Here is a 72089-nt window from a genome sequence, read left to right on the forward strand (position 1 = left end):
TAATTCTGATTTGAGATCCAAAATGAAGATTCCATTACTCATTTGAGCAGTCACATAGAAAATATCATTCTTAAAAACAGAAAACTCCCATTTTTAATGTTAAATTCAAAACTATCAGAATGTAATACAACAACCGAAATAAAGTTCTTGGTAATGCAAGGAACATAATAACAATTATTCAGTTCAAATACTAATCTAGAAGGTAAAGATAGACTATAAACTCATACGGCAAGCGCAACAACATTTGCTCCATTTCCAACATGCAGGTCTATCTCTCCTTTCTTCACCTGTCTTATATTTCTTAGTCCATGCACATTTGAAATAATGTGAACACCACATGCAATATCAAATACCCAAGTGGGACCATCATTTAATATGAGAACATTGGTTGTCATAATTTCAATAACATAAATACCTGAAACGGAACTCACAGTCCCATTCTTCTTTTCTTCTAGGTACTTGGGAGAATTTCTTTCCAGTGTCTATTGGCTTTGCAGAAAAAAACAATCATGATCAGAGGCTACTCTTAGCTTCCCACCACCATTGGGTATGACAAATTGTTTGTCTTTCCCTTGGTTATTATTCCTTTTCTTGGCCACCTTCTTAAAACCCCTTCAATTGTTGACATTCAGAACTTCTTTCCACTTGTCGTCAATAATATTGCCTTCAACATTTTGAAGCAAGTTATGGAGCTCATTCAAATCATGCTTTAGACCATTTATATGGTATTACATTTTGAATGGTGCAAAACCATCATGTAAGGATCTAAGAATAATATCAGTGGCCAACTCTTGGTCATATGGGGTCCCCAAATTTCCATCCTCTTAAATAGTCTAGTAAGACTAATTACATGAGGACTCACAGGTTTTCCCTTCACAAGCTTGCTATCAAGTATAGCCTTGTGAATCTCATATCGTTCTATCCTTACCTGATCTTGAAACAATGTTTTTAGTTCACTTATGATGGTATAGGCATCAGAATTCAAAACCTCTTTTGCAATTCAGGTTTCATTGCAGCAAGCATTAAGCAAGTAATAGGCAATGCTTCGTTTTTCAACCAAATTGTGTTTGCCTTCTCCTCATCAGATGAGGTTTATGTCACCATCGGGATAGGGGTTGCAAGGGAGTCCTCACGTCCCTTAGACCTGAGAATGATTCTCAGATTCCTTTCCAAATCAAGGAAGTTCGTTCCATTGAGCTTGTTTTTCTAAACAATTGAGTGTAGAGAGAACTTAAAATTATCGTTTGCCATTATCTACATTATGTGATAGATATGCAAATTAGTCAATGAATTTTTTTTATAAATATCTATGATTAAACAATTTAATATATACGATTGCGCATTTTATTCAAGTTATAATTGTTCCTTATGAATAAAATGATTCCAAAATCCCATCACATACAAGCCCAACGTACTTTTGCACTACCTTAGGACTTATGTGTTTAAGGTAAGTAATATTTTACTAATTATAAACATTCCTTTATAATTCTTGGTTGATAATTCACATCTAATGTCAAAATCATCTCCATGCCTCAAGATCCAAAACTTTCTTTTGGTCTCTTGTTGGGTACAACCGTATCAAGGTTTATGAATCTCCATATAGATTCACCCTCACGAGTATTAGATTGAGGAAGTACACCATCGTTTTTGTGAAACTCATTCAACCAAAAAACCATAAACTACATGGGTTATGACACGAAAAGGCATTGCCCAAATATTCTTTAGGAACTAATGTTTTGTTGTCTTTTATTAAAAAAAAATCTTTCATGGATCTCCATCCTTGAACTTAAAGTTCATAAATTGAATTAAAATTATATATTATAATCTAATTATAAAATAAATTGTAATATAATTGCCAAAAAAATGTATTAAATAAATCATATTTATTTTAATCTTTAATATTTCTTAACTCTTAAGAAATAGTAACATAAATCACATTTATTTTAATCTTTAATATTTCTTAACTCTTAAGAAATAGTAACATAAATTATATTTATTTTATTCAAATATTTATATTATTTAATCTTAAAATATTTATTTTAATTTTACGTTTGTTCATGTAAAATTTTCTAGCAAACTAGAAGACTAACAAGATCTTGAAAAAATTATTGCATTAAAATTAACGATTAATTTATTCAATCGGTTTATGCTAAAATCTCGCTCTAATACCATTGTTGACATTCATTAGATGTATGTTGCGGAAAATAAGATTCTATCTTAACATCTATTCAGAATATTCATTCATTTAGCGATTAAAAGCATTATCGAAAAGGTGATATCTTTGATGCGTGAATTCGGTATATCTTGTAGTTTAAAGGATGATAGCCCCACATGTTGCTCCTCTAGTTGGTCCACACGACCTCGTTAAGATTTAGTTGACTTCGACTGCTAGGACGAAAGAAAAATAGAAGCAATCTAATTTCTTATGGGAAAAAATGAGTTTTTCAATCGCCTATTCACCATCTCCCAGATCCCTATTTTAAGCTGTTAAATTAGAGAGTCAGGGAAAAAGAAAACCAAAAGACCATCTTTTGGCATTCTTTCGTTTTGCAATTAATATTATGATAAACGTTTTATTTCTTAAATAAAATCTATTTCAAATCATTATTTTCATAATTAATTTGATATATCACGTTTCCATAATCAATTGACCATGGTTAATTATTTTATTTCATAAATAAAATATTATATATTATTTCTAATTATTAATAATATCTAATATATTATTAATAATTGGATTTCATTCCCATTAATCGTAGTTGGCTTCTAGCAAAGCACTACGACTCCTAACATAATCAGATTAAATTATCACCGTTAATTTTTCTATTCAGGTTTAGTCATTGCACATTAAATTAAAGGACATATTTCCTTCAGTTGGCAGCGGAAGTCCATCTCAAAACGAAAAACTGGGCTTAAGTTAGATTTGAATCCTCTATCTTTACATAGTAGCTTAGGTTTTTCTTAATGTTTACAAGTTTATTGGAAGGTTTCAATGTTGAATATACAATAACATTTTTTCTAATTATCAAACATTGGGAATGATTGATAGAAGAAAAATGCCAATTTTTGGGTTAATTCAATTTCAGGGTTCTCAATATCTGCTTCTGTTCATACAAATATAATAAACTTCTCTTTGGAGTAACATTGTGAGAATAAGAACTTCAAATTAATTAGGCTTAATTCAATTTTAGGGTTGTCAATTTCTGCTTCTGATGATACAAATACAATAAACTTCCCATTTGGAGCAACATTGTGAGAATAAGAACTGCAAAACATATACCTACACAAGCAACCACATATGCTTCAAATGAGACAACCTGCAAATGATGTTTGGAGAAATATTGTGAGAATAAGAATTGCAAATCAGATATCTGCACAAACAACCACACATGCTTCAAATGAGACAGTCTTCAAGTGTTATGACGACAATAATTACCTTGAATTATCTCTCATTACATAGAATCTTAAGTTTTTCTTTGTTTTTATGATATAGATTCATTTATTTTACAAGTCTATTCGGCAATGTTATTGGAATGTTTATTGGATTTAATTCAATTTTAGGATGGTTAGGCTTCTGTTGATACAAATGCAATAAATTTATACAAAAAGATACCTGCACAAAAAGGTACATCCACAAAGAGAGGAGAGGATGATAATGTAGATAATAATTATAATCCTCAACTTTGATTGGGTGACTCATTATGCATATTTCTCTTGCAACTTTTCCAACTTTTCTCATCTGAAGCACAATAAAAAAAACAATTAAAATTGTTTTTTAAGAAAATGCAAATACAAATAAAAACAATGTTATATCAACAATAAAGTCTTGAAGATGGTGACTCGGTGGTAAATCAACATAAACTTGGAAGGAATAATGGCTTAATAGTTATTATTTGATGTCAATTATCTTGGAAATTTTGTTCATGTGCTTAATTATGTTTAGTGGATTACATTCTATTTGTTGTCTTGTCTAAATTTTTTTGGGTCAGAATTATAAATTAAAAGTTAGTATATTAGGATTTTGTCTTGTCTAAATTTTTTTTTTGTCATAATTATAAACTAAAAGTTAATGTATTGGGAATTGGGATAATGACATTTTTAATATAGAGTTTTGCTTTCATTTTTATTTTACCTTTAAAAGGTTTAATTTTTTATAATGTTTAATTTATTATAAAGAATATTTAAAATATATCATAATAAAATATAAAGTTTATTACTATAAAAAATATTTAAAATATATCATATAAATTTTAAAATTTATTACTTAAGTATAATGTAAAGATAAGGTAGTTTATTTTATTTTAGTTAGATCGCTATATAAACCGATTTCAATTTAGTTTAATTAAAATTATAGTTTTTTTTAACTAATTTACATTCCATAATTAAAATCAATAATTTATTATATATTCAAACATTTGTGATATATTTCCATAATAATTTTAATTAAGATACTAATCACAATTATCAACTAATGACTACTAATTATTTAAGATAAAATAAAATTTTATTATTATTAATTAACATAATATATATGATAAAAATCTTAACTCTAAAGAAATTGAGGTGATTCTTAGGTTGAACATTAAAATCTAACTTAACAATTAATAATAAAATGAAAGTTGACGTAAGCTAAAACTATCGTCATCCGAAAGAAATAGCCTTCACCAAAATGTATAAGGATTAGTAATGCTAAAATTTGAATTTATTAGGAGAACTCAAAATAAAGTTATAAAATATCAATGATATTTGTATAGGAATTGAAAATGAATTTTATAGAATTTTGTTATTTTTATTTGAAGTAAGAAAAATACTAGTTGGATTTTATTATGTTTTACTCTTTACACTTTAAATAACATTTCTAGCAATTGTGTCCTATTTTATTTAGTTAATTGAGTTTGTGGTTGTAAAATAATTTAAGAGAAATAATTTACATGTATAATGATGCTTAATTTTTAAATTGTCCGGATTTTTGGGTCGAGAGCTGTGATTAATTTAAATATATATGTGAGAGTAAATGGATACTTAGGTCGGATTGTGGGTTTACCCGCCCATAAACTTAAAACGATTAAAAATAAAATTAAAATTACTATATGTACGTTTCGAACTTGCAACCTAACAAAACAAGTACAATCTTTTAACCAACTAAGCTAATAACAATTTATATTTTAAATTCAACACCAAATTAGATGAACACGAAATATTTTACAAATATAAGTTCAACTTTTTAACTAAATAATATATATATATATATATAACGATGCTTAATTTTTAAAGTGTCCGGATTACCGGGTCGAGAGTTGTGGTTAATTTGAATATATATATGTGATAGTAAATGGATACTTGGGTCGGATTGTGGGTTGACCCGTTCATAAACTCAAAACGATTAAAAATAAAATTAAAATACTATATGTATGTTTCGAACTTGTAACCTATAAAACAAGTACAACCCTTTAACCAACTAGGCTAATAACACTTTATATTTTAAATTCAACACCAAATTAGATGAACGCGGGATATTTTTACATTATAAGTTTAATTTTTTTAACTAACTAATATATATATATATATAATGATATATAATGATGCTTAATTTTTAAAGTGTCTGAATTGCCGCGTCGAGAGCTGTGGTTAATTTGGATATATATGTGAGAGTAAATGGATACTTGAGTCGGATAAATAAAATAAAAAAATGATATATGTATGTTTCGAACTTGCAACCTAACAAAACAAGTACAACCTTTTAACCAACTAGGCTAATCACACATTATATTTTAAATTCAACACTAAATTAAGTGAACGCGGGATATTTTAACTATATAAGTTCAACTTTTTAACTAACTAATCTATATATATATATATATATTCTATATATATATAATGATGCTTAATTTTTAAAGTGTCCGGATTGCCAGGTCAATAGTTGTGGTTATTTTGGATATATATGTGAGAGTAAATGGATACTTTGGTCGATTGTGAGTTGACCCGCTAATAAACTTAAAACAGTTAAATATAAAATTAAAAATGTTATATGTATGTTTTGAACTTGGAACCTAACAAAACAAGTACAACATTTAACCAAGTGTGATTGGGATGTGGTTTGCCGATGGATAATAGACCGGTATCAATTAAAAGTGGTTATAAAAATATGAATCAAATATTTGATTGACCAAAGTGTGAGGTCACGATGTTAAATATTAAAAAATATTAATCAAATATTTGATTGACAAAGTAAAAGTGTAAGGTCACGATATGAGAGGTTCATTCGAAAAAAATTCTATTTTTATTGTAATATATTATTCGTGATTTATTAAGAATTTTAAACATTGAATACATATTATTATTATAATTATTAAATATATATATATATATATATATATAATGATGCTTAATTTTTAAAGTGTCCAGATTGTCGGGTCGAGATCTGTGGTTAATTTGGATATATATGTGAGAGTAAATGGATACTTGAGTCGGATTGTGGGTTGACCTTCCCATAAACTTAAAACGGTTAAAAATAAAATTAAAAATGCTATATGTATGTTTCGAACTTGCAACATAACAAAATAAGTAAAACCCTTTAACTAACTAGGCTAATAACAATTTATATTTTAAATTCAACACCAAATTAGATGAACGCGAAATATTTTACAAATATAAGTTCAATTTTTTAACTAAATAATATATATATATATATATATATATATAATGATGCTTAATTTTTAAAGTGTCCGGATTACTGGGTCGAGAGCTATGGTTAATTTGAATATATATGTGTGAGTAAATGGATACTTGGGTCGGATTGTGAGTTAACCCGTCCACAAAACTTAAAACGGTTAAGATAAAAATTAAAAATGTTATATGTATGTTTCAAACTTACAACCTAACAAAATAAGTACGACCTTTAACCAAGTGTGATTGGGATGTGGTTTGCTGAGGAATAATAGACCGGTATCAATTGAAAATGGTTACAAAAATATGAATCAAATATTGATTGTCAGTGTGAGATCACAATGTTAAATATTAAAAAATATGAATTAAATATTTGATTAACCAAAGCGAAAGTGTAAAGTCACAAGGATGAGAGGTTAATTAGAAAAAAAAATTATTTTTTTATTATAATATATTATTCGTGATTTATTAAGAATTTTAAACATTGAATATATATTATTATTATTTATTAAATTTATTTTATTTAAATTGTTATCTCGTACCAAATCTTCCTATTTACTATAAAGTTAATACTAATTAACATTTTGTACTGTAGATTTGATTCGTCTTTAAAGAATTATATTAATTTAAGTTTTATTTTTGATACTAAGGTCTTGTAAACAATTTAATATTTTTTTATAAAAGAGATAAATATTTTTAATATGACAAACTAATGTCAACTATTTGTCTGAATATTTATTCCAATATATGCAGGTATAAATTTATTTTATAAAATTCTTTTATTTTATTTATTAAATAATCTATTTAAACAAATAAATTTGTTAACAAGTTTAATAACATTTATCCTTTAGAGAAATATTAATTTGTACATAAAAAAAAATTATTCTCTCCATTATTTGTGTTTATTGATAATATGTCATATTAAATAAAAAAAATATATTTAATAAAATATTAAAATTGTGAACAATTTTTGTTTATTATAATTTTTTTTATATATTTTATTAGATATATTTATCTTTTAACTTAAATGTTTGGAATGAATTATCAATAATAAAATTATTTGTTTGATTTATTTTATCGATTCAATCGTAGATTAAAAATAATAATAAAAAGATATGGGAATAACCAAATACTAAATAATTAAGTACATTAAATAAATAAATAATTAATTAAACTTACTAATAAAAAATAAAACTACATGAATATGAATGTTCACTGACAAAATTAAATATATATTTAGTTTCGATTAGATAAATATGAATATAATTTATAAGATAATATATTTTTAAATCATTAACAAATTTAATAAATGACTTTAAGTTAAAGAATAAATTTAATATTATTCTTCACTATTTATTTTAGTTTGAATAATTATTATTTCAAAAATAACTTCATTATTCTTCTTTACTATTTATTTTAGGTTGAGTATTATTATTTAAAATTAATTATTTTAGTTTTGTAATGAATAAGATAGAGTAAATTATTGAAAAAAAATAATTGAAGATTATATATATTACTTTATTTATATATATTTTTACAAATATATATATATATATATATATTTCTTAAATTATAAAAAGTTATATATATATATATATATATTTAATATATATAATAATAAATTTATATATGTAACAAAAATATATATAATTCTATAAACCAATTAATAATTATAAAAGATTATTATAATAATTTAATAATAATAAATTAAAAAAAGAAATGATTAAATATATTTTTTGTAATAATTAAATATTAACGAGAGAAATTGTTAAATACCTATGATAATGATAATTGAAGAAAGGGAAATTTATGTCATATATATATATATATATATATATATATATATTATTTTTATATTTCTAATTAATTTGTCATTCTTTATAAATTAAATAACATTTATAAATATATTTTTTAAATAAAATATTATTTCCACATATATATATATATATTCTAGTTTGGCAAGAGTGATTTTAGGACTAAAAATATATGTAAGCTAATGAAAGATTGAAAACAAATTTAGTATATGTTTTATATAAAATTTTGAAACGTTACAACATTGAGTAGGATCTACACAGAGGGTGTTTAAAATATACATGTTTCAAACCAAGTTGGTAAAAACTGCCTGAAGGTAAAAATCGAATTAATACAGCCTTTTCATTCATTAAAATTGTGATATAAATCTCAAATAATTAAAATTATCATAATTTGAGTCTCATTTAAGTACCAAATTGGCCTAATATATTTTGATTATATAAAATAATAAATATATTTTAAAATTAAAAACACATAATTATAATAGGACAGACAAAGATACATAAGTTTTGTCAATGAGTTAATAAAAAAAAAGGAACCACAAGAATTTCATTCATAACCAACACCAAGAACCAAGAACCAATAAAGAAGAAAAAAGTGGTCCAAGAAGGAAGGAAGGAATGAATAAGAGAGTAATAATAAGCAGACAGACAGACAGACCGACCTTCAACAAGCAATTTTTATTCAGAAGAATGATTCAAATCTTTTCCTTTCTTGTCAAGCCTCCTCATGTCCGACTAGAGCCAGAAGCATTTTCTTGTAGTCTCCTCTTGCATCTCCTGAAATGGCGCGTTCAAGAGGAACACTGTTCCTACGCTGATACTCTTCTTTTATCTTCTTCATGTCTACCTCTGATCGAGTCGACACCACCCTTGTAAGACCCCATTCATCAGTACCCAATCGGTTTATGGCTAACCTCAGAACCTTCTCAAAGTATTTTTCTGGGTAAACCAGACCCTTTATACACGCTCTTAAAATACTCAAAAACTCATCATCTCCATCATCCTTCTTCTTTAAATCCTGTCATTTCACAACTCACAACACTTCAAAACCTATATATAATACAGAAGAAGAAGATTGTGGATTTACCTTGTTAATAGCATTTCCAAATTCATTGTTATAGTGATTCAAAGTAGCATTAATCTGTGCTTTGCTCCTTGTTGTGATAATCCTGATAACCTCATCATCAGAATAAGCCTTATCAGCTATCTTTTCATGAAGTATCTTAGCTTCTGATTTTGCCAGTACCATGTTCACCTCACCACCTTCATAGCGTAATGAGCTCACAAGAGGCACTAGAAGCTGCAAAAACAACAAACCAAAATTATTCTTCCACCCTTTCTCAGTGGGAAGGGATCAAGATATGGATGGGGAAACACTCCTCGGTCACACACCTTACGGAAAGCCCCAGTGGTGTGATAGGCAACATCTTCTTCGATAGATTTTTTGAAACGAGCATGATAGGCCTCCCTTATCTTCAATAGATCATGAGATGACCTGGTAGAAGCAATTTCCATTATCACCCAGTTGCTAGAGGTCAGCATCTTTGTAGCCTCGTTAGCCAGAAATGCATCGCGCTCAGCAGGATCCAGTGTCCATAGCATAACAATCCTCTGTTTTAATGAATCAACAAGCATTAGGATGCAATTATCAAGTACAGGCAAAGTAAATCTAATTATGAAACAAGCATATAGCAGATTGTGAACCTCGAAGTCACTTGATAGTTCCTTGTCTAGTTCTTTCAAAAGATCTTCTCCATATATTTCAGCATAAGTTTTCCTGATCAATTTGCGCTGTGATGCATCTCTGTGAGCCAAGATGTCAATGATCAGTTGTTCATTGGTTCCCCATCCTGATCAATTGCAATAACAAAACCGTCATTGATCTATAGTTTGTAACATATTTAAGAGAATCTAGTTGCAAACAAATGCTCAGGCAGCATCAATTGGATCCAAGTCAGCCAAAGAAGACTGTCAAACGGTTAATCTCCAAAACCCTTATGACAGATCTGAAGATCCTTCGGATGTTTTGACTATTAAGTAGTACGTAGTTTCAATTAAACAAAGAGAGACTGGAAAACAGATACAACAGGCAACCGAATATAAGATCAAAGACAAAACACATTACAAACATTCTACAGTACAGATCACGGAACATCGACCCTAACGGTGTTAAAACCAGGATATTCCACAAAAACAATCGCCGATCACTTCATTTCATTGATCTGATCCCTGATCGTCGATGCATAATTGTAGACAGAGGAATGTAAATGATAAATGCTGATTTTGAAAACGTTGAACAACAAGGAGACGATCATCGAAATGAAAAAGGTAGGAAGAAGAAAGGGAGACCTGCAAAAGCTTTCCTGAGCTGCTCGCAGTCCTCGGTCGGTGACGGAATTATTGATGGAATCGTCAGCGTCGCCATTGACTCTTCTCTCTTCTCTCTTTCTCTTTCTCTCTCTGAAAGCACACAAATCAAGCGATAATGTCTAGACAGAAATCTATGGGTTGGCTGGCTGATCTCTCTCTCTGTATATAAACAAAGAAAGGCTGAATGCTTGGAATGGAAAACGTGAGTAATTACACGTTTTTCCAGACTTTAACGTCTTGTTTGTTTTGGATTCTTATGTAAAACAATCACTACTCTATTTATTATTTGAGAATTTATCTTCATGTGTTAAATTTTCATATTTAATATCTCAGAAATATTTTAAAATTCACTCCTTATAAATTTATTTCTCAAAACCAAACAAAGATTTTAATTGAAATTTTATCCTCTTAATATTAGATTATGTATTTATTCATATTAAATATCTGCTTTACCAAAGAAAAATAATAAAGTTACCACTTTATTTAAAAAGTATAAAATGTGAGATTAAATATTTTTATTTTTATTTTAAATTGTTTTGATCAGGTTTATTATTATTAACTTTATATAATGTTAGAAAATTTTAATATTAAAAAATATTTATTTTATAAATTAGGAATTTATTAGAAATACAAATGGGTGTTATTTTTTTTATTAAACATGAGATTTTTTACTATCATATTAAAAAAATAATAATGTGATTTTCACTTGTTACCTTGAATATTATATTTATTCACTATCTAAAAATATGTTAATGTGTATACATGATTTTATAAATTATTTCATATTTATTTAAATAAATTAAAAAAATATAAAAATATTATTTTTTCTCGTTATATAAACTTTGTAAACATTACATATATTTTTTTTTTTATATAAAATTTATATTAAAGAATTGTAAACAATTTAAATAAAAAAGAGACAGGTGAGATATTAGTCAACTATCATTATAAAATTACATTATCATTTAACAAAACTAAAAAATTCTAACATTATTTTAAATTTCCTCATTATAAAATTGAGACGTGATAAGATTTGGTTGATTTCATCCATTTTCTTAAATCCCCATTCAAACTCCTTTTAACATTGTGAAAATTTTAAAATAATATTTTTATATATTAAAAAATTTTAAAATAACATATTATAAATATTGTATTTTAAATTATTTATTTTATAAATTTAAATAAATTAACAACCAGAAAAGATATTTTCAAACTCGATTGTCGTGCCTCATAACTTATATTTCTCTCGAATCTCGATTAAAACAAATAATTAAAGTGATAGGTTTAACTAAATTTAAAAATATCGATTTAGACTAATTTTGACTTTTTTTAGAGTCGCTACCTAATTATATCTCGAAAAATTAGAGATATAAATGTAGCGTGTGTTCAAACACGTTTTAGATTTATTGAACTACATTCTGACCTAGTCTCTTAATGTTTTTAGAGTACGTAGGTAGTCTGTCACAACTACAGTCCCACTAAAATTCTAACTTAAAAACTCAATCCATTTACAAACAAAGTTCATAACATTACTAGTTGTGAACTATGTTCGGACATGATCTCTCCTTGTTATGAAAGTATGTAGGCAGTCTGTCGCGGATGCGATCCCACATAACATTATTACTTCAAAACTCAACCTTAATTTTCATAACTCAAAAGTTGTGAACTACGTTCGGACTTGATTTCTCCTTGTTATTAGAATACGTAGACGACCTGTCATGAGTGCTGCCTCACTAACTTCGAAACCCAAAACCCCAAAAATCTCTATGTCAATACTAGGGGATTTTTATTAAAATAAAAATAATCAAAAAACAAAATTAAAAAAAAACTCATCCCTATGTAGTTCTTAAATTCACAAATTTTGAACTACGTTTGGACTTGATATCTCCTTGTTATGAGAATACGTAGACAATGTTTCATGGGTTTAGTCCTTATAAAATCAAACATAACAAATCATCAGCAAACCTGAGTTATAAAAAAATTATCCCTAGCGATTTACATAAGGGACTGAATATATGATAATTCTCCAACAAACTCATTTGTTGATCCCCAAGAGAACTTGGAGTCACGATATATCCATGATACAATTTTAGAACTATGTTCCGACCTAATTTCTCCGTAAGCAATTTGTCATGAGCTCGGTCCTAATAAATCCAAAAATAATCAAACCCATATGTCAACACTATGGGCATTTTTAAAAATATGAAAAATATTAGGAAATGAGTCAACAATAGCAGGGGGTTGACCGAGTATTGTTAACCGCGAAAAACCTTCGTTCGATATTAACTCTATTAGAAGTTAATATTTGTTTCTATTCTTCACAAGTCGTCACAAACTCTTGAACGTAGTTCAAGTGCAGAATTGTTTGTTTGGACTTGAAGCGACAATTAAAGAGTATGAAAATGCTGAATTTAAAGAACACATGACACAATGTTGTTTATGGATGTTCGGAGTAAAATCTCCTACGTCACCCCTTCTTCTCGACCTCGAGAAGGATTTCACAAGAAGATTTAGTTTGATTACAAAGCATACACAAACCCAATCGAACAACCATGACTTAGACACTGCCTGTTTCTAAACTCCTAGCACACAACACTCTGTTGACAGAAACAAATTCTGTCAACTTACAATACTGAAAACTCACATAAAATGTGCTGGGAAAAATTAAAACAAAGTAAAGAAAATAGTTAATTAAGTGAGAAATAATTAACTTGGAATAGAAATAAACAAAAGCTATGATCTGGAACATTATCTTAACAACGTAATTTTGATGATGTTTAAATAAAAAAAGATAAGTTGTCTATTTGTTTTTTTTGCAGGTGCATATATAAGACTATGCTACTTTAGACATGGTCTAAAAAGGCTATCTTAGACGTCAAACACAGTTAGACGTGTAAGTCTAACTCCTTTAAACACGGTCTAAAGGGAAACGTAGTTAGACGTGGAAGTCTAACTCCTTTAAACGAGGTCTAAAGGGAAGCGTAGTTAGACGTGAAAGTCTAACTCCTTTAAACGCGGTCTAAAGGGAAATGTAGTTAGACGTGGAAGTCTAACTCCTTTAGACAAGGTCTAAAGGGAAGTGTGGTTAGACGGGTACGTCTAACTCCTTTAGACACGGTCTAAAGGGAAGCGTAGTTAGACGTGTACGTCTAACTCCTTTAGACGAGGTCTAAAGGGAAGCATAGTTAGACGAGTACATCTAACTCCTTTAAACGCGATCTAAAGGGAAGCATAGTTAGACGGGTACGTCTAACTCCTTCAAATGTGGTCTAAGGGGAAGCGTAGTTAGACGAGAACGTCTAACTCCTTTAGACGAGGTCTAAAGGGAAGCGTAGTTAGACGGGTATGTCTAACTCCTTTAAACGAGGTCTAAATGGAAACGTAGTTAGAAGGGTATGTCTAACTCCTTTAGACGAGGTCTAAAGGGAAGCGTAGTTAGACGGATATGTCTAACTTCTTTAGACGCGGTCTAAAAGGAAATGTAGTTAGACGAGGACGTCTAACTCCTTTAGACGCGGTCTAAAGTGATGCGTAGTTAGACGAGGACGTCTAACTCCTTTAGACGCGGACTAAAGGAGCACGTCTAATGCCTTGCTTTAGCAGCCGCCTGAAGAAAGCATACGTCTAACCACAATCAACTATCTGTCTTTTACTCCTGCTCCACTCACTTCTGTGCAATTTGACAAACCAACTAATTATATCAAATAATGAACACCACGTACACGAATATCCATCAAACTACATATCTAGGATATTTGGCGCACTACTCGTTCGGTACGACCACAATCCAATTGCTCAGAGTCTTCTGTACTCTAGTACTATAATCGACCATCCAACATACACATGCCACGTGTCCACAAAGAAGATTCGACCGTTGGTGTCCTTCTACTACAAATAGATGCTCAAGGACAACGGACGAATCACTTACTTACTCAACAAGTTTTTCACTTACGAATTACCTCTCACAATCTTGCTCTTGCTCTTACTGACTTCTTACATCCTTCAAGATCAAGAGAGAAATTCAATTACTGTCAATTTTCAAGATAACAAGGAAGAGAGAGAAAATCTCTAGAGATACGATCGACACAATTAGCACGGTAGACACATCACAATCGACGACACTATCAGCACGGTTGGCACAACACAATCGATGGCACGATCGACACGAACGACACGATTCGCGAAGTAAGTGCTGATAACCCTAAATCTCTCAGAATTTCGTTGGTAGATTTTTTGGATGCTTATTTTCTGATTGCGAGCGTCGGCGTGTTCTCTAATCTTTGGTGTTCTCGGAGGTTGCCTTTTAAAACGATTTAGTTGTTAAATCTTTAAGGTTTATGAATTGCCCTATTTATGTATTTATTCTGTTTTATTATTTGTTCTCTTCTTCAACAATGGGGAAAAAGAAGAGCAATAAAGCTAAGGAAGTCAAAGAGTTTGTTATGGAAGGTCTTAAGGAGATTGCTGAAGAAGTCATTCAAGAAAAAATGACAAAAGCAAAGGAAAATCAAATGTTGTGGAAAATGCTGAAGAAAATAATACAGGAAAGCAGAGGAAGAAGGCTTCTGAAAAAAATAATGTAGGAAAGTAAGGAAAGAATGAAGAAGTCTGGAAAGTTGTTTACAATCAAAGAGCCAATCTGTTTGGCCTCAAAAACCAAATCACCAAGCTTCTGATTCATTCTAAAAAAAGAGAGATTGTTCTTAATAAGGAGAAAGTCCAGCATATGACAATTCAACTCAATATTCATTATCTTTAGGAGTTGAATTTGCTGAAGAAGGAAGAATATAAAGAGATAGTAAACTAGTTAGTGGCTATAATAAGGGAGCTGATGAAGGCCCCTAAATCGAAGACCTATACTATCAGGAGAAACTATACGTGGAAAGTAAATGAGGTATGGAATAAAAGTACATGAAAGAAAGTTGAAGACCATGCCTACAAAGGGAAAATCTTCTTGGGGATGTTAAAACAAAAATGGAGGTACTTAATTCTCCTTTTGAATTTAAACTTCCCAATAAAGTAGAAGAAAAGTGCATAAAGGAATGGGAAAATGTGGTGGTAAGGAATTATATTGAAAAAAATAGAATATCATTCTCAATCACTAAAGAATCTTTAATGAAACAGTGGAAGGAAAATGGGTTGGAGAAGATCTCTGCAAATATTCATGATCTCTACTTTCTTCAATTCAAGAATGGGTCGAATTTGGATGAAATTCTGGAACATGGGCATACATATATTGGATCCCACTGTATGAAGTTGGAAAAATGGTCTGAAGATTTGAATCTGTTAAGTAAACCTAAGGAGATAGTACAGATATGGTTCAAGCTTTGGAATATCCATGTACACATGTACAAAGTAGAAGTCATTAGTCATTTTACAAGATTATTGGGAAAATCATTATATATTGACCCAATAACAGAAGGAGGAGAGCATTTATCCTTTGCTAGAATTAGCATAAAGGTGAATCCTAGTAGCACATTAACGAATAATATGACAGTGGTCGGCAAGAAAGGAAAATCTAATATCATGGGAATCACTTATGAATGGAGACCGGACAGGTGTGCATTCTGCAATACTTTCCAACATGCCAACACGAAATGTGCTCAATCTATGAAAGATGAGCAGAAGATACTGAAAGACCAAGAAGCAAAAAATCAGGAAAAAGAAATAAGGGAGTCGGAAAGCAAAGAGAAAAATGTGGAGAAAGAGAAAGAAGAAGAAACCAAGGAGGACTCTGAAAATGAAGAAAGTAATGACATTGAAGAAAAGATATTAAGGGGGTTTCTATTGAAGAAAAGAATAAAGGTAGCAATGAAACAGAAAATGAAGAAGATGAAAGAAGTTGATTTTCAAACAATTCAAGCTGTAATACATGAAACCATTGAGGAGAATACTCAGAATAATCAAGCTGAAGTAGATGTTACCAAGGTTGTCGTAGAGGATACCATAGATGAAGCTGAAGGAAGCAAAGACAAGAATCCTAAGACTGATCTAGAAATTCAAGTTGAGAACAAGGTGAAGAGCCCGAAAATCCTAGAAAATATTTCTTTCTATCAAATCAGAACGGGTTCATATAAAGAAAAAGAAATCAAAATGAGAATATGCAGTATTCATCAAACTCTTCAGTTCATCCCCCCTTTTTTTAGAACGTTGGGTTCCGTTGCTCTTATGGAGTGCGAATAATCTCCGTGGGTTAAGTACATAGCCCGCAAACACACTTAACCATTTAAGCATGCGCAAAACTTGCCGCCTGACGGGCTCGAACCCAGGACCTCATGCAGGCCTAGGGGTAATCTACCTCTTGTTGCCGCTAGGCTAGAAGAGGAAGGGGAAGATGAAGACAATCTATTGATATAACAGGTTAGTATGGAAATAAAAATCTTGATTGGGATAATTAGCATTTGATAGAGTTTATAATCTTTCTCTGTAATCTTTGTTTGTATGTTTGATTTCTACTAATCATTTTCTTTAAGGTCGTTTGATTGTCATCATTTAATCATAGCTAAGGTTTGTCTAGCTTTGATTCTTGACCCTCCCACTTTTGGGTTTTTAATGAAATGGTTTTAGCTGTTTTCCCAAAAAAAAGAAATTAAATTACTGTCTAGCTGTGAGAACATTATAAGTTGAATAAAGATTGTTCTGTTCAATAGAGAGTTATCTAGCTCAATGAGTTGTATTCGATTCAAAGTATTTAATGGATATCCTTCCGGTTGTGGAAGAAAGGGTGACGTAGGAGTTTTATCTCGGAACATCCATAAAACTCTCTGTGTTCTTTACTTTTTGCATTTTACATTCGGTAGTTCAAATCTTCAAATTCGACGAACACTTCAGCACTTGAATCCATTTCAAGAGTTTGGAGGATTTGTGAAGAATAGAAACATATACTAATCCCTCACAGGATTATTATCGAAGAGTTTATCGTATGCTGATAACAATAGTCAGACCCTAGTCTCTATTGGCAACACTGATCCTAATAAGTGGTATTAGAGCCTCGCTTTCAATTCTCAAGCACCAAAAGAATCTGAATCATGTCGATGGCGGCTATAACCAAGGTTCTCATGTTCTATAAAGAAAACTATGTTGTATGGAAGAAGAGAGTCCATGCTCATCTATCTTCCATAGATGATGACATGTGGCTTGTCATCACCGAAGGCCCGGTAAAGATCGAGAAAGAAAGATCTGAGTGGACTAGTGAAAACAAGAGGAAGAACAACCTCGACAACCTGGCCATGGATATTCTGTACAATACTCTGGACGACAACATGTTCAAATATATCATCTCATGCAACTCTGCCAAAGAAATTTGGGAGAGGTTGACTCAACTCTACAAAGTCAAATACCTCTTCATCATTGTCCAAAGGCAACTGACACATTTGCTTTAGAGGACACCTGTACTATTTCGATTGGTTGAGTGCCCGAATAATACATAAGAGAATATGCTCTTTTGATCGTGGATGTACTAGAAGGACATAGTGCGCCGAATATCATTAATGGGATCGCGATGTACTGGAAACGTACATCACATGGAATTTGAATTGCTTTGGCACATGGTAGTCTTCTATAGAATTAGCTTAGCTGTAGTGTCAAACTGCCAATAATGGATGCTTGATCAAATACCGAATTTGATCAAGTATCGGAAACGCTTCATCAAACCAGGCTCTTGTAAAATACCGGAAGGTTGATATAATACCGAACTAATAAAATACTAGACGCGTCCTGATATAATACTGAACTGGTAAAATACCGGACGCGTCCTGATATAATACCGAACTGATAAAATATCGGAAGGCTTGAATAAAACCTAAGTTATCATATAAAACCGGATGCGCTTCATAAAATTCTGAAAGCATATAAAACCGAAAGCGCTCCTTATAAAATCCGAAGTTGAATATAATATTGATCTCGATATAATATCGATCTCAATATGATACCGGACGCGCATCTTCTCATAATACCGAACTGATATTAAACCGATCTCGATATAATACTAGGCGCACATCTTCACACAACCGAAATTAATCAAATACCGAATTTGATCAACTACCAGACAACTTTCCGTTTCGATTTTTCTTCACTTTGATCCTACAAAATAAATAATATAAATTATACACTAAGAATATATCAAAGACTTTAATTTAACAAAAATAAATCATCACATCTCCAGCCATAAGTCAATTGTCATTCCAGCAGACACTTAAAAAAATTTCCCATCTAAATTAATGCCATTCTAGTAGAAAATTAAGAAATTTCTCCAATTTAAGTTAATTGTTATTCTAGTAGAAACTTAAGAAACCATTATCAACAAAACATTGAATCACGATCTATCCGTGATATAATTTCGTAACTACATTTGGACCTAATTTCTCCTTTTATGAAAATACGTAGGTAATTTGTCATGAGCTCGGTCCCAAAGAAATAAAAATCCCTAGCAAGCCAACCCTTAAGCTGGGATAAAATATAAATCCCCAACAAGTCAATACTTGAGTTGGGACAAAATACATCCCCACAGAGTTCGAACCAATAGGAATTTGGGATTACAAATCTATCCAAAAAAATCAAACCCTTACCTTGAACCTATGTGACTGGTGGGATTCGAGTAAGGCGCTTCACAAATGGATCTACCTTGAGCTCAAACAAAAGCTTAAACTTTTGACGTTTAAGAGGGAACTCGTAAAACACAAATACCCAAATTAGGAACCATGTTGTCAATAGAGGTTATGTCTCAACTTAGATAGAGGTCAAGTGAAAAAATCTAAGACCTCAAAGAAAAATAAATTAAACAAGACTGTGTTGGTTGATGTACGGGACAAAATATTGTTGTTCATCTAGACTCTTGTCTAACTTGCCGAGCAAGAAAAAAACATTTGAATCTATTGATACACCCTGGTCATCACCAAAAGAGGCCGAAAAGAAAATACTCACATAAGTTGAAATATTGAAATCACCATTTGATGTTAATCTAGATTCTCGTCAGATATGCCAAGCAAGAATAAGAATGTATCAATTCTATCAAATATACCCTAAGTATAGAAAAAAGCTCAAAGCTTAGTAATATAAAGCGCATGACCTCTAAGTCAAAGACGCGAGACTACACCTCTAGGTGTATGGTTAAAAGATTAAGCATAATCAAAACCCTTAACAAAGTTTGAGTAAGCAAATCCCTCGAAGAACTTAGAGCGAAATGTCTCAGCGAAAGACAAGTCCCTCAAGAGATGTTGTCAAACTCAAAGAACGTTAGTTGCACGCAGTGTCCTTGAGACACATTCCAATGGAGAATGTATGGATCCCATTTATGAAAATGTTTCAAAAATGACGAAATATTCTAAAAGACGTTTTAAAGGTAACAAAACGTTATAAAATAACTCAAAAGATTCTTACACCTGAATGATTAAAATAGTCTAAAATCGAATAATCAAATTTTCAAAAAGGTTACAAAAGTAAAGAAACATTCTTAAAACATTTCACGGGTGACAAATTGTGTAATCAAAATGTTTTAAAATAACAAAACAAGTTTAAGATATTTCACGGGAGACGAAATGTCAAATAAAAAGTTTCAATCATAAAGAAACAATTTTAAAACATTTCACTAGTGAAGAAATGTTTAATCAAAATGTTTTAAAAGTAACAAAACAATTTAAAGATATTTCACGTGAGACAAAATATCAAAAATTTGAAAATATTTTATAAGTAATGAAATAATTTCAAGACATTTTAAACATGACAAAATGTCAAAATTGATCAAGATATTTTACGAGATACGAAATATAATGAGACACTCCTAGAAAACAAAATCTTCATATCACCAAGATGATTAGCGACTTGTGTAACAAACACAGAATCCTCGTATCTAAGATAACGAACCACTTTTAGAAAACACAAAGTTCTCATATAAGCGAGATGATGAACGACTTGTGTGACAAACATAGAATCCTCATATCTAGGATAACGAGCCACTCCTAGAAAATACAAAGTCCTTATATCAGCGCGAAGATGAACGACTTGTGTAACCAACATAGAATCTTCATATCTAAGATAATGAGCCACTCTTAGAAAACACAAAGTCCTCATATCAGCGAGATGATGAATGAATTGTGTGACACACATAGAATCCTCGTATCTAAGATAACAAGCCACTCCTAGAAAATACAAAGTCCTTATATCAACGAGAAGATGAGCAACTTGTGTAACCAACATAAAATATTTGTATCTAAGATAATGATCCACTCTTATAAAACACAAAGTCCTCATATCAGTGAGATGATGAACGAATTGTATGATACACATAGAATCCTCGTATCTAAGTTAACAAGCCACTCCTAAAATACATAAACTCATTATATCATGATAAGCGACTTGTGTAACAAAGAATAAAATTTAGCATGCTCAAGCTACTGACTCATGAAATGACATAAATAACGAACTCAGAACGCTAAAGCTATTGATTTATAACATGAAATAGATGAACTCATCGTGCTAAGACTTCCGATTCAAAGAACGAAACAAATCGCACTAGGATCTGTTAACACACGACAAATCTAGCACGCTAAGGCTGTTGATTCTTAGGACGAAACAAATCCCACATAGATCTGTTGACACACGACGAATCCAACACGCTAAGTCTGCTGACTCTCGAAAAAAATAGACCGCTCCTAGATCTATTGATACATGACAAGTACAACATGTTAAGGATGCTGACTCTTGTGACAACCTAGGTAAACTCAGCACGCTAAGGCTATCGATTTATGAAACAACACTAATAAATTTAGCATGTTAAGGCTGCCAATTTATGAAATGAACACAAAACATATTCCACCCAGGATCCAATGACACAAACGACGTATCCAACACGCTAAGGCTGCTAACTCTCGTAATTCAATAGATCACATCTAGGATATTTTGAGACGGATATCGATTTGAGATAATCCTCACATCCCGATTTGAGGATTCCTCCAAACTTGATATTAAAGTGAATTAAATAACCCAACGACATGCAGGTATTTTCCTCCTTGATGCATGGATGCATGCTTGGCCCTGAGGCCGTGACTATGATGCATTTGTTAACCTTGACGGGCAATAAATGCATGTTTAAAAATTCAAAAACTTACTAAGGTTTTTGGAAACTCATAATATAAAATGCATGGTTAGCCTTAAGTTAAATGAATACAAGCTTGAAAACATTCTTGTTGAATACCAAGAAATTTTGTTTTCTTATTCTATAAATTAGTGAAGATTTTAATCCCATCGTCGCATGATTGGCTTTGGACCGAAATATCTTCAGTGTTATGAGACTCGGGACAAGCGCTTAGACAATTTCTAAAGAGGTATGATTTTCTCAACATATTTTTTTCTCGATACAAGAGGAATTTTTTTATATTAAATTCCTAATCAAATTCTTGTGACTGTTTTAAAACATGGTTATTGATAACTGAAGTTTTGTTCTTCTTGAAGATTCCAATTTTTTGGGCCGCTCATCTTTCAACCTTGACATTTTCAGAATTTCACGTGTTTCTACATGTGTTTGTTTTTTAGAGAGAAATCTTCAAATTCTGAGATTGAGCAAGCTTTACTCGGGATGTTTGGTTGAATTGATATGCCTAGCCAAATTGCCCAGCGATAATTTCAAAACCTTAACCTTCACAATAGTGATCATCATCTTTATGTTTTGTTGAAGTATCATTAGTATATCTAACAAATCAACATATCTAGCGAGATTTCCTAGTCATATTTTCACCATCTCAACCTTATGATGAATACTTTGCTCAATGATTTTTTTTCTCGATTGCTTAGAGTTTCAAATCAATCTCTCTATTCATCATTATTTTTTAAGAAGTCAGACAATTTTCCTAATCTTCTCAGCCATGAGACTAAGGTTTGAACATCAGCACAACTTCGTGGAGTCTCAAATGTTTTAACAATCCACGAGAAGGATCAAGAATAGATCATCTTTCGTATGATTTTTTTTTAAAACAAAATATATTCAAACTCTATAGACACTCAATATTTACACCACGAAATTAAAATAAGTCCGCTCGGTCAAGTATGATGTTCAAACTTGATTGTTGGACTGGGAAGAGAAATAAAAAATTACTTTTTGAAATTGGCTCAAAACGACCCTCGAGTTGCGGTCCAAACACCAATTTTAAAAAATACTAAAGCTTCATTTGTTTTCATACATTCATAATGACCGTCTTGAAAAATCATGAACTTTGTCTGTAATATTGTTGTTGGACAAAATGTCTTGAACAATCATTTCGGGGCTCATATTTGTGTCTAAACGTCATTTTTCAAAGAGAGTCAAAATTCGGGAAACCTAAAACGTTCAAATTGACCGTTTCAAAAAATCTTGAATTTTAAGTATAGTATTATTGTTTGCAATTTTGTATAGAAAGTCTTCAAAGGGAAAAATTGTCAAAATCGAGTCAAAACGGCTAAGTTAGGTGCGAGTCAACGAGGGTCAACGCACCAGGCTTTGCACCGAAAAAGATTCAAAAATGCGCATGCTAGCGTCATGCTGACTCTAGGTGCGCGGTTCATTTGAAAAACGTTCAAAATATGGGTTTTTGAATTATTTTTCGCGGTAAAAATCATAAAAACGTCTTCAACTTTAAAAATCACCTAGGTCGTTATACTCAACGAACTTAGATGGTCTTGGATGTTTTGGAGAGCTGCAAAAGTCCTATAAAATGTTGGTTTGTATCCTAAAGACAGTCGACGATATTAGCCCCTCCGAATCGGTAGTAGAATACGATGCGACCAAGATGTGATCAAACTAGACATGTCCTCGATGTTTAATTCATAACTAATGCTATAATGCTTAGTTTTTGGATGGTGAACTATGGTTGGAAAGTTAAGATATAGTGTGTTCAAATGACACTGGTCCCATGTCTCTATTCAATGGTTAAGGTAGTCAATTTAGCCCGACAACCCGATGCAAATTCACCCCTTGTTCCTGGAGAGAACTAAAGAATGGGTAGACTTCAAAATTTCATATCTTTTGTTTGGCTTAGATACCATTCGAAACCTTTTTGAATTATCTTTCATTTGATACCATGTAACACTCATGGTTCAACATACAACCCATGTGAGGTTTTCCATAAGAAAAGTTGTTCACTTTAAGATCTTTGACGTTCCATCAAGAAATGCATGGACATGTGACAAGTTTTGAAGATTCCATCTAGCACATAAGTGGAGGCTAACAAGCTCACCTTTTCAATGCATCCTGAATCAGCCCCAATGGTAGTATGAGTCAAATTTATGGTCATTAGAAGTTTCGGTTGAACTAGAATAACAAAAACCCGAAACCAGAAAATGCCTAATTTCAAAATTTTATAAGTTGGTCTTCATTTAACCATTTTGTTAGGATCGGTATCGACTATAGAGACAGGGGTATGACTATAGTTAATAGCTTTCAAACTTCGATTCGATATTAATCTTACGAGGGATTGAAGCCGAAGCTAAAGGACTTCCTTATGGCTCCCGTACCATCGATTTAGTCCTTGGTTTTGGTTCTATCCACCCTGCCGCTAACCTTATTTATGACTTGGGGCCTGCCCTTGTATCAACTCCTCTTTTTCCGGATATAGTAATAGTAATAAACGAAAACTTTAAGACCAGGACTTATGTTCCACTTTCGTTAGGAAGAGTTGGTTTACTTTAGCTTTTAAGTTAAGTTGATTTGATTGAGCTTCCAGGTTCGTTTTTTCTCCCCGCGATAAAGAGTGCTTATTTAAATGAACAAGGGTACGATAAAGAGTTAGGATCTATTTATATTCTTCACTATAATAAATACAAGTGCGTAAACAACTAGCTAGATTTGAAGCATTAGACAAGCGAATGTGATGGACAAAAAGTAAAGAATATAAGAAGTTTTATGGATGTTCGGAGATAAAACTCCTACATCACCCCTTCTTCCTCAACAGGAAGGATATTCACTAGAAGACTCTGATTTAGTACAACGACTACACAAACCCAGTTAGAAAACACAGAACTTAATAACCGCCTACTTCTGAACTTCTATCTAACTCTATGTTGAACAAAACAACCTTTATTCAACTTACAACACTGAAATTTCACACAGAAAGAACAGTAGATGAATTATAGAATGATCACACACATAGTAGGTAATTCGCACTTGAGCTTTTGAGTTAGAGAGATTCAGATTTTGCAAGAGCGAATGTGATTGAGAATGCCAAAGTGACTAAGAGATTCGTCTGTTGTCCTTGGGCTGCTATTTATACTTGAAGCACACCAACAGTCGAATCTTCTATTTGGACATGTGTCCTCTTTTCGTTGGATGGCCGCCAATAGTGCGAGATGGTAAAACAGGGATATTATCTTTGGGATCGTGGTTGACTGGACTGATATTGCGCCAAATATTCACTAAGATCGTGTTGTACTAGAAAGGTACAAGGGATATTTGAATGATGATAGGGTACGTGGCAGTTGTTCATTCGTTGCTTGAGCTGACTTGTTAGACTATTGAAAACGAGATTTGCAGATGAGCTGAGAGAATAGTCGGATGCCTCCTTCAGACGTTGGATGAAGTTGGACGACGTCCGACTACGTGCTTCTTTAGACCACGTTTAGAGAAGTTAGACGACGTCTGCTCGCGCACTTATATAGACCATATCTAAAGAAGTTACACGAAGTTTTTCTGCGCACTCTTTTAGACAATGTCTAAAGGAGTTAGACGACGTCTGCTCATGCACTCCTTTAGACCACGTTTAAAGGAGTTAGACGGCGTCTGCTCGCGCACTCTTTTAAACATGAGTTAGACGACATCTGCTCGCGCACTCCTTTAGACGTGAGTTAGTCTACTCGCGCACTCCTTTAGACCACGTCTAAAGGAGTTAGACGATGTCTGCTGGTGCACTTCTTTAGACCACGTCTAAAGGAGTTAGATGGTGTCTACTCGTGCATTACTTAAACCACGTCTAAAGTAATTAGACGACGTCTACTCGCGCATTACTTAGACCACGTCTAAAATAATTAGACGACGTCTACTCGCGCATTACTTAGACCACGTCTAAAATAATTAGACAACGTCTACTTGCACATTACTTCCAAACTACGTCTGATGTAATTAGATGACGTCTGCTCACGCACTTCATTAGACCACGTCTAAAGTAATTAGACGACATCTACTCGCGCACTTCTTTAGACCACATCTAAAGGAGTTAGACGACGTCTACTCGCGCATTACATAAACCACGTCTAAAGTAATTAGACGACGTCTACTCGTGCATTACTTAGACCATGTCTAAAGTAATTAGACGACGTCTACTCGTGCATTACTTAGAACACGTCTAAAGTAATTAGATGACGTCTACTCGCGCATTACTTAGACCACGTCTAAAGTAATTAAAAGACATCTACTCTTGCATTATTTAGACCACGTCTAAAATAATTAGACGACGTCTACTTGCGCCAATATTTAGACCACGTCTAAAGTAATTAGACGACGTCTACTTGCGCACTTCATTAGACTACGTCTAATAAAGTTAGACGACGTCCAATCAGACAAGATTCTTTAAGTATGTACCTGCACAAGGTAAATTACCCAACTTAGTTTTATTCAAACCACATCAACAAAACTATGTTGTACATATTCTCTTAAGTTAATTAATTATTTATTTCTTAACTAATTTTCTCTTTTCTTTATTTAATTTAATTTAACACATTTGGCCGAAACAAAGGCCTAAAGTGTAGCTTAATCGGTTACCTACAAGAGGAAAATAATCTCAAGTGCAACTTAGAATGATTTTAATTCGGTTTAAACCTCTAATGAGGTTACCGGTTTCTGGAAATTTTAATTCCAAAGTTGCCCCTTGCCCAAAAGGGGTATTTAAAAGATTTGTCTCATTTAGGGCAAGACAGTTATGACCATTGTGTTTCATTTTGTTAAAAATCACATCTAGGAGAATATAGAGAGACTTGTGAGAAAAGAAACCAAAAGAAGAACACAGGGAAGGCCTTTTCGGCAGACTTTGAAGTTTCCGGTGAAATCCATTTCAATTCGTTTCTTCTTCATGTTTGTTTGTTTCAGTGGGTCTTCTTGTTCTCATGTCATTGTAATTCTTATAGGACGTCGGTTCTATACACCGATGTCGACAATCGTTACACATTAGTTTGATTATTTAAGTTATGTTTGATTTTGTTAATTGATGAATTGTTGAACGAATGCTGTTGGAATTGCTTGGTTAACCTAGATGATAGAGTCTTTAGGTTAGTTGAGTCTAGTTAAGAAGAGGCTAGGTCAAGACTAGCCTCGGAAATCTTCTTCGCTGAAAACATCATGTTTTGGTCACCGAAGGAAGAGTTATTAGCCATTTCTTCAATGACGTTCCAAGACACCTTGTCGTTGAATAGAAGTTGTCGTCGAGGCTCTAGAGGATGAAGAATTCTTTAGTGATAACTGTGAAGCCAAAATCTCAACAAAAAATGAGTTATAGTCAGGAATTGTTTTATGTTTTTTAGACTTGTAGAGGAGTGTCCTTTGACTCCTTTGTTCTCTCTTCTCGTTAATCGAAATAGCTTCTTAGAATGTTCCTTAGATACAAGAGCCTCTATAGAGAAGAGCTCTTTTCTTGTGAAGCGATGGAGAGGAGGACCGTAGTGTTCTACCGGATGTCGTAAGGATTGTCGAGGAAGACTAAACGTTCCTCTGTTCTTCGACATTGATTCCAGTGAACTTTGGACGAATGACAAGGTGACGAGGTCTTGATTGATTCTAAGGCAATCACAACTATTGTTGTTAGAGATTCCCATGCGCCACATCAGGAAGGAACACAAACAAACTGTCTAAGGAAGGAGACCAAGACGACATACCTTTTCCTGTTCTTTTTTTCGAATTCCTGAAGTTCCAGGGGATGTGTAAAGAGACGACTTCTATAACTTTTAAAAATGCCTAGGAAGTTTTAATTCATAATTAATTTTAATTTTGAATTAAATAGACCCCTTAACTTTCAACCTTGGTTCATTTTCAACCTCAAACTTTCAAATTCAAATCATTTTCAAAGAATTCGAATTCATTTGGCCCCTAGACTTTTGTTAACGTTCAATTCGACCCTCCAACTTTATATCCATACAATTTTGGATATAAAGTTTCAATTTCTAATTATTTGGAAATTCCTTAAGGGCGTGTTTGGTTAGCCTGTAATTGACATTAGAATTGGAAATGAAATTAGAATTTCAATGGAATTTAATATAGTGTAATTTTATAGTTTTTAATTCCATTCTTTTTAGGTCGGAATTGTAATTCTAAATGTATTTATTTTTATGTTTTTCAAACAAAATAACTTATTATTTTATAATTTAAAACACAATTAAAATTTTTAATCGATATTTATTTTTTGAATTTAGGATGTTAAAATATCGAACCGATGTCTTTTTGTTTATTTATTAAGTAAGTTAACATTTTGAACTAAATATATATATATATATATTAATTTAAGAAGTTAATATGTTAAACCGATATTTTGTTTTTGAATTGAGAAAGTTAAAATGTCGAACCGATATTTTTTTAAATCTATGAGTTAATAAGTTGAACCGATATTTTTTTATTAATAAACATCGAAACTTAATAATTATTTTAACATTTGAGCTATTCTAATTAGTTATGTCAAATTAATATTTTAATAAAATAGATAATATATTTTAAAATTAATTTTATAATATTCTTTTTTCAAACATAAGAATTGAGATTGAATTACAATTCTATAATTTTTCCAAACATGGAATTGAATTGTAATTCAATTCCAATTCTCTTGAAATTAGAATTAGAATTCCAATTACAATTTCAATTCCGATTACACCCATCCAAACATACCCTAAGGCTTGTTTATGTTATTTATGCCAAACAACCTTATTCTTTCAATTGGAGCTTCCAAAAAATTTTGTTAAAATTTTAAAATTCAGGGATAGTCAAAAATATTATTTTCAACAAGAATAATATTTTTCCATGATTTTTGAGGCCATTTTGAAAAATGACTAATTTTGGAATTCTCATTTTGTGAGCTACATAGCTGGTAAAATTATGAAATTTTAATATTAGGTTCTTAAAAATAATTAAGAAAGAAAATCTAAAAAAACATTTTAAAATATTTCTTTATAAATTACTTTTAAAAATTGAAAAAGTTATTATTAACTAATTCTTTTTCTTTATAACTTTTCATTAAATTAAAGTTTAACTAATTTATTTTTTAAATTATTTTTAAAATAATTTAAATTATAATAAAGTTATTATTTGATTAAAAATTAATTTACTTAGTTAATTGTTTTTCAGTACAAAAAAAATATATATATTTTCATGTATGATTTAACTTCTAAAATTTTAATATCTTTAATAATTATTATTTAAATCATTTATAAATTAAGTCAGTAAAATAATAAAATTTTAAAATTGTTAATAAATTTAAAGTAAAGATCGTCGTTTTGACGGGCACAGAGAAGTCAACGCGAAAGTTTTTCCGAGTGTAACCACAGTCTAGATCATCTACTACTGATTCTGGTGTTCCCCTATTCCGGACCAATCAGGATGCAGTGTTATTATTTTATTATTAAATCAGTTTCATTCATGTAAAACCAAACCTGAGAAGCGAAACGCAAATGAAGGAAGTGAGTGTTTTACATCAAGAAGCGTTACCTAGTGAATCTTGTTTCACTAGGTATTTCCAGTCGGAAAGGAATGGAACAAACGCTTCCTAGTGAAACTTGTGTCACTATGTATTTACAGCCTGAAAGAGACTACCTACCATATATAGCTCGAACAGCTTGGATCACTTTCAATCTAATATTTTATCCTTATGAGGCTTGCTAACACCACTACTAAAATTGCTACAACTGCTTTAATCGCTTATGTCAGTGCTCGTGCTCCCTCTACACATACTGTTCTTCCCACTTTCAACAAAACCAGCACGATCACTAGTTTTTGTGCTTCCACTTGTTTTCGCAAGGTTACTGGTTGCACCATCGTTGAATTTAAACGAACAATTTTCACACTTCCATGTCATGAAATATTCTTATCTACTTTTCCAAACACATAAAGCGAATTCTTGTCTCCATTAATAGGTAAATCAAGAACACTTTGCTTATAATACTCGAGTGATCATATTTTTTTTCGTTAGAAACATCATTTCCGGTTATTCTTTTGTGACCACTACTACTACAATGCTTCTTCTCCTCCTTTTGCAGAAGTTGAAACAGAGGCTAAAATAAACCCACAATTTTCTTTTGAAAGAACTCTCAAACCAGATTAAATATATCTTAATATTAAGATTTTCCCAAAGCAGTGGAATCAAATCCTTGCAAGATGTAGAGAAAATCTTCAAATTAAACTAAAATCAGTAGTGAAATTGCTTCAATCATGTAAAGAGAAAACCCGTTTAGGTTATTTAATAAAAAAAAAAATATAAATCCAAATTGAGTACATTGGATACCCTTTTCCAAGATTTCTAACAGAGAAATCGCAGATGTTCAACAACAAGTCGCTACACACTTCAAATGATCCAAGGTTGCATTAACATTATCCCAAAACCACAAAGAACCTTCGACATCACCCCAGCAAAGGTCATTTCCGCGAGAAAATTATAGCGGATAAATTCGTGCTAGGGTTGAAAAATCGATGATAGGGAAAGTAAAAGTAGGAGTGCAACAAAAAAGTTTCTATTTATTTAAATAAAAGTGAAGTAAACACAAATGAGTGATTGATTAATATAAATATTGAAGTTTGATTCACTAGGTAGCGTTTTCTTCACTCTTATCAACGCTATAAATACATAATGAAGCAATGTAACACTTGTTTCACTCTTTTCAGTGTTGTAAATACCTAGTACATCTTGCTTCACTAGCTAGCACTTGTTCCACTTCTATAAGCGATGTAAATACCTAGTGAAACAAGCTTCACTAGGTAACGCTTGTTCCACTCCTTTCAGGCTGTAAATACCCAGTGAAATAAACTTCACTAGGTAACGCTTGTTCCATTCCTTTCAGACTGTAAAATACCTAGTATAACAAGCTTCACTAGATAACGCTTGTTCCACTCTTTTTAGGCTGTAAATACCTAGTGAAACAAGATTCACTAGTCATGATGTAAAATAATTACTTCATTCCTTTGTGTTGCGCTTCTCATGTTTGGTTTTACATTCCGATTGGTCCAGAATCGAGAGCAAAGGATCTGGACTGGTGTAACCAAGGAGATGAGATATGATGTCTCATGTATAAAACGGTGACGTTTTGAATTTATTAAAATAAAAATTGCTCATCCTAAAACACAAACAGAAAAGTAAGTTTTCCGACATATCACTCATTCTCTCTCTATGAGTATCCAATTTCAGACAACTCCGATCCTATATTAAACCACCACTTCATCTCTCTCCCCTCAATTATCTAGATCTGGTGAGATCTCTACAAATTCAAATATATTTGTGGTTCCTTCCGATCAAACACTTTCGGCTAATTATTGTTTAGGGTTATCTAATAATTTAGGAGACTTTTGAGCTAGCTTGATCCAGACTTTCAATTGAGAAAATTGTATATCAAGACCGTGTTTATTAATCAATACTAACCTATATAGGATATATAATAATCCTAACAGTAAATTATATTAAATGTTTGTTTAAAATATTTTATATAAACAATATTAAATATTATATTATTTATTCATCAAACTATATAGTAAAAACTTATTATACAGTCACACCAGTTACAGCCAAGGATAAAAACAATATTTTCATATTTACTTTTAAATTTTATTATATATTTTTTTATTTAAAAGCTCTATTTACAAAGTATTTTTTTGTTTGTATAACTTTTAACATTTGAATATTACAATTTGAAATTATTTTGTTTAATACTATCAGTTTTTGTTATAATGTAAAAAAATTATCTATTAATATTATTTTTCATATTATTTTTTAGTTTGTTATTAGTACAACAGTCCCTCATTCAACTTGTACATACTTATTTTATTTAAAGATTTTAATTTGTGTCACTTTTTATGTCATAAGAGTTATCTAATTAACTTTTTTTTTTAGATATTCATTTATTCTTATTTAATGTATTTTTTGATATACAAATGTCTTATTATAATTTTATGATATTGTGACAATCTTATTAATTATGTGAGCAGTGTGAGTAGCTTGATTGTCAATCATTTTCTTTATCAACTAGATATATTCTTAAATAAGATAAAAGGAAATTATTTATTACTATAGTCATGATTTAATATAAAGTGATAGAATCGGTGCTAAGAATAGAGACTAAGGTCTAACTATTGTTAACAGCTAATACACTTTAGTTCGATTTTAACTCTGTTAAAAGTTAAAATCTGTTCTATTCTTCACAAATCTTTCGAACTCTTGAAACGGTTTCAAGTGCGGAAGTGTTCGTAGGATTTAAAGTTGTTTAAAGATGAATGATAGAAAGTAAAGAACACATGGAGTTGTTTATGGATGTTCGGAGCAAACCCTCCTATGTCACCCATTTTTTCACAACCGAAAAGATATCCACTAAATACTTTGAATCAAATACAATTTACTAAACTAGCTAACTCTCTGTTGAATATAAGAACTTATGTTCAACTTATAATATTCTTAACAATATTCTCACAACTAGACAATAATTGATTCTTTCTCTCCTGAACTTGAAAAATGTAAGAAATTAATAAGTGCAAGAGTGTAAGCAAGTAAGATTGGTAACCGGTAAGGTTATTCGTCTGTTGTCCTTGAGCATCTATTTGTAGTAGAAGGACACCAACGGTCAAATCTTCTTCATGGATATGTGGCAAGTGTCCATTAGAAGGCCTCCCATAGTACCAGAATTCTGCAGACTCTAAGCAAAGGGATCGTGGCCGTACCGAACTGGTAGTGCGTCGAATATCCTTCTAAAATTGTTTTGTACTAGACAAACTGTTGGAAGGACATTTGCGTACGTGGCGTTTGTTAATTCGATACAATTAGTTGGCTTGTCAGATTGCACAAAAGTGAGTGGAGCAAGAGTAGTAGACAGCTAGTTGATCGTGGTTAGACGTATGCTAACTTCAGATGGCTGCTGAAGCAAAGCATTAGACGTGCTCCATTAGATTAAGTCTAAGGGAGTTAGACGTCCTCGTCTAACTGCGCATTCCATTAGACCACCAAGTCTAATGGAGTAAGACGTCCTCATCTAACTACGTATTCCATTAAACTATCAAGTCTAATGGAGTTAGACGTCAACATATTACTACATATCACATTAGACTATCAAGTCTAATGGAGTTAGACATCAACGTCTAACTACGCATCCCATTAGACTACCACGTCTAATGGAGTTAGACTACAACGTCTAACTTCGCATCCCTTTAGACTACCACGTCTAATGGAGTTAGACTTCAATGTCTAACTTCGCATCCCTTTACACTACCACATCTAATGGAGTTAGACTTCAACGTATAACTTCGCATTCCATTATACTACCATGTCTAATGGAGTTAGACTGCAACGTCTAACTTCGCATTCTATTAGACTACCACGTCTAACAGAGTTAGACATCAACATCTAACTTCGCATTCCATTAGACTACCATGTTTAATGGAGTTAGACTACAGCATCTAACTTCGTCTAATTAGCCTGCTTAGACCACGTCTAAGTTAGCATAGTCTAATGCACCTGCACAAAACTAAATAGACTAATTTTCTTTATTCACAACTAAACACCATCAAACTTTCGTTGTAAACATCATTAGAATTTTGTTGTTTAATGTTTCAAAGCTTTTTTTATTTCTAAATTAATTACTTCTCACTTAATTAACTCTTTTTTTACTTTGTTTTTACTTTTTCCCAACAATTTCCCCCTTTTTGATGATGTTAAAACTATGCAACCTTAATAAAAAAGAATAAACACCCATCAAAATAAGATTGAAATCAAAGTAGTTTACCAAAGTATTCAAATATAAGTTTAAAGTATGAAAAGCTGAAGAGAAAGATTTAGGATCCTTCCCTTTTAAACACTAGATCTCCTTCTTCTTCAAGAATTGGTTCTCCATTTAGGATGTTATGGAAACGAGTGACCAGACCTCCACTGCCACCACCTCTGTCGCCTCTGCGTCTTGAACCTCGTTTTGTTGGTCTACAACTGTCATCGTCATCTCCAGCGGCAGCAGCAGCTTTACGCTTTGATTTCGATCGAGTTCATTTTCCTCTTCCTTTTGAGCTTCCTTCCCCCTTTTTAACATTATCAGGTTCAACAATAACAAGAGCTCATTCCTTCTCAGTAGCGGTTTCAACTTCTTCTCTAGCTTGAAATTCCCGTGCAACTGTGTCAGCCTACTCTAGTCGCTCAGTCTCTGCTCTATTCAACGTGTTTGACATCTCCATCATTTGAGCCCGAATAAGTTCCATTGCTGATGAAATCTCTTGGTGAAGTTCCACCATGAAAGTCTTGGTTTCAGAATGATGCTCTGATTGTCGATTGAATAAATTCTTTTCAAACTTCTTGAACTGAGTGTTCAAGATGTTTACTTCATATGTGTTCCTCTTCAGAGTTTTCTCCGTTTCTTTTTGGGTAGCAAGAATGGAAGACTCATCTTTCCTACTAGAAGTAGACCCTTTCTCAAGATTAGCCAATCTAGACTACATGTCCAGCATATTATGTTGTATGGAGTTCATCGCATCCAACATGGAATTACAAAAGTTTGCTCCTCCAGGAGAAGCTTCTTCAGAAGATCGAGCAGCCGAGGACACGGCTTGGGAATAAGCTAGGGAAGTGCGAATGGGACTCACATGCACATTTACTTGTAAAGAACGCTCTAGTTCTTTATCTTTAGGAGGAGATGAGGGCGCCTTTGATCCATCCTTAAAGTGATCTTCTTCATTTAGAATGTCGACACATACTTGATGAATACGTTCTGAAATACCTTCAGAGTGAAGAGGTAAATCAGAAACTTTGTCAACAACATCAGTCGGTGTCTTGATGGGTGATGATCGAGGAGAAAGAATTGTACTTTCTTACAATGGTGGAGATTGTGCTTCTTCTGAGGATGAGGATGAGGATGACTCATCTTTATCAGATTATTCCCCCTCAATAGAGGGAATCTTCTCAGAATCTGCTTCCTTCAAGGGTTCCCCCTTAGCTTTTGATCCAGGAGACTGATCAGTTAACTTTGTTAATTGTTTCTCACCCAACGGAGATAATTTAGCTTCAAGAATAGGAGGAGCCACTTCAGATGTCTCCTTCTGAGGAATAGGCATCTGAAAAACTTCAACAACAACAGCCTCTTCTTCTAAATTAATTTCAGATTGAACCAAGATCGGGGTCTGTTCAGTAATACGCTAGGCCATCAGCCATTTTTCTTCAACAGAAATATTGGCCAGATCAATAAGATAGGCAGTAGTGTGCTCCTCTTCTTCCAAAATAATCTGATCAACTTCAGAGATCTGCATCGGCTCGTCTTGGCTAGACGACAAATCATCAAACAAATTTAACCTGGAAAACTTGGTGTAGTGAAGTGTTGAAGGACTGTTGAGCAATAGTTGTTCATAATCAAGTCCAGTCGTTTCAAAGCATTCTGCTCTGCAAGAGCATCTCTATCGAGCGGATTGAAGTTGACCTTTCTTCCCTCAATTATGGGAAAAAGAATATGTCCCATGATATTGGCCACCACGAGATCCTTCCTTTTGAGGGCTTTAGAGACATCATATGTCTTAGCCCATTTTAGGACTCTATTCTCCATCTTATTCAGCTTCTTCCATTCTTTCTCAATTTCTCCTTCCGAAATAAATTCATCAAATTGAGTGACTAACATGTAATTCATCCAGGTATCGAAGATTTTAATCTTCTCGGCCGCTTTCGCTTCAACTTGCTCCATCATAATATTCACAATGCAACTAGCCCCTGAAACCTTTTATGAAATATCTTTAGCAATGTCTTTTCCCTTCCCAGGAATTACAGCTGGTTTGGGAGTGGGCAAAGGTTCTCCGATAGTTATACCACGAGTTCCCCTAGCTACTCTCATAATATCATAGGGAGACAGAACCTTCGAAATGGTCCCTTTTAGGAGTGCAAACACTACACTCTTTCCCTTAACTTCGGGTTGTTCTTCACCAATTTTAATAACAAGTGGCTCAACATTCGGCTGAATGGGAGCTTGTTTAGAGGAATTAACAGCAGCAAGAGTTGGATCAATTACCTACTCTATTTCATCAATAATATTTCCTTTATTGGTATCCTTAGTGTCTACTGATTCATTAGGAAGGACATGCGATAGATTCCTGTCAAGACATTCAATATTTGGACCAACTGGCTCCACAGTCGGTCCCTCAGTTTGTTTCAACACATGAACATCAAAATTAGGCACTACGGCCAGAGGAGAGGAAGAAATTACCTTTTTAGACTTCTTAGACGCCTTAGACTGATCGACAGCAGGACTAGAAGATTTAGCCTACTTCGTCATTGGGCTGGGGGAGGGCGAAAGGGATGATATTGGAATAGCGGCAAGGGGAGGAAAACCTGCTCCAGAATCCTTCTTCGATGTACTCTTTTGGCTATTCGTGTTAGTCGCAGATTTCATGGCCGATTTGGTTCTTTTTGCTCCCGTAGAATGAATAGAAGTAGCCTGACGTTTAGACCGAGTAACCAACTGGCCACCCGTTTGTTGGCTAAATGAGCCAGAAACCATGTTCTTCGAGAGCTTCAATCTTATAAGGGTTCTCTTCACGGAGAAGTTGATGAATATGCGACTAGGGTTAATAGCCTCACCCTCACCCATAGGAACACCTAAATGCTCCATAAACCACCCAAGCTGGACTAAGAAGCCCAAACTTTACTTGTTCCTAGAGTAAATCAATTGGCAGAGATTTGAAAATAACGTAGATGCCTAGTTGATTGACATACCTTTAGAGATAACCGTCATATAATCGAAATAGTCCTAGTTGTACAGGTCGAAAGAACATGCCCTTCCCTAAAGAGCCTTTGCCACAATATCATTTAGAAGAATGAAATGCGGCTTTAGGGCCTTCTTTTTCCCGTTTAATCTGATTGAACTGTCATCGTTTGAGAGAACAATATGTATTTCCGAGATAGTTTCTGCTGGAAGCGCTATATCAAAGGTATGACCCTCCAATGGAAGTTCAAGGAACTCAGCATATACAGATTCACCGAATGAAATAAACTTTCCGTTGACCATCGCCGTTATCGAATCTCTGACCACGTTTGTCGTCTTGAAGAACTCACGGACCTCCTTTTCGTAGAAAACGTAAGGACCGCCGAGATACTTCTAAAGACTAGAGTATTAAAGAGAACGGAACATATCCAAAATATCATGTTGATCAAAAGAGTAAACAGAATCAAAATCTACATGTAGGGTGTTGTGACCAAGAGAGAGAAGCTTCTTGTCAGCCATTTTGAGAGTAGAAGATGAACAATATTTCTTAGAGAGAATGCATAGAGAAATCTAGGGTTCTTAGAAACTTGATAGCATAAGGATCTAGAACACATGCAAAGCTTCTTTAAATAGAATCTAAAAAGTCACAAGTGTAACCGTCACTTTTTGAGAAAGAAAACCCTTTTATTAATGGTAGACGTCTTTTCTCAAAAATAGTCATCATTAACTGAGTTTTGCAAAAAGAATTTTAAAATTTAAGGGTATATTAGTTATTTTCTTTAACATTGAAAGACATGTATCTTCAAGTTATTCGAGTTTAGAAAATAACTACTTTAATGTTTGGACGGGAAAATCAGATTACAGCGCATATTGACAGTTGGCCTCAATTAACCCGAAGATGAAGCGTCTAACTACACACGTAGTTAGACGTCTAACTTGCTTCTACATTCTAGCGTCTAGGTTGAATAGACGTCTATTAGACGCATGAGTCTATTAGACACAGACATCTAATCACGCTTGTATTACAGACATCTAGACGTCTATTAGACGTAGACGTCTAATTACGCTTGAACACCACGTGTTAAACGTGTGTCTAGTTATACGTGAGCGTCTAATCACGCTTGTTTTACAGATGTCTAATCATCTATTAGACTCAAACGTCTAACCTGCGTAGGTTATAAACCAAGACAATTATTCAACACAGAAGCACAGACTGCCTAAGCAAATATATGTCTAAGTACTTTCTTTTCTTTCAGACGTTCTCGTCTAATAGACCAATTAAAGCTTTCGTCTGCGTGCATATGTCTGAACATTTTAAACATTAAATTTCCCCTTAAATTTATGCATATTTAAAATAAATAAATGAATAATTGATTTGAGGTCCTCAAGACCAAAAATAATTTTAAGGAAGAAAAACTTAGTCCATAGGAGTGGAAAATGTGCTACTTATTGATCTTCTTGGGCATGTTCTCAAAAGAGTGTGCTCCAAGGTTCCTCCATACAGATATCCTGTATCACCTACACAAAAATGTATTTATAGTTTTTGGTACCCACATTCACTTGGGTCCTTGGTCAATCAGTCCCTTAGTGATTCATATTTGAGTTATTCTGATAGATTTCTCATTTTGTGTTGTGATTAGTGCGTATGATTTAGGCTTAGCAGACGTCTTCCTGCTAGCAGCTAATCCATTAACCTTAGGATAGTTTTTGTTTAAAACTCCTTAACTTCTTGTTAGGTTTTGATATGACAGACTTGTTGGATGCTTCTATCTTAACTTTCAGCCAACTTACAGTTGGCGGAACATAAGCAATCTCATCCTTTAAGGTTAGATCCTTACAACTTTAGTTCCATTATCAGTTAGACTCTCTTTGACAAAGCTTATTGGTTTAAACTTGTCTTTTTCTGAGTTTAACTTCTTACAGAACTTGTCTGAGTCATCATTGTCAAATCCTAAATCGGATTTGCATCCGGCAGGCCTTAACAGACTAATTTGATATTTGACAGTCTCTCTAGACCTTGTACAAGAACTGACAATATAGGTTAAACGTTGGTTTTCAGAAGAGAGAGTTTGAATCTTTTCCTTGAGCATCTCATTCTCAGATGAGAGCTCATCCATGTTGTTTTCAAAAACTTTTGGTTCGGAAGTTTGAGAAAAAATCAATTCATCATTTTCAGATTTTGACCTTGTTTCATTTTGAGATTCAGATAACTTTCTGTACTCAATGACCATGTCATTGAGTGCAGTAACTAAGTCATCTCGTAAAAATTCTTCTAAAGAGAAATAAAATACCTCAGAGTCTTCCTCTTCATCATCATCATTATCACTAGATGATGAGTCATCTGAGTCGCTTTGCATCCACTTGGCCTTGCTGTCAGCCAACATGAGGGCCTTCAGCTCATTTTCGTTGTTTTTCTTCTTCTCATCACGTTTTGGCCTCATGCACTCCGATTTGTAATGAACTAGTATTCCACAGTTGAAACATTTCACATTAGCCTTAGATTTAGTCCCATCATCATTGCTATTGTTTGAAGAGTTTGAGTTTAAATTGCTCTTCTTCATGAATTTTCCGAATTTCTTCACGAGGAGAGCCATTGCATCGCTGCTTGGTAGTTGTCTTTACTTCAGTGGCAACTGGTGGATCCTTAGAAGTCACCAACGCCTTGGTTATGATGGTGGATGTGGGGTGCTCCTCTTCAATCCTAGAGTTCAACTCGAACTCATAGGCCTTCAGATCGGCAAGCAAGTCGAAGAGCTCCATCTTATTGAAGTCTCTGGACTCCCTCATCGCTATAGTCGTGATGTCCCACTCCCCTGGTAAAGCTCGCATGACCTTTATAGAAATCTCTCTAGTTCTGTAGGTCCTTCCCAGAATAGATAGGGTGGTAACAATTTTGCTGAATCTTGCATCAAACTCAGACATCGTCTCTTTAGGACGCATCTTAAAGTTGTCGAACTGTTGGGTGACAACCGTAATCTTTTTTCTTTGGTTTGCTCGTTGCCTTCACAGAGTTGAAGTAAGTCTTTCCCAAACTTCTTTGGCATACTCGCAAGATATGATGTAGTTAAACATGCTATTATCAAGAGATTTGTATAAGATATCCATGGCCAAGTTGTCGAGGTTGTTCTTCCTTTTGTCTTCATTTGAAACTCAGATCTGTCTTTCTCTATCTTGATAAGACCTTCTGTGACAAAACTCCACGTGTGGTCATCTATGGATGCGAGATGAGAACGAACTCTCGTCTTCCATACGATGTAGTTTTCTTTCGAAAACATAGGAATCTTAGAGGAGCTGACATCTTTTGTCATGATTCAGGTTCTTGTTGCTTGAGAATAGAAAACTAGGCTCTGATACCACTTCATAGGATCGGTGTTACCAATAGAGACTAGGGTCTAACTATTGTTAATAGCTAATACACTTCAGTTCGATTTTAACTCTATTAGAAATTAAAATTTGTTTCTATTCTTCACAAATCCTTCGAACTCTTGAAACAGTTTCAAGTGCGGAAGTATTTGTCGGATTTGAAGCTTTGAACCAATGAAAGATGAATGACATAAAGTAAAGAACACAGGGAGTTGTTTATGGATGTTCGGAGCAAATCCTCATATGTCACCCCTTCTTCCACAACTGGAAGGATATACACTAAATACTTTGTATCAAATATAGCTTACTAAACTAGCTAACTCTCTATTGAACAGAACAACCTCTGTTCAACTTACAATATTCTTAACAATATTCTCATAGCTAGATAGTAATTGATTTTTTCTCTCTTCAACTTGAAGAATGTAAGAAATTAGTAAGTGCAAGAGTGTAAGCAAGTAAGATTGGTAACCGGTAAGGTGATTCAACCGTTGTACTTGAGCATCTATTTGTAGTAGAAGGACACCAACGGTCTAATATTCTTCATGGACATGTGGCAAGCTTCCATTGGAAGGCCTCCCATAGTACCAGAATTCTGCAGACTATGAGCAAGGGGATCCTGGTCGTACCGAACTAGTAGTACGCCGAATATCCTTCTGAAATTGTCTTGTACTGGACAAACCTTTGGAAGGATATTTGCGTACGTGGTATTTGTTCATTTGATACAATTAGCTAGCTTGTTAGACTGCATAAAAGTGAGTGGAGTAGGAGTAGCAGACAACTAGTTGGTCATGGTTAGACGTTTGCTAACTTCATACGGTTGCTGAAACAAGGCATTAGATGTGCTCCATTAGATCAAGTCTAAGGGAGTTAGACGCCCTCGTCTAACTACGCGTTCCATTAGACCACCAAGTCTAATGGAGTTAGATGTCTTCGTCTAACTACGTATTCCATTAGACTACCAAGTCTAATGGAGTAAGACGTCAACATCTAACTACGTATCACATTAGACTATTAAGTCTAATGGAGTTAGACGTCAACGTCTAACTACACATTCTATTAGACTATCATGTCTAATGGAGTTAGACTACAACGTCTAACTTCGCATCCTATTAGACTACCATGCTAATGGAGTTTGACTTCAACATCTAACTTCGCATCCCATTAGAGTACCACGTCTAATGGAGTTAGACTTTAACGTCTAACTTTGCATTTCATTAGACTACCACATCTAATGGAGTTAGACTACAACGTCTAACTCCACATTCCATTAGACTACCACGTCTAATGGCGTTAGACGTCAACGTCTAACTTCGCATTTCATTACCACGTCTAATGGAGTTAGACTACAACGTCTAACTTCATCTAATTAGTCTGCTTAGACCACATCTAAGTTAGCATAGTCTAATGCACCTGCAAAAAACCAAATAGACAAATTTTCTTTATTCACAACTAAACATCATCAAAATTCCGTTCTAAACATCATTAGAATTCCGTTGTTTAATGTTTCAAAGCTTTTGTTTGTTTCTAAGTTAATTACTTCTCACTTAATTAACTATTTTCTTTACTGTATTTTTATATTTTTCCAACATAATGGTAAGAAAATTGTTTATTAAATGAGATCTAAAGAGTTTAAAATTTCTCCATTAACAAATAAAAGAACTATAAGTGTGAAATAAAGTTTCAATATTCAACGTGAACAAAGAACTAACATTTGTTAACATCATTTTATTATATAACACAAAATGTGTTCACAAATTTTTGTTAACATCGTTTTGTAATATAAAACAAAATGTGTTTACAAATTTTTGTTAACATCATTTTATAACATAACGCAATAATAATAAAAAATACATGAATAGAGAGAAATAAAAAAAAATAAGTAAATATTAATTTAACAATTAGAATAAATTTTATATATATAAAGGGGCAAAAATATCTTTTACATTTTATACAACCAACTAAACACAAAATTATAAAATATATATAATTTATAACCCTCTTATACTTTTAACCAAATAAAAATAACATATATAACTTATATCTCTTAATACCCTTATAACAAACCTACCCAAAGATAATATCTCATTCAGAAAGAAGATAATTATCGTATATTTTATCATAATGTCTATCAAACATGTAGCAAGACAATTATTTTTGCAATCTGGCAAATTCACTTTTCTAGATTCATATATGAAAATTATCAATATAGTCTTGCAGCAATAATAATAATAATTATTGTTATTATTATTTAACTATAGTTTATTAGTCAAATTTCACCCTTTTTAAAATCCGATTATGAATTGAAAATTGAAAATTTTGATATTTTATAATATATATATATGAAAGAATGAATATCCCACTAAAAAGAAGAAAAATCGTTTAAAACCATTTATATATATACTTGTCACCCACTCTTTACTTTTTTTTAGCTTGTAACATTATTTTGAATCAATATACTATCTTACTCTTTAAGTAATAAAATAAAAAAGAACACATTAATCAAACTTCTTCATTACATTTCTTCATCCACATATGATTATACCCATATGGAGGTTGATGAACAACATCATACATACACCAAGAATTTAAAACAATGTAAGTCATCATTATTTTTTATATTTAACCAATATTTATTTAATGATAAACTATGATATTTCAATGTTATAACCCATACTTAAATATAACAAATCTTAATTAGAATTCAATGACATTATTTCTTACCTCTCAAGTAAAATTATTTTTTACTTGATCTACATTGATTAGGTTAATGTTAAAACATGTATCCAATCAATATTGCTCTGATACCACGATTGGGTTTTGTATCAGCAGAATCACAGATCTTCTTAGAAATTAAACTTATGACAAATCAGTTTTGAAATCGTCTATGACGAATAACATATTTATCAAAACTGAAATAGTACAAAACACTAACAACACAATATACGTGGTGATCATAGTGATGTTTGCATGGGTAATAATGGTGTGTACAAGATAGTTGGTCTTAGTGATGTTAGATCGAGACAAACATGGGTTGTTTCTTGACGTTGAGAGATGTAATACATATTCCTAACTTGAGAATGAATTTCATTTCCATAGGTAAGCTCGATGATGGATGTTATCATAATGTTTTCAGTGGTGGAGCATGGAATCTAAGAAAGGGTTCCTTGGTTGTTTCTCAAGGTAAGAATTGTTGTTGCTTATACAAGATAAATTTGAAAATTATCTATGATGTAATGTATTATGTCGTGATGGAGTCATCTTCTGAGTTGTGGCACAAAAGACTAGGTCACATTATTGAAAAATGGCTAAATGTTTTGATCAAGAGGATTGAGTTTCTAAATCTCAAGGATGCTCATCTTGAAATTTGTGAGCATTGCTTGAAGGCTAAACAACACAGAGTCTCTTTTAGTAAGTCGAAGGTGCAACTGAAAAAGAATGTCCTTTAATTGATTCATATAGATGTTTATGGTCATATGAATATTAAATCCATTAGTGGTGATTCTTATTTTGTAACATTCATAGACGATGCATCTAGGAAGGTTTGGGTCTATGCTATATAGTTCAAGAATGAGGTTGCAGTAAGGTTCGAGGTCTTTCACAAGTTGGTTGAAAGAGAGACATGCAGGAAATTGATGATGGAGCGATTAGATAATGGGGGAGAGTACATAGTCTCATTTGATGATTATTACAAAGAGTAGGGTATTTGACATGAACAGATTGTGCCCAAGACTCCACAAAAAGGAGTGGTAGAGAGGATGAACCGAACAATGTTGGAACGGATTAGGAGTATGCTCTCTCATGCCAGGTTGGCTAAGAATTTCTAGGTTGAAGCCATGAGAACTGTAGTGTATGTGATCAATCATTCTCCCTCCATCCATTGAATGATAAGTGTGTAGAAAGCATCTAGTCATGTAAAGATGTCAGTTATGACTATTATGTATTTTTGACTGTAAAGCATTTGTGCATGTTCCAAAAGTTGAGAGGTCTAAGCTAGATGAAAAAACTAGGGAATACATATTTTTGGGTTATGGTGATGAAAATTGGGGATACAAGTGTTACGACCCAGTTGACAAGAAGGTTTTGACAAGCCGATATGTGGTATTCATTGAAGATCATACTATTGAGAATTTTGAAGATAGTGACAATCTTGATGCGCACATACGTAATCTTTATGGTCTTGAGATGTCTCATGATATTGAGGACACATGGTCACATGTAGCTTCAGACTCGGATAATTATGATGGTGTTCCTCGAGGTAAAGTTGTAGGCCATGGAAATGATATAGAAGTTGATCTTGGTGATAATATTGATGCTGATTTTGATGTTCAACAAGAAGATAAAAATCAACCGAATCAACAAATAAAGGTACTTATGAGGTCTACTAGGGAGAAAAGATCAAGTTCTAAGTACCCGACTACAGATTATGTCCTAACTGATTGTGGAGAGCCTGTATGCTATAAGGAGGCTCTTGAGGATTCTCAGTAGAAAGAATGGCTAGCTATCATGGATGAAGAGATAAAGTTATTGCTGAAAAATTGCACATATGAACTAGTGGAGAGACCACAAAACAAAAAAGTATTATAAAATAAATGGGTGTACAAGATCAAGCAAGAGGGTGATGATAGAAAACCAAGATACAAGACTAGGCTGGTTGTCAAAGGTTTTGTCCAAAGACGTGCAATTGATTATGATGAGATTTTCTCACCGATAGTGAAGATGACTTCCATCCGGGTAGTGTTAGGTTTAGTTGCTTGTATGAATCTTGAAGTTGAATAGCTTGATGTCAAGACTGCATTTTTCCATGGTGATTGGATGAAGATGTTTATATGAAGCACCCTAAATGTTACAATAAGAAAGGTGAAAAAAGCAAGGTGTGCAAACTAGTCAAAAGTATGTGCAGTTTGAAGCAAACACCAAGGCAGTGGTATCTTAAGTTTGAGTCGTTCCTGACCATCCATGGGTATATGAAGACGTCTACATATCACTATGTCTTTGTGAAAACGTTTGTTTCTAATAATTTTATTATAATTCTCCTATATGTTGATGACATGATGATTGTAGGGAGAGACAAGCTCAAGATTTCCAAGTTGAAAAAGAATTTGGCCAAGTCTTTTGAGATGAAAGACTTGGGACAAGCAAGACAAATTCTTGGAATGTAGGTCATTCGTGATCGGGTGAAGAAAATATTATTTCTATCTCAAGAGAGATATACTAAAAAAGATTCTAAAAAGATTTTTTATGGACAAGGCAAAGCTAGTTTCTTGTCCATTTGCTACACACTTAAGACGAGAAGATATCTCAAGATGAGCAGACGTCTTAAGATGAGAAGATGTATCAAGATGAGCAGACGTCTTAAGATGAGAAGATTTCTTAAGATAAGTAGATGTCTCAAGATGAACAGATGTCTCAAGATGAGCAGACGTTTCAAGATGAGTAGACGTCTTAAGATGAGTAGATGTCTCAATATGAGCAGATATCTCAAGATGAGCATATGTCTTAAGATGAGCAGACGTATTAAGATGAGAAGACGTCTCATGATGAGTATACGTCTCAAGATGATCATACGTCTTAAGATGAGCATACGTCTTAAGATGAGCAGACGTCTCAAGATGAGCAGATGTCTCAAGATGAGCAGACGTCTCAAGATGAACAGACGTCTTAAGATGAGAGGATGTCTTAAGATTAGAAGATGCCTTGCTTTAGCAGCCGTCTGAAGAAGTGTTTTGTCTATCTGCACAACTCACCAGCATTGTGGATAGCATAGTTCATTATAAGCAAACTTCCTATTCTACTTATTACAACTACCACAAAGTTCTTAACCATTAGAAAGTCGACACATATCTACGTATTAGATTCGACTATTGCCTACATTAAAAGATATCAGAGTACAATGTCAAATCCCTGAACTTATGAATGGTAGATCATTGTAGCTTCGATATAGCGGATCCCCGAATATATGGATTTAAGGTCCGACAAATCTTTCCCGATCATTTCACAATTAAAGATTTAGAGTCGACCGTTGCTACACTTCACAATAAAAGATCTCCAGAGTACAACGATGACTCCCCCAGTTCTCATAAGCGATACTATACGATTAAGAATTTACATAGTCAATGAGCTTTAAATTCTTACTCTCTCTCTAACTGTAAAAGAATACATTGTATAAGCTGAAAGCATATTCTTGTTGTAAGTTAAACAGAAAGTTGTATATTTAATAGAGTGAGTGCTAGAAGTTCAGAACATGTATCAGTTAAGTGTTGAGTTTGTATAGGCTCTATATAAACCAAAGCCTTCTAGTAGAATCCTTCTGGAAACAGAAGAAGGGGTGACGTAGGAGTTTTATCTCCGAACATTCATAAAACTCTCGTGTTATTTACTTTCTGCATCTTAACATCTTGCATCCATAGTTTCAAATCTAGCAAGCATTCCGCACTTGAAACCGTTGAAGAGCTTGCGAAAACTTTTGTAGAATAGAAACATGTTTTTTAAGTACCTAATAGGATTAAAACCGAATTGAAAGTCAAAATTAATACAACAATAGTCAACCCCCCCTCATTCTATTGTTGTATCTGATCCTAATAAGTGGTATCAGAGAAGGCTTTCTATTCTCAAAGAATCAACATCATATATATTCTCAACAAGATCCTAATGTCCATAAAAGAAGACTATGATGACTGGAAGATCAGAATACAAGACCACCTGGCGAATCAAGACGATGACATGTGGTAAGTCATTACAAACGGACCAATGAAGATCAACATAGCCACAACTACAAATGACGGGGCTCCTGAAATGATGGAGAAGCCCAAATATAAGTGGACGGCTGAAGATAAGAGAAAGGCCAATCTCGACAATGTGGTCAAAAACATTATATACAAGACGTTGGACAATGCCATGTTCAGTAAGATCAAGTCATGCTCGTTTGCCAAGGATATTTGGGAGAAGTTGACTCAAATCTATGAAAGTTCCTCAAGTGAAAGTGAGGAAGAAATTGTCAACTATTTCATGACAAACGACATCGGGGTATTTGATTTCAACTCTGACGAATTTACGAGAGAATATCTAATTTCTGCACTCAATGACATGGTCATTGAGTACAAGAAACTTTTAGATTCTTTTAATGAGACAAATTTGAAAAATACATTTGACAGTACAAGAACATCATCTCAAAACAATGAACTTGAAGTTTTGAAATTAAATGAGCTCTCATCGGAGAATGAGAAGCTCAAAGAAATAATCAAAACTCTTTCTACTGAAAATGAAAGATTAAACTATGTGATTAGTTCTGGGACTAAATCTAGAAAAGTTGTTCAACAACTAATTATTCAGCAAAGACCTGCCGGATGCAAATCCGGTCTAGTTTGATAACAGTTGTCCAAATGAGTCCAAGAAAAAGTTGAACCCAGTTAAAGACGAGCTTAAACCAATAAGCTTTGTCAATGGTAGCTTAATTGACAATGGAACTAATCACATCGGTGGTGACTTAACGTTAAAAGATGAGATTAAATATGTTAAGCCATCTGACAGCTGGATCAAGCCCAAGAAGCGGGCAGCTAGCTGGTCTGGCAAACAAAACGTTGACAGAAAGTCAAAAGATTTTTATAAAAAATTATCTTTTAAAGTTAGGAGATTATAAGCTGGCAGGAAGACGTCTGTCAAGACTAAATCATACACACTTCTAACAACTCAAAGTGGGAAATCCATTAAAATAATTAAAGTATGGACTCCCAAAGGGACTGATAAACCACGCACCCAAAGAAAAATGGGTACCAGATTTGTCATTTTCTACATGTGCAATGAAAAAAGGACAAATGCTAGAATACGGGCCCAACAGGGTAGCAAGTGGCAAACATCTTCACTAAGCCACTCCCTGAGACTAAGTTTTCTTAATTTATATGTTATTTTATTAGATTAATGATTTCATAAACTTAGAAGGGAAGAACAGACAGGGGAAAGCCTAGTAGAGGAGGAATGGAAGGTTGGGAAAGACTCCTCTTCCCATGAGAGAGCTGAAGAGAGGGATATATACTTAGATTATATATATTTTTGTGTATATACAAATATATAATTTATCTTTTTGATTTGCCTGATGTCATCTTATAATTTATCTGTTAAATTTTCCTTAGAAATAGACTTGAATAGTTTTAAACTTAGTCTTAAGTATTTTTTAAATTCCTGTTTTCATGACTTAGTTTTAACATCATCAAAAAGGAAAAAATTGTTAGATAAAAGAAAATTTGTTATATTAAGTTAAAATTTAATAAGGGGGAATTAAGATTATAAGTAAATCAATAATTGAGAGAAACATTTTAATTGCACTTAGAATAATTAATTAAGACATAATTTTGATGATGTGATTAAATAAATTAAGTCCTATAAATGTTTAAATGTGCAGGTAAAACTAAGGAATATGAGAAGACGTCTCAAGATGAGCAGACGTCTCAAGATGAGCAGACGTCTCAAGCTTAGTAGACGTCTTAAGACGAGCAAATATCTCAAGATGAACAGACGTCTTAAGATGAGAAGATGTATCAAGATGAGCAGATGTATCAAGATGAGCAGACGTCTTAAGATGAGCATATGTCTCAAGATGAACAGATGTATCAAGATGAGTAGATGTTTCAAGATGAGCAGACATCTTAAGATGAACAGATGTCTTGCTTCAGCAGCCGTCTGAAGAAGTGTTCTACCTATCTGCACAGCTCACCAGCACAGTGGACAATAGAGTTCATTATAAGCAGACTTCCTAGTTAGCTTATTACAATTAATACCAAGTGCTCAACTATTAGAAATTCGACATGTATCAAGGTTGGGAAAGACTCCTCTTCCCATGAGAGAGCTGAAGAGAGGGATATATACTTAGATTATATATATTTTTGTGTATATACAAATATATAATTTATCTTTTTGATTTGCCTGATGTCATCTTATAATTTATCTGTTAAATTTTCTTTAGAAATAGACTTGAATAGTTTTAAACTTAGTCTTAAGTATTTTTTAAATTCCTGTTTTCATGACTTAGTTTTAACATCATCAAAAAGGAAAAAATTGTTAGATAAAAGAAAATTTGTTATATTAAGTTAAAAATTAATAAGGGGGAATTAAGATTATAAGGAAATCAATAATTGAGAGAAACATTTTAATTGCACTTAGAATAATTAATTAAGACATAATTTTGATGATGTGATTAAATAAATTAAGTCCTATAAATGTTTAAATGTGCAGGTAAAACTAAGGAAGATGAGAAGACGTCTCAAGATGAGCAGACGTCTCAAGATGAGCAGACGTCTCAAGCTTAGTAGACGTCTTAAGACGAGCAAATATCTCAAGATGAACAGACGTCTTAAGATGAGCAGATGTATCAAGATGAGCAGATGTATCAAGATGAGCAGACGTCTTAAGATGAGCATATGTCTCAAGATGAACAGATGTATCAAGATGAGTAGATGTTTCAAGATGAGCAGACGTCTTAAGATGAACAGATGTCTTGCTTCAGCAGTCGTCTGAAGAAGTGTTCTACCTATCTGCACAGCTCACCAGCACAGTGGACAATAGAGTTCATTATAAGCAGACTTCCTAGTTAGCTTATTACAATTAATACCAAGTGCTCAACTATTAGAAATTCGACATGTATCTACGGCGGATCATTGTAGTTCCTGTATAGCGGATCCCCAAATATTTGAATTTAAGGTACGAAAAATCTTTCACCATTAAATTCTCTTCTAATGATGACATTATTAACACCAATTTTCTCTCAATTCAGACTCACATATATTATCCTATGAAGGATGCATTATTAACATCACTTTTAATTCGAATTCAAACGAGTCAAATATTAGACTAAATTTAAAATGGAACATTTAATTATCAATGATTGTTAAATTTAATTTATAATTATATATATACTTATTGATTTAACCATTCAATTAATGAATAACATTATAAAATATTATTAAATAAATATTATTAAATAAATATTATTTAATTAATTATATATTATTAAATTTGTAGAAAGAAGTACAAATTAATCATTTAAATTAAATTATTTGAAAATTTTAATAAAGAGGACAATGAAAATATTTTTAAAATTTAATATGTAATTATCAATTATAAAATAATTAATACAAATAAAATTATAGATGTATATATAATAATATTTATTAAAAAAATATTCAGTGAATAAAAAATATAAGATTTAAAAAAATTAAATTAAAAATAAAATAAAATAATAATATATCTAATAAGAAGGAATTAAAAAAATATTTTATTAACCTTAATAATAATAATTAATAATAATAAAATTATAATATGTAGAGAGATAGTTAGAAGGAAAGAAGAGAAACAAATAATTAAATAAATTAATTTATTTTTGTTTAAATATATGATTAATTAATTTTAAATATATTGTTATATATATTTAATATATAATATATTGATTATAAAAATAATTAATATAAATAGAATAATTGATGTATATATAAAATTATTTATTAAAAAAATATATAATTAAAAAAATAATGAATCTAATAAATATATAATGGATTAAAAAATATTAATTAAAATGAAAATATATTTATATAAGAAGATAATAAAGATGAAAATAACCAAGTATATTAATGTAAAGAAAAATAAATAGTCAAACTAATCCATTTTTATTCTAAATATATTTATATTTGTCATCGGACAGTCCAAATCAATGTAGATCAACCTACAATTAAGGTTATGACAATTTTAAAATTTATTTTAAAAAAAAAATAAAACTAATATTGAGATGCTCAACCAAATGGGAATAGACAGTTGGACACACTATCCCATTTGAAAAGAAATATTTAAATAAATACAAACTAAAAAGTATAACTAAAGTCTTCTTCTATGTTTTTCTTATCAAAAAAAAAAAACTAATATATTTATTAATCAATTATTCAATTTATTAACAAAATACTAATATATCATTTATTTATTTTTTAAAAAAATATTTTTTATTATTATAATTTATAAAATAATACCTTTTAAACCATTTAAAAAAAACTATTTAAAAAAAATCTTACACGGTGTATTATTCAAAATAAATCTATTTTGTTTGTAAATGTGAGATGGGTAAAAACAAGATTAGATATTTGATAAAAAAAAATAAAAAATTCTTTTCATTTGTTTTTATGAACTAATTAAAAAAAATTAAGTTACTTGTTAAAAAAAAACATTTAGTATTTTGGTCAAGGAGATCCGATAATAGGGATCATTTCTGGGAACTAATACATTCCAATAATAATAATAATAATAATAATATTATTGAAATAATTAAATTCTCAATAATTCGTTATACTAAAATTAACTTATTTTGTTCCTTCATTTCAAAATAATTTAATATATTGCTTAAATTCAGTTTTTTTAATTAATTAATTAATTTACATTTAAACTCATTATTATTATTATTATTATATATAAATTATTATTTTTATAAATTTAATATATTTAATTTATTAATTGTATAAATTAAATTATTTTTGTTTTTGATATATATTTAGATTTATTATTTTTATACATTTGATATATATTTTGAATTATTATTTCTTTATAAATTTAATTATTTATATTTTAATATATATATATATATATATATATTTTAATTATTATTTATATAACGTAATAAATAATTATTAATTCTTATAAATAATTAATAAATACTAATAAATTTAAAATATCTTAATCATAACTATATAATAATTATTTATTTATAAAAACTCGATTATAGTTCTTTTTGAATGAAGAATCCTTGTGAATAAAGTTTTTTTTCCTGATATGTTACAACTCCAATTGGTAACCGCGATAATAGAAATACAAAACTTCTTTTTGACTTCAACATTTGAACTTTACTTTCTAATTTTTTTATGGGAGTAGGGACTTTCACTGAAACTGCCGTTTCTTTTCGAGTAGCTTACATAAGCTTACATAAGGACAACCGCCTATAAGTGGTAGGTTAGGTGGTACTACTCAGATTGTAGTCAATCTTCCTAACAAGGCCAGGCGTAGAGTGTGCGAAACTAAATAAAATATTGAATTTAGTAAATATTTATGAAAAATTATAATTTAAATATATTTTATGATAATAGAGAATATTTTTCTAAAAATGAAGTGAAAGTGGTAAATTGACTGTCATGTTAGACAACCAAATGGGTCTTTCAACTCATTGATTTTCTTATTATAAAGTTATATAAATTAATAGTTAAAATATAAATAATCAAATTTATAAAAAAAATAATAATTTAAAATTCGAGGAATAATGATAGAGAACTAGAATTTGGTGTTGTGTGAAATGATTTGGCAGAATTTTTTTTTTTGGGAAAACGACAAAGTCATTTCATTAAAAAGAAACCCCAAAAGGGCTATATGAGTTCATGAATTAAAGTAAAACAAACATTTGCTTTAATTTAAAAAAAAAACAGAATAACAAACCAAATGAGTAAACACAAAATGAATTACAACTTTTCAAACAAACAAACAATAATAGTTTTATGATCTCGCCTTGAAGTTGCTAGATTGAGAGACTTCATAGTAGTTAATACCCCAATTTTGACATAAACATAAATTTTGCTCAGTTTTGGGAATTCGCCTCCAAGTCCGAACAAGGGAATTACAATCAAACTTTATGTTATTCCAAACATCATCAACACCACCTCTCACCCTCGTGAATACTCTTGAATTTCTTTCCATCCAAATATGGTAAACTGTAAAAGCAAAATCACATTTAAACATATTTGAATGAAAAAAGATTACCTTTAGCTTTCAAGATGGCCATCTCCTTAATATCAATCCAATCCGAGGGAAAAAATTAACTCCATAACTTTTGTAAATTGTCTCCATAACTCGAGTGTAAACAGGCAGCCACCAAATAAATGATCCATCGTCTCTTCATTGTCATCAAAAATTAGGCATTTAGAATCCGGGATATTCATAAACTGCTTAAGTCGATCCCTAGTTGAAAGTCTCTTCCTAAACAGCAACCTAACACAAATTTTTGTCTCGGAATAATTTTAGAGGACCAAACAGCATGAGTCCAACCCATAACGTTCCTCCTCTCATGAATAGACTCCCAAGCTAGATTAGAATTGAACTTTCCGTCTCTTTCCACCTTCCAAATCCGCGAGTCGATATTGTCACTAAAGTGTATTGTTTGCATGAAGCTAAGAATCCTAATACCTTCTGGAATACGCCTCAAAAGAGTATTATAATTTTCATCCCAAATGTCACGAACCGATGAATTAAGACAGTCCCTTTGAATACGCATCCCACCAAATTATACCTTAAGAACGATAGGAAGATTTTCAAACCATGGGTCAAACCAAAACAAGGTTTCCCGACCATTTCCTAATCGGATATCAAACAAAGATATAGCGCTGTCTTTAAACTTGAGGATTTTCTTTAGTGACCAAGCCATTTCCGGTTTAATTTTTGAAGTCCATATACTTTTTTCATTCTTCATAAACCTTGAATGCACCCACCTAACCCACAACGAGTCTTGTTTATTTTTTAACGCCCAAAAATGTCTTATCATAAAAGCCTTGTTCCATTCAATGCAACACACATCAACCCACTTCACTTTCTTTCCACCTCTTACTTGATTCCCCCAAATAAAGTTTCTCATAAGACAATCAAGATCCTTCATTACCTTCTTCGGGAGAATGATTTATTGTGTCCAATACCCTATGATTTCCATAATAACTTTCGTAACCAGCTCAATCCGACCTGCGTATGATAGTCTTTTTGTTGCCCAACCATTCATTGAATTCTTGACTTTTTCGATAAGCGGCCTACAATGTAAAATATGAAGTTGATTAGCCGCTAATGGTATCCCCAAATAACGAATCGGTAAAGTGCTCTCTTGAATCCCCATAATGTCAAAAATACTAGCTTTTGTTTCCTCCTTCACACCACCGTAGAAAGCCAAACTTTTTCCTTCATTAATAACCACACCCGTAACACGAAAAGATTGTTAATACTTCCTTAATAGTTTTAATATAGTCAACATCAACATGTGCCATAATAAAGAGTTCGTCCGCAAAGCAAATGTGTGTAATATCTTCCTCCTTGCATTGTGGATGGTGGATGTACAAAAGATTTTTCCGGAGCATTTTTAAAAAACTCTCAAAGATCCCCATGATGAGAATGAAAAGGTAAGAAAAGAGGGGATTTCCTTGTCTTACTCCATTTTACCCTTAAAATACCCATCATGAACTCCGTTAATACTTACAATGAAATGAGGAGTTGAGATACACTACCAAATCTAATCAATAACAATAATCGGAAACCCTGAAGCAATTCAAAAAATCATGAATAATAAGCCATTTAATTGAGTCAAAGACTTTCAGAATATCAACTTTAAAAGCTACCCGAGGAGAGATGGATTTCCTACCATAGCTCTTTAAAAGCCTCTACATAAGAAGGATATTATGCGATATATTTCTACCCGGTATAAATGCAGATTAACCTAAACTAACAAGATTAGGCATAACTGTTTTAATTCGTTTAGAAATAATTTTTGAAATAATCTTGTAAATCACGTTACAGGACGAAATAGGTCTAAAGTCACGAATTCCCTCGGGTACAAGGCACTTCGGGATCAAATTGAGAACCGTAACATTCCATTGGTTAAGCATCCTCCTATTCTGAAAAAATTCAAGAACGCCTTCGCTAACCTCATGCCCAATCACACCCCAATTTTCCTTAAAAACCTCGCATTGAATCCATCGAGACCTGAACTCTTATCCCCACTCATACTGAACAAAGCCTATTTAGTTTCCTCCTTACTAACTACTTCAATCATCCGATGACTTTCCTCCATTGTGACTTTCTTAGTTAAAATCTGATGAAGAAAGTGGATATGACTTGTTCTTTTCTTTCTAGTTCCAATAAGATCTATAAAACCAGATGGCTTCATCATGAACTAGTTGCTGCCCTTGAACAATTACGCCATCACTTGTCTTGATTCTATGAACCCGATTTCTCAAGTTTCTTGCAGAGAACTTTCTATAGAAGAATGAGGTGTTGCTATCTCCAAGAGATAACCAATTTTGTCTCGACTTTTGTTTTATATAGCTCTCTTCAAGAGAACTAAGAACACAAAATTTAGTTATCGCTTCCTTTTCCTCTTGAACCAGACTTTGAGAAACTTCGTCACCAAGCATTCTTTTCTGTAAATTCGCAAGAATCAATCTAGCTTCAGAAACTCTAGTCGAGATGTTGCTGAATTTTCTCTTATCAAATCTTTGAAGACGATTTTTCAGCATTTTCAGTTTCTCACTTATTTGAAACATTTTTGATCCACTCACTTGTTTAGACCACACCTCTTTCAGAATAATCTTGAATTTATCACCCACCATCCAGAAATGGAAGAACTTAAACGGCCTCTTAATTTTGTCCTCATTATCCCAAGACAGCATGATAGGACAATGATCTGAAATCCCCGGATTAAGAACTTGAATTCTGCTTTTAGGAAACCTCAACGCCCAATCCTCGTTAATTAATCCTCTATCAATTCTACTTTTCCTCATATCCTCATTCCCTCGCATAAATGACCAAGTAAATGCATTACCAACATTGGTTGGTTCAATATAACCGATATCTCTGATGCAATCATTAAAATCAATCATTGTCTGTGAAGTATCAACTTTCGGGCTTCTTTCATAACCAAATCTGACCACAATAAAGTCTCCTAATATAGTCCACGAATTAGTTTCATCAACCCAGCTATTCAAGTCCCTCCACAAACTGTTTTCTAACACTTTCAGAATTGCTGCCATAAACCATTGTCAACCGAATATTCACCATCGTAACCTTGCAAGTAACCTCTATCATAACAACTTGATCACTCGAAAACAGTCTCTTGACATCCACCAAATTAGTATTCCAGCAAACCCAAATTCTACTAGTATTTACATTAGAATTATGGATAAGATCCCAACTTTCATCAACACAAAACAACCTAATCCTATCCATATTTCTTAACTTGACTTTTGTTTCCAAAATCCCAACAATCGTGATATTGTGCTTCCTAATGAATTCCTTGACCTCCTTGCATTTTAAAGGGTCGTTAAGACCCCTTATATTCCATGTTGTAACTATCATGAGTATGAATAGAAAATATGCTCTATGTTGCTTTCATCCTCAAGTCCAGCTTTCTTGATTTGGCACAATTTGAGTAGACTTTAAATCTAATTGAAGAGAAAAAAAATTCAAATTTTAAGTCCACTCAAATGCTATTTCATCATTTTCAATATATACCAAAATATAAATAATTTAATTTATACAAATAATAATTTAAATATATCAAAATTTTAAAATAATAATTTAAATATATATATAATAATAAATTTAAATGTAAATAAATTAATTTTAAAAAATGAGTTTGAATATTAAATTAAATTAGTTTAAAAATGTATAAATAAAGTAAATTAATTTGAGAGGTTTAATATTATTATTTGAAATTAATGGTTTTGGAATGGGTCATGTCTCCATTGGGGTCTATCTTAGGGCATTTGTACCAGCTTCCTTATTTTGTATACCTAAAAATAATATAAAATAATAATATCTTATTTTAGAGAATCAAAATATAAATTATTCTACATCAGTTTTTTTTTTATCTTTATCCATATATCATTTAAATATTTATTAAAAAACAAACTTTTCAACCACTTCAACCATTTAATTACTTATTAAGATATTATTTTAGCCATAAAAGATAAAATATATTATTTTATTATTTAGAAATACTACCGTAATCTCTAAATATAAAAATTCATTATTCATCCTCCTTAAAAAAAAAATTGATAAAGATAGAGAATTTGATAAAGTATTTTTTTTATAACTTTTATATTATTTAAATAATATATTTTAAGAATTCAGCATCTAATACCCACCCACCCAATTATGTATTGGGTTTGTACCGATCTGCTGCTTTGTTTATTTGTCCTCGTTTTGGTGCTTTTTGTTTGGGAAGTCGGTCAACTGCTTGACATCTTCTTGGCTAAAAAATGGTGATAGAATGATGATGATGATGATGATCAGAAAATTAAGTAAGAACCCACTTGAAGCATAATCATTTTCATCTTTACTTTCCTTCTCTTCTCTTCTCTTCTTCACCAATTACCACCCCGGTTCGGTTCCTACCCGAAAGAGAGAGAGAGATTATTAGATTGGATTTGGAAATTGAAAGGCACTATCTATCTATCTAGGTCTTCTTCACTGGATAATCAGAGATATATAAAGCTAAGCAAAGCATAAAGGGAAGATAGGGGAATATTATTATTTCTGCGGCATTTAAACGACATAAAAAGCGAAGAAAAAAGATGGGTAAGAAACAGCAGCACCGTTCGTTGAGGAGTAAAGCTGTTCATCTCGTCTCTGATTTCACCACCGTCTTGCTCAATCCAATCTCCGATAAAGCCTCCAAAACTACTCGTCCTCCACCGGTTACCCTCTCTCCCTTTCTCTCTCTCTGTGTCTGCTTTTCTGTTTTATCATTTCATAGTTAATTGAAATTTCTTCTCGATTTTTAGCTGATCAATGGAGTTTATTAATGATAATTCTCAATTCCAAATCATGCTTTGCATGTCTAATAATGATAAGATCGAAACCCTGATCTTCCATGTGAATGAGATTTCCAATCCATCCAAGCCTTAGGACTCTGAACCCTTATATGCATGCTTTGAATTTACTTCAATTTCTTTCTGAAAATTTCATCCTCAAAAGTTGTTGGAAAAAATCTTCTTGACACAAAAAACTGAAGAATGAAAGAAATATGTTGAAGATGATGCAAACTCATCATATATGCATAGTATTAGGTGTAATTTGAAAACCTAATATTTGTTAGTATGAGTTTGCCATGGACCAATATATGCCTTCTAAGTTATTTTATTTCATTTTGGATAATTTACTTGTATTAACTTAAAAGCATCTTTTGGTACTGATTATACTTTCTAATAGGAAGAAGATTCAGAGTCGAAAAAGAGTCAACATCAATCGGCTCCAGAAGAGAATTCTCAGGATAATGTTGATGAGCCAGATACATCATCCTTTACAGCATTCCTTTATTCTCTTCTATCATCATCAGAGACTGGAGACAAATCAAAACATGATCAGAAAAACGAATACCAGGAAGACATGATTGGACCATCATCCGACTCATCAGTGAAAGAAACAAGCGGGAAAGAAACTGCTGGAAAGAAAAGTTTAATCTCAAGGGGAAAACAATCGATTGGTAAAGCTTTTTATCATGCTGCAAGAATAGGGGGTTATAAAAGTCAGTCCTTGGAGCGTAAAAGTAATTCAGATAACGCGGCTAGTGGAAAAGGGTCTATAGCCAGTGAATCTGAAGGGATTCCCATGAAGACCTTAAACGAGTCACTTTCATCCATCAGCCTTCCTGAAACATCAGAACCATCGTTGCTTCTGTCAGAAAAAATACGAAATGCTGTTTATATTGCACTTCCATCCCTTGTTCAGGGAAGAAAATGGGTACTTCTATACAGGTATAGAGATTAGAGTTTGCTTAATACAATTTCTACGGTTCTAAAATAAATTTGTTTCCCTCCACAGCACATGGAGACATGGGATTTCGTTGACAACTCTTTATAGACGAAGCATGCTATGGCCTGGCACCAGTTTGTTGGTAATTTTAATGAAAAAAATACATTACAAAATTTACTGTGTTCCTTTTTTTTGTTACTTAATAGAATATAAAGAATATATGAATCAATAATATTTGAGCCTTCATCATTTGTAGATGAAAGAGTTCTAATGTGTCATATTGATTGGAGAAAGTGATTAAATGGTTTGTAAGTGTTAGATTTTAACTACATTCCCCTTCTTTGAGGTTCTTTTATGATTATATGTTTATACGGATTCATTTTCTATTTAACTGCGTTTATCATGGAATTTAATGCAGTATTTTCCCTCTTATGTTATATACCAACTTAGAATTTTAGGGTTTATAGAGAATCAGTGAAAGAAGTGTAGATGAGAAGAAGATTGGCTTAATCCTAAGATGAAAAACTAAATATCATTCCATACATCATCCATTACATAATGTCTCAATACATAGTTTGTTTATATCTATAGCTTCCTCTACCAACTGAATGAAAACGAGCCTATTTAGAAAATGTATTTTTTCCCAATCTTTTTGTCATATCTCGATTACATTGAAAAATCTCCGAAGTTGCTGTTGAAAGAGTTTTTTTTTCTTTTTCTTTTGTAGTTTGGGTGAAGAAATGTTTGGTTAGATGGAATCACAGTTCATTCGATGGACATAAAATTGTGTCTTCATTATAATCCCAAATTTTTATGTGACAAATAAATTGGCTTAAACCTATCGTATTTTAAATATTTTCTTCGCGGTGCCTGTGAAAATTTTCAGGCGGTCGGAGACCGTAAAGGTGCGGTTTTTGGTGGATTAGTGGAGGCACCTTTGAGGCCCACTAGTAAGAGGAGATACCAGGTCTCTTTAATGCTTATTTGTGGGAACTAATTCAAGTGGAGTGTCTAATCATATGCTAGTTTCTATTGGATTTTAGCAGGGGACAAATAATTCTTTCGTTTTCACAAATACGCCTGGACAACCCGTTATTTTTCGCCCCACAGGTATCAGATGTGTTCTCTTTATCGCCACTGCATTTATACTTCTTTTGGGCTTAGGCCTCGTTTGGCGTTCAGGTTTGTGTTAACCTTGGTTGGTATTGTTTTGAATGGGCAACAGATTTTATATCAAAAACCAAAATATATGACCAAACACATTCACATCAGAAAGTATAATAGTTACTACAATGTTTGCTATCTCCTATATAAACAAGGCCTAAAAAATCTAAAGCCATTTATAGCTAGAATAGCTCTTCTAAGAGGAGTTTCTGTTCGACCATTTCCTCTATTGAACTAACTGTTCACTTATATGAAGATGGTCATTTGGCCTCCTTTTTTCTGCAGGTCATATCGCTTGGTTGAAACATATTTATCAGTTTTACCGCATCCTCTTCTGGGGTTTTAAGCTGGCTCAGATTTTATTTTTCAGGGGAAGGCTGAAAGCCTTATTTTAATAAATGAACAGACAAGAAAACAAAAAAATAAAAGATAACCCAACTGTATGAGTAGCAAAATTAAAGAAAAATTACTATGACCCAACCGACTAAACAAAAAGCCAAACAAGCTGCTAAAAAGATAGGAAACGCAAATCTAAGCCAGTCTCACAAAGCCTCCCTCGGATTATGTAGGTGACTATGAGTCTTGTGTTAGTATCCATGCATAATTTCTTACACAGAATACTATTACCCTGATTACTCGTGTATGGTGTACCTGCTCCAGCTTCTACTCTGAAAGGTGAAGCAGATCATAATCGCTTCTAGGGTCTTCCAACTCTAGCATTTCTTCCGGTCTACTAGATCTCATAGAAAATTGTATCAAATTAGCATTTGAAAATGCTTAAGAACAGACTTTTGCCTCTAGCAGTCTTTTATTCTGCTCCCCACTCTTGGTCATCTCATGATTATTGTAATTTCACTAGTTTGTTCTATTACATAGAGAAAGAGAAAATGTGCAATGAAAAGGAGATGATTTTTTTAGTTAGATGTAGTTGTTATTGTCTATGGTTATGAGTTTGTGTTATAAGAAAAAGGTCTTTTTCAATCTGACTTCTCTTCCTTTATGAGAGAAGGTCTTTCTGATTTTTTTATTTTTTTATTTCCTGAATAGCCGTTGGTTGGAGTTGAATGATGTATTTGTATGTAAATAAGAACTTTGTGTATGCAGGAATGAATCGCTATTTCACTCTATGCTCCCCTGAATTTTTGGCATTAGGGGGAGGCGGTCACTTTGCACTCTACTTGGATGGTGATTTGTAAGAACTCTCTCACTCTCACTCTTTCTCTTATGAATGTTAGAATTACCCTATTAAACAGCAATCCTGAGAACATGTTAGGTTGAATGGATCGAGTTCTGCCTCGGAAACATATGGCAACTCTTGTCTAGCTCACTCAGAAGATTTTGAAGTGAAGGAAATAGAGGTGATTTCTTCTCATCTTTTTAATCCATCCTCTCTTACCATATTATTTGACCAAATAAAAATAAATATTCCAACAAACTGAACCAAGTTCAAATGATGGAATTTTTTTCAGACTTTTATCAGAATACTAGACTAAAACAGACTCATAAGTGACATGAATTGATTTGAACTATTGTTTGAAACCACTTTGAGTGTGCAGTTATGGGGGTTTGTATATGATTCAAAATATGAAGAGACAGTTTCCTTGTTGAGGACGGAGGCACCTGGAATCTGCAGGTGGTGAATGAGGTTTTTATTTGTGGAGAGAAACTTCGACACTTTACGGTTGGTTTTTTCCCAGAAAAAAGTCTAGCGATCAACAATGAATGATTTGTATATAATGGAAGTATAGAAATGCAACAGCATCTGCTTTGTTTAGTGCTGTCTGGAACAAGAACAACAAAAGGTGAAGGGACTTTTGTTTTTGTAAATATGTTCATGGTGGAAGTATACAAATGCATTATCTGCTTTATGTTGAAAATGTAATTCAGTGTCAACCAGTTATATTTGATAGGATAACTTAATTGATAAGAGTCTTAAACTAGACTATGAGTTAAGTTCGATTCCTAATGAAATGGGAGGATGGGTTAGCCTCCTTCAGGGAAGGAACTCGGACAAAAGGACTATTCGGGCATTGCCAACGTGGTTTAAACATATCCCCTTTTCTAGATTAGCGGCAATAAGATGTGAATATTCTCAGTCTCCCTAATGTCCTAGATTCGAGCATGTCAGTCGACAAGTTTTGCGAATGGTTAAGTGTGTTTACGGGTTATATACTTAACCTGCGATCGCATTTTATCTCCTCATCTAGGGTGGATATCCCCCTATGAGATCTTGAGTTTGAGCCCGTCAGACGGCAAATTCTAAAATATAAAAATAAAAATATGGTTTAAACCTTAAACTAATATCAAATTTCATCCTTAATCATTTTTTTTTATTATTGTTTATCTGATGGTTTTTATTTTTATTTATTTATTAAATTATCATTTAACATAATCTTATTTTTATAATATTCTAAAATATAAAGAATTGTATTCTAAAATATAAAGAATTGTGATTATTTAATTCAAATAAATTATTTTATTCATTAAATAATATATATAACTTTCAAAGCCCAAGTATTGAATTTTCTCCATCAAATTGAGATAAATATCCGGCTTTATAAGATCATACTACTACCCCTACCTCTCTCATTAGTTGAAATTACTTAAATTAACCTGAATCAACCCATGCCATTATTCATTTCCAATTAAAAAAAATGTAAGCTTTAAAATAGAGTTGTACCAGTTCGCGGTGAAAGACTATTTCGGATTCTGAATTCAATACGGGGACTTTTGAATTCGATTTGTCTGAAAATTTGACCCGAAAATTTTCAATTTAAAATAATTCACTAAATAAAATATATTTTTTTCTCTCCTCAAACCTATACTTAAATTTCATGGAGCATGCAAAATTCAACAATTGACACTCGGTATACGATTACTTACCACTCAGATACTGCGATCGGTGCTCATCAAATTCAACCTTTGTTTGTATGTGCAACAACAGAATCCTCGACGTTCTCACCCAAGGGAACATCATGCATATCTGCCGTGAAAGCTCGAGTATCATTCGTCTTTGCTCTTACTTCTAAACTGCGTCTATCTCAGAGATGTAATTATTTTTTTATTTGCAGATCTTCGTCTAAGTAGGTTAAGATTGTTTCACCAAGCTTTGTCCCATTTTTATAAATTACATTTATTTATCTTTTATCATATTTTAAATATTAAATATAAACAATGAGTCATAATCATCTATATCATCACGGTTCATCTAATCTTATCTTATTGATGGATGCATGCGAATAAAAACAAAGAAATTAGGCACATAAATTAGTTGACATATAAATATACAATCCCTGAATTAATTAATGGCACATGTCAATTATTTTTGTCACAAATTAATTAACCCACATCAAAATCTTAAACCAACTCATGGTTGACTTTATTTTCACATTTTTTTTATTTGTGTTCTAAAATTTATTATGATAACTAGAATTCCGTGCAAGAAAAAAAAGTATATACAAAATATTATTTATTTATAAATATTTTAGATAAAATTAATATTATTTAAATTTAATTAATTTAAAATTAGTTTTAGTTTATAAAAAATTAATTTAATCTAAACTTAATGTTAACATATATTTTATCTCCTCGGTACCCACTTAATCCTTCAATTGCCATCATCTTGTGACTCACACTTTTTCATTTGCCTCTTTTATCTCCTCGGCAAACAATGCACAAATCTTAGTCGACCACAATTGATGACACGCATTTTATCTCTCGTCAAACTCAACCAATAACCCCACAATTGACCATCATCTTGTGACTCACTTTTTTATTTGTCACTTTATCTTCTTGGCAAACCACTCATTAACCATAATTTTGTTACTCACACTTTTTATTTGTCTCTTTATCCCTCGACAAACCACTCACCAATCTTTGTCGACATCTCTTTTACTCTCATTTCAACAAATCAACAATCAATCTTCAATTGATCACACACCTCTTATCCATCGTCAAAAACTCAACCAATAACCCCCAACTAACCCTCATTTTGTAAATCACACTTTTCATTTCTCTTTATCCTCTCGGAAAACCACTCATTGACCATAATCTTATAACTCACACTTTTTCATATGTCTCTTTATTCTTCAACAAACCACTCACCAATCTTAATCGACCTCTCTTTCATTCTCACTTCAAGAAATCAACAACCAATCACAATTGATCAAAGATCTCTTATCAAACATCAAACACCAACCACTATAACCCTCGATTGACGCTCATCTTGTGACTCATACTTTTTCATATGTCTCTTTATTCACTCGGTCGATAAATCACCCACCACCCGACCTCCATCTCGTGACCACACACATTCAAATGTTCGCCAAACTAACTACTAATTTCAACCTTGCACTCGACAAACCACCCACCACCCGACCTTCATCTCGTGACCTCACACTTTCAAATGCTCATCAAACCAATCACTAATTATAACCTCACACTTTGAGATGTGTCGTATCTCTTTAGTGAGTCATTTGCTAGGTTAGTGATAATTTCTTTGTAGCAAAGAGATAAAGATATTGGAACTAAAGTTATGTTTTTATTTTTCTACCAAAATGTTTTTGAAATTCATCTAATCCTTTTACATATATCCTCTAATAATATTTTTGGCATATTTGGCAAAATTATTTTCGAACATTATTATAAATCATTGGGAAAAACAAATTTCACTACTGCTCAACATTTGTGTAGAAATTCTTTGACACTACTTTATTTATTTACTTACTGTACTTCATCCCTCATTCTTATAAAACTAATATGAATTTCTTCTTTAAAATTAAATTTAGGGAGGAAGGATATGTATATATTAGGTGAAATCCATAATACCATCACAAATTAAATTAATAAAAAAGAAGCATTGCCCAAAAAAAAGATGAAAAATATAAGTTAGAAAAGGAAACTCCATAAAACCCTAAATGAAGTAATTGGAACATAACTGAAAAGTGAAGGAAGAAAGAAGAAAACATTGGACAAACATCTCTGCCTCCAATCTAATAAAAGCAGAGAATCAATCTGGATCATAAATTATTTAGTTTACTTTTTTCCACACACAGTAGTAGTCTTCATTCATGTCTTATCTCTATCCATCAAGCAACCACTGTAGTAGTCCTCTCCACAACAGCTTCTACTGACTTCTTCTTCTGCGGTTTCTGCTCATCAACAATGGCAGATTCTGCTGCTTTCTCAGTGTAAGCATCTGTATGAACTCCAATTGCAGCACGCCCAGATGGGTCAAGATTCTTTGACCATGCCGCATCCCATTCCACTGCCTTTGCTGTGCTACAAGCAATGCTGGGACCACCTGGAACTGTCGATCGTGCCGCATTCTGCCCAATAATATGTTAATGAATAATCTCAGAATTGCATTTATAAACAAATTTGTTTTCAAATAAGGCCAATTGTTAATATATCTAACCTTGGGATAAAACTTCTCAAAGATGGTCCTATAATAATATGCCTCTTTTGTCAAAGGAGTGTTTTCAGGATAAACGAAGCTTGCATTTGTCAACATTGCATCAGTAACCTGCTCATTCACAGAAATAAACGCAACTTATTATAGTCATCATTACTCAACTCAAATCACATTCTTTTTTTAAATGAGACCAAGGATCTATAAATACTTGTTGATTTGCGTGTTCCTTCAGCCCATCAATCCAACTGTATCCCACGCCATCACTGAATTGTTCCTTCTGCCTATATAAAATGTGCTGGAGAAAGAAAAAAATAAAAAAGAATTAGGTTTCAGCTGTGCCAAAAATGTAGTTGATCAAGTTTATTCATTATAATACAAACCTTTGGGAGATATGGCTTCTTATCATCATCAAATGCATTACGCAAAACCCACTTTTCAATCCTACCCAAATCAGGCTTGATCTGCATTTAAAAAACATCAAATTTTATACATGAAATCTCGAAATTGATACTTATGTTGGAGTTTATCTATAAAATCAAGTTATTGCAAGAGGGTGAAACTTTTAACATAGACCAAATATCAATGTGATAGTTCATCAAGTGATAAGAGTGACATTGTTTGATATTCGATATTCACTCAAAAATCATTTAAATCATCAACTAAAATACTCTTTACTTTTTATATAATACTTACAAATATTAAGCATAAAAGATATTCTAACCATTTAACCCAAAATAATTCACTTAACATCAAACAATTTCTCGAACTAAGAGACTGATATCTCATGTTTGATTCCCACTTAAAGCTAATCTCCACACAAAAAGAAAAGATTAGGGAGATACATTACCAATTTGAATTCTGGGTCAATGCTCATGGCAATGTTGATGAATTCTTTGTCCAAGAACGGTACACGAGCCTCAACACCCCATGCCGATGTTGATTTGTTGGCTCTAAGGCAGTCATACAGATGGAGAGCTTTAATCTGATTCAAATTAAGCACCCATTCAAAATATTAAGTCTTTGGTAATAAGGTCTATGACAAAAGTGTAATTAAATCTATTTGATCAACTTTCATACAGCAAAAAAAAAGTACCTTTCTACAGGTTTCCTGATGGAACTCATCCTTGTTAGGTGCCTTGTGGAAATACAAGTAACCACCTAAAATCTCATCTGACCCTTCTCCAGAGAGAACCATTTTTACTCCCAATGACTTAATTTTGCGAGACATTAGAAACATTGGAGTACTGGCTCTGATTGTAGTAACATCATAAGTTTCAACGTGGTAGATAACTTCTTCAAGAGCATCAATTCCTTCCTGATATAGCAGTGGATAATTGAACTATTTAATTAAGTGGATGAATGAATAATAGGCAGCTTCTTACTCTTTATGTTTGAGAAGGCAGACCTGAACAGTGAAGTGAAACTCATGGTGACGAGTCTTAAGATAATCTGCTACTTCTCTGGCAGCTCTAAGATCTGGTGAACCCTGAGAACAACAAAACCAAAATCAACCCAGGAAAAGGCATTTAATTAGCCTATTTGGAAACTGGTTTTATATCACAATTACAATCTGTAACAGTTGTATATTGATAATCCAAATGGATAATAGAAATTACAATTTACAATTGAAGAAAGGGATGAGAAATGGGATGAGAGACCTAGAGAATGGGAAGTTAGAGGCTTAGGCATTTCACTATTCATATCATTCTATACTGCTGATGCTATAGAATAATATTCCTTTATACAAGTTTCTAATAACCCAAGGATATAATCCACTACATGCTAGTCTATGGCCCTTAAGTTATGTATCTCTCCATTAACACGTGACACAATCACAATAGAAAATCATCCAAGTTAAAATTGAAAGTGAACTTTTTTTTGTTTGGTATAAATTTGTTTTCTCAATTTGGTATAAAGATTATTTTATGGATCATGATCCATATATTTTAGTGCAATCTTTGGCTTCATAGACCTTAAATTCTCAAAACTTCATTGTTATAACTTGAAGACAATTATTACTTATTCTTAAGGCTAATAACATAAGATGTTCTTAGAAAATGCATCACAAAGAAAAGGACCCGAATTGGAAAAAAAAATGTTTCAAATATCTAATGCACTACAAAAATAAACTCTCAAGAAAATCTATGTGCTAGTGACCTTTGAATTAAAATGTCACTGTCACCTAAAGACTGCATACGGATGACTTAGAAAATATAAAGCATGGTATCTATGGAGCTAATAATCAAATATAGAACTGCATCCAACAAATATCAATAATACTGCTAAAAGAAAAAGTTTAACTGTAGTAAGATCACCTTCAACCCAACGCAAAAGGTATGTAACTGTGAGCCCCACTGGAAAGAAGCATCTGATTCAGCCAAATAACGAGATGTGACAGATGCAACAAGCGATGAATCCAGACCACCAGAAAGAAGTACACCAAATGGCACATCTGTCATAAGTCTCTTGGTAACTGCCTGCATATACACATACACAAATAAAAAGGGATGAAGGAATAATTGTAAAGCTTTCAAGACAGGTATGTTCTCCACATTCATCACCCTTACTTATAATGGCTCATGAAGTAATAGAGTGGATGCAAGCACAAACCTTTTCAAATGCTGCACGCAAGACCAAGGGATCATATGGTGTGGAAGGTGTTTGTTCCAGGTACCATTGTGGGTTATACCACCTCCTCAATCCTCCTACATCAAAGAAAACCATGGGAATAAACTTCTAAACTTATCCATCTGAAAATTTGTCAATGTTGAAGAAACAAATTTCATCACTACACACCAGTTTTACTAGAGTATATGTGCCCAGGAGGGAAACTGATGAACCTTTCACAATCATCACTTAAAGCTTTCATCTCTGATGCAAACCAAACAGAACCTACAGAGAACACCAACCAGTTCAGGTCATGCCTATTTTGACCAAGACAAATGTTATGCTCATAAAAAAGAGGCAATCAAGCTAAGGGTAAGAAAAAAGGTAAAACTTTACCATCGAGTCCCCATCCCATATAAAGTGGAGTAATGCCAATGGCATCCCGAGCTGCAATGTAACTTTTATCACGAGTGTCAAGAAGGACAAAAGAGAACATTCCATCCAACATGTCCACAAATTCTTCCCCATATTCTTCATACTGATGAAATCACAAGTGAAGGAGACAATGCTACATCAGAATACGAAAGGTCTAGTGCTAGAGAAGCTATATAGTACTCGTCTTCTATAGTTATGATAGTAATCAAAGCTTCAAATCAAATTATGCCCTATGATTTGCTTTTTTGCAGTAAATGTAATGACAAAAAACCTCTTGTTGTTTATCAAGTATAGATCAAGATTCAAGTACTTACGAGATGTGCAATGACTTCACAATCACTTCCAGTTCGAAATACATGAGATTTCAGCTTTTCTCTTAACTGTTTATGGTTGTATATCTCCCCATTGACCTACAAACAGATGCAAGAGGAACAAATCACTAAATAAGGCGAATATATGAAAACATATGTACCTTTATAAAGTAAGTTAAGTGCTTACAATGCAAATCACCAATGTCACGAATGCATGTCAAGAATGAAACCATGAAATGCAAAAGGAAATGAAAGATGCTTTTATAAGAAACAAGGTTGACTTACTGTGACAACAACAGTCTTATCCTCATTATAGAGTGGTTGATCTCCAGAAGTTGGATCAACAATAGCTAAGCGTTGATGAGCAAGGTAACAATCCTGATAGCAATGCAAACCGCTCCAATCAGGACCTCTATGACGCAACCTACATTTTAGGTTTAGTGGGATGACAGTAAGTTAGGACTGTTACTTTACAGAATTAGTTTACATCATTAGAACACGCAAGGACATTAACAAATCAAAAGAATTCATTCCAGAATAATAGCAGAACCATGCACTGAATTACAGAAAATCATCATATAGTGTTTATAATCATTTACATCGTCTGGACAGTAAATGAAATAAACTAGCAACTCAAGTCAGGAATTTTCATAGTAATGTAACCTCATAGATGGAAATCTGTTTCATTGGTTATGGACGGAAGGCATATCGGAAGAAGAAAGAAGAAAGAAATGATTGTACCTTCCAGAGAGCTCAAGGACTCTAGCACGCTTTGCCTGCGATGTGTCTGCACAACCAAAAATTGCTAGTATTCCGCACATGGTATAACTATATCCTGTCTGTGTGGTGTGTCTACGGTGGGGTTCTGGACAGAATCTGGATTAGAGAGAGAGAGAGAGAGAATGGTGAAATGAAATGAAACAGTGTCCAGCAAAGAAACGCAATGCAATGCGGATTACTACACTAAACCGGCAGAAGCTTTAGTGTGTTATTTTAATGGATGCGCGCAGCCGTCAATACTGACCACTTTTCGAGAGAATCCAATTTCAACTAATTAGGGTTTATAAGATTCAGGCCGGATCTACGGCCCGATTCTTCCAATTTGTAAAATACACTTTTGTATTAACTAAGATAATAGTGCTTCCAACTTCCATTTCTTCTTCTTTTTTCATTCCCATTATAACCCTCATTCTACCGGAGCTTGTTTGATGTTGAGTTGTTCGGATTTTTATTGCTTTTTTAAAAATAAAAAATAAATTAAAGTAGATGTATTTTTGTATTTTAGTGTGAATTTGGTGATTAAGTGGTTCAAAGAAAAAAAAAATGTGATTAAAAAAATATAATAAACAAAAAAAAAACATCAAACAAGCTATTATAAAATAATTTTTTTGTTAGAATATTTTTTAATTTGATTAGATAATAAGAATATTAAAAATTATTTGATTAGGATAGTTTGAGTGGTAACAGTAATTCCTAATAAATTAAAATGTCCGAATTCATTACCATGGATTAATTATCATTTAAAACGAAAATAAAAATAATGATTTTGGGAGTTACCATAATTTTTTTTTTTAAAAGAAAAAAATTATTAGAAATTCACAAGTCTTATAGTCAAAATAAACTATCATTTTTTATTCTTATGTCACTATTGATTAATTATTAATTAAGCTCGGCTATTGTTTTAAGTCTAAAGAGCATTACATCATAATCATCTACCTCAATATAATTAAAGTCATTTTCAAACATAAAATAATAAAAAAGCTTTTTAATGGGTCATTATGCTTTTAATTATATGATTTCATCTCTTGAATTTTTATTCGTTATTTTATTATTCTTAGTAATAGAGGAGATTAAATAGTTAAGTTTAAAGTTCTTTTATTTGTTCATTAAGAAAAAATATTAAATTTAGTGATATACATGAATGATTATTAAGAAAAATATAATTAAGTCATTAAAACTACTCAACAGTTAAAAAGTTTTTGTCTAAGAAACTAACTAGTCACGGATTCACTTGAATAAAAAAAATATTTTTAAGTTGAAGAGGAATCCTATGACATTTGTGATAGATTCCTAAATTAAAAAAGTATATATATAAATAAATATTTAAAGTGAAGACCATCTGTCATCTATTATTTTAGTTTTGATTTGCTAATAAAATTTTAGAAGAAGGAATGAAAAAATAATCTCTAAAAAAAAATTAAAAATTAAATTTTAATTTATTTTGACCAATGGAGAATGTGTTTCTCATTTTCAAGTTAATTATGTCTCTTCATTTTACCTAATTTTGAACGGTAGAATATGAAGGGAAATTGGGAAATGAGAGACAGAATAATGTATTATCGCCGCATTTAGTAGAAAAGAAAAAGTGTGAGAAAAAATAAACTTTTTTATTTTATTTTTTTAGTTAATAGGTTTTGCATTTAAAGAGATTTTAGTTGCCTTTTGATAATGAAGATCTAAACAAGGGCAAGAGAATTCTTGATGAGGTCGGTCGAAAATATCTTTACTGAATTACCTTCCCCTTCCTTATAGTCACGCATTTTCCACAAGTTGGTGTGCGGAGGAGAAAGAGAGAGAAGTTGCACCTACTCTCTAGGTAGCGATTGTTGAGACGATGTGCTTCCGAAGGACATTGAGGAGTCGTCGTCATAATCGAATCTAAGGTTACTACTAGGAATGTAGTCCTGAAGCATCGATGGTTTCCCAAACTAACCTAGTTTAATTTGGCGTTCAACTTCCCAAACTAACATATTTTGTTCATTTATTTCCAAACTAACATAGTTTAGTTTATTGTTTAAACACAGTTTTTTTGTATTACATCTCAAATTTATTATATATATATATATATATATAAATTACTATTTTTTTTATAAATTTGATATATTTAAATTATTATTTATATAAATTAAATTATTTATATTTTGATATATATTTTAAATTATTATTTTTATAAATTTAATTATTTATATTTTGATATATAATCTAAATTATTATTATTTTTTTATAAAATTGATTATTTATATTTTATAATGTGCAATCTCGATTGGGCTAAATACATCGATACATTTCACAATTTAACAACATTTTCTGAGATGTGACAATATGATTTTCATCACATACCTAATGAATCATATTGGACGTTTCCAATAGCATATGATTGACCCATTAAAAATTTGAGAAAGAAGAAAAACCAACGAGGTCTATAATTTAAAATATATGTCAACGCTGTCATGAGCAAAATTGTCAATAATTTAGATAAATAATGATTGTAATTGTTTTTATGAATGGTTAATTATTATATTGTTATGATTAAGATATTTTAAATTTATTAGTATTTATCAAAAGAAATATTTATTAGTATAAATAATAATTGAAATGTAAATATATATATTAATAATTTAGTTTATACCAATAATAATTTAAATATATCAAATTTATAAATATAATAATTTTTATATATATATATATATAATGAATTTTAAATGTAATAAAAAAATTAAAAAAAATTAAGTTTGAACAATAAACTATCTTAGTTTGTGAATGAATAAACAAATTAAGTTAGTTTGGAAA

At 32.2% G+C, this 72089-nt stretch overlaps 5 protein-coding genes across 6 annotated transcripts; 2 read left to right on the top strand and 3 right to left on the bottom strand.

The window, feature by feature from the left end:
* Nucleotides 1-8994: 8994 nt before the first annotated feature.
* Nucleotides 8995-10920, bottom strand: LOC124930670 (annexin Gh1-like). Its single transcript, XM_047471004.1, has 5 exons — nucleotides 10830-10920; nucleotides 10185-10330; nucleotides 9873-10091; nucleotides 9568-9780; nucleotides 8995-9498 (listed from the first exon to the last, which is right to left on the bottom strand). The coding sequence occupies exons 1-5, from the start codon at nucleotides 10903-10905 to the stop codon at nucleotides 9196-9198; spliced, it is 957 nt and encodes a 318-aa protein (XP_047326960.1). The 5' UTR covers nucleotides 10906-10920; the 3' UTR covers nucleotides 8995-9195.
* Nucleotides 10921-15244: 4324 nt separating this feature from the next.
* Nucleotides 15245-17837, top strand: LOC124930185. Its single transcript, XM_047470542.1, has 3 exons — nucleotides 15245-15322; nucleotides 15975-16865; nucleotides 17763-17837. Exons 1-3 carry the CDS (start codon nucleotides 15245-15247, stop codon nucleotides 17835-17837), a joined length of 1044 nt encoding a protein of 347 aa, XP_047326498.1.
* Nucleotides 17838-54964: 37127 nt separating this feature from the next.
* Nucleotides 54965-55864, bottom strand: LOC124930186. The gene has a single exon (XM_047470543.1). The coding sequence runs from the start codon at nucleotides 55862-55864 to the stop codon at nucleotides 54965-54967; it is 900 nt and encodes a 299-aa protein (XP_047326499.1).
* Nucleotides 55865-57034: 1170 nt separating this feature from the next.
* LOC124931464 (TLD domain-containing protein 2) lies at nucleotides 57035-61657 on the top strand. Of its 2 annotated transcripts, none has more exons than XM_047471930.1 (8): nucleotides 57035-57532; nucleotides 58047-58591; nucleotides 58659-58731; nucleotides 59476-59556; nucleotides 59633-59699; nucleotides 60858-60945; nucleotides 61027-61111; nucleotides 61310-61657. In XM_047471930.1, the coding sequence occupies exons 1-8, from the start codon at nucleotides 57410-57412 to the stop codon at nucleotides 61391-61393; spliced, it is 1146 nt and encodes a 381-aa protein (XP_047327886.1). In that variant the 5' UTR covers nucleotides 57035-57409; the 3' UTR covers nucleotides 61394-61657. The 2 variants fall into 2 exon arrangements, with proteins under 2 accessions (XP_047327886.1, XP_047327887.1); XM_047471931.1 differs by having other exon boundaries at nucleotides 57036-57532; nucleotides 59636-59699.
* Nucleotides 61658-64636: 2979 nt separating this feature from the next.
* Nucleotides 64637-69490, bottom strand: LOC124930639 (asparagine synthetase [glutamine-hydrolyzing] 2). Its single transcript, XM_047470967.1, has 14 exons — nucleotides 69261-69490; nucleotides 68805-68943; nucleotides 68523-68618; nucleotides 68170-68311; nucleotides 67963-68058; nucleotides 67777-67871; nucleotides 67482-67643; nucleotides 66572-66652; nucleotides 66260-66481; nucleotides 66014-66148; nucleotides 65547-65627; nucleotides 65375-65461; nucleotides 65170-65277; nucleotides 64637-65080 (listed from the first exon to the last, which is right to left on the bottom strand). The coding sequence occupies exons 1-14, from the start codon at nucleotides 69338-69340 to the stop codon at nucleotides 64841-64843; spliced, it is 1764 nt and encodes a 587-aa protein (XP_047326923.1). The 5' UTR covers nucleotides 69341-69490; the 3' UTR covers nucleotides 64637-64840.
* Nucleotides 69491-72089: the final 2599 nt, after the last annotated feature.

Source organism: Impatiens glandulifera, chromosome 3 (genome assembly GCF_907164915.1).
Source record: "Impatiens glandulifera chromosome 3, dImpGla2.1, whole genome shotgun sequence".
Taxonomy (NCBI): Eukaryota; Viridiplantae; Streptophyta; class Magnoliopsida; order Ericales; family Balsaminaceae; genus Impatiens; species Impatiens glandulifera.

Bases quoted from the DNA above. Each gene is read 5' to 3' on its own strand.
- LOC124930670 (XM_047471004.1), bottom strand. From the start codon at position 10,905: ATGGCGACGCTGACGATTCCATCAATAATTCCGTCACCGACCGAGGAC. The intron at 10,331-10,829 runs GTCTCCCTTTCT...GCAATTGATCAG, and splicing joins GCTCAGGAAAGCTTTTGCAG to GATGGGGAACCAATGAACAA. The intron at 10,092-10,184 runs GTTCACAATCTG...TCATTAAAACAG, and splicing joins AACTATCAAGTGACTTCGAG to AGGATTGTTATGCTATGGAC.
- LOC124930185 (XM_047470542.1), top strand. From the start codon at position 15,245: ATGGGGAAAAAGAAGAGCAATAAAGCTAAGGAAGTCAAAGAGTTTGTT. The intron at 15,323-15,974 runs GTCATTCAAGAA...TTAATGAAACAG, and splicing joins TTAAGGAGATTGCTGAAGAA to TGGAAGGAAAATGGGTTGGA. The intron at 16,866-17,762 runs GTGAAGAGCCCG...TTATTATCGAAG, and splicing joins AAATTCAAGTTGAGAACAAG to AGTTTATCGTATGCTGATAA.
- LOC124930186 (XM_047470543.1), bottom strand. From the start codon at position 55,864: ATGGCAGCAATTCTGAAAGTGTTAGAAAACAGTTTGTGGAGGGACTTG.
- LOC124931464 (XM_047471930.1), top strand. From the start codon at position 57,410: ATGGGTAAGAAACAGCAGCACCGTTCGTTGAGGAGTAAAGCTGTTCAT. The intron at 59,557-59,632 runs GTCTCTTTAATG...ATTGGATTTTAG, and splicing joins CTAGTAAGAGGAGATACCAG to CAGGGGACAAATAATTCTTT. The intron at 59,700-60,857 runs GTATCAGATGTG...TTGTGTATGCAG, and splicing joins CGTTATTTTTCGCCCCACAG to GAATGAATCGCTATTTCACT.
- LOC124930639 (XM_047470967.1), bottom strand. From the start codon at position 69,340: ATGTGCGGAATACTAGCAATTTTTGGTTGTGCAGACACATCGCAGGCA. The intron at 68,944-69,260 runs GTACAATCATTT...CCTAAAATGTAG, and splicing joins GTCCTTGAGCTCTCTGGAAG to GTTGCGTCATAGAGGTCCTG. The intron at 65,462-65,546 runs GTTTGTATTATA...TTCTTTCTCCAG, and splicing joins AGAAGCCATATCTCCCAAAG to CACATTTTATATAGGCAGAA.